Source organism: Pezoporus wallicus, unplaced genomic scaffold (genome assembly GCF_028554395.1).
Source record: "Pezoporus wallicus isolate ANWC-B61680 ecotype Strahan unplaced genomic scaffold, APGP_CSIRO_Pwel_v1 contig_6580, whole genome shotgun sequence".
In the NCBI taxonomy this organism is placed as follows: domain Eukaryota; kingdom Metazoa; phylum Chordata; class Aves; order Psittaciformes; family Psittacidae; genus Pezoporus; species Pezoporus wallicus.
The window spans coordinates 613750-685838 of record NW_026635844.1 but is presented as its reverse complement, the minus strand read 5'-3'; the positions used below and the strand labels follow the sequence as shown (position 1 = coordinate 685838).

At 38.5% G+C, this 72089-nt stretch overlaps 1 long non-coding RNA gene across 1 annotated transcript; it reads left to right on the top strand.

Moving 5' to 3' along the window:
- The first annotated feature begins 33862 nt into the window (after nucleotides 1-33862).
- Nucleotides 33863-64156, top strand: LOC130593317 (uncharacterized). The gene is made up of 4 exons (XR_008970779.1): nucleotides 33863-34843; nucleotides 34961-35074; nucleotides 60697-60841; nucleotides 63657-64156. It is a non-coding gene; the product is annotated as an uncharacterized LOC130593317 (long non-coding RNA).
- The last annotated feature ends 7933 nt before the right edge of the window (nucleotides 64157-72089 follow it).

The following is a 72089-nucleotide window of genomic DNA, read 5'->3' as shown; positions in this document are numbered from 1 at the left end:
GAAAAAATCCTTCTGCTTGGCTCAACCCATTCTCTTTCTTCAGTCAATACAGTGAAGTATCTTAAAAAAGCTGCCATTAGCCAGATACCAGCCTGTATTTCTTGCAAAGACTTAAACTGAAGGATAAAATAACATTCTCATCCTCTGTTTAGTCCTTTGGTATAGATATCACAGAATCATGGAATAGTAAGGGTTGGAAAGGACCTTAAGATCATCTAGTTCCAACCCCCCTGCCATGGGCAGGGACACCTCACACTAAACCATCTCACCCAAGGCCTCGTCCAACCTGGGCTTCAATACTGTCAGGGATGGAGCATTCACAACCCTGGGCAACCCATTCCAGTGCCTCACCACCCTTACAGGAAAGAATTTCTTCCTTATATCCTTATATCCAATCTAACCTTCCCCTGTTTAAGTTTTAACCCGTTACCCCTTGTCCTATCACTACAGTCCCTAATGAAGAGTCCCTCTCCAGCATCCCTATAGGTCCCCTTCAGATACTGGAAGGCTGCTATGAGGTCTCCATGCAGCCTTTTCTTCTCCAGGCTGAACAGCCCCAACTTCCTCAGCCTGTCTTCATACGGGAGGTGCTCCAGTCCCCTGATCATCCTCGTGGCCCTCCTCTGGACTTGTTCCAACAGTTCCATGTCCTTTTTATGTTGAAGACACCAGAACTGGACACAATACTCCAGGTGAGGTCTCACAAGAGCAGAGTAGAGGGGCAGGATCACCTCCTTCAACCTGCTGGTCACGCTCCTTTTGATGCAGCCCAGGATACGGTTGGCTTTCTGGGTTGCAAGCGCACACTGCCGTCCCATGTTCATTTTCTCATCGACCAACATCCCCAAGTCCTTCTCCACAGGGCTGCTCTGAATCTCTTCTCTGCCCAACCTGTAGCTGTGCCTGGGATTGCTCCCACCCAGGTGTAGGACCTTGCACTTGGCATAGTTAAACTTCATAAGGTTGGCATCAGCCCACCTCAGAGATATACCGAGGTCCCTCTGGATGGCATTCCTTCCCTCCAGTGTATCAACCGAACCACACAGCTCGGTGTCATCAGCAAACTTGCTGAGGGCGTGCTCAATCCCACTGTTCATGTCATCGACAAAGATGTTGAACAAGACCGGTCCCAACACCGATCCCTGAGGAACACCACTCGTTACTGGTCTCAGGAACTTCACCTGACTGCCATGATATTTGAAGTATGATGGCCAGTGGCTTAGCAACTTCATTCACCAGCTCCTTCAGGACCCGCGGATGGATCTCATCAGGACCCATGGACTTGTGCACGTTCAGATTTTTAAGATGGTCTCGAACCAGGTCCTCTCCTACAGTTTGCAGGAGGTCTTCATTCTCACAGTCCCTGTATTTTCCTTCCAAGACTATTATCTATTGATAATCTGTTACTGTGTTTTTGTTATTTCTCATACAAGTAATTTTCTTATAAAAAGGCCCCAATAAGAACACAACATTGTAGAAGGGGTATAGAAGATACTAAAGTCCTTTGAAATAAGACTGCCTTCAAGTGTGCATCTCACTTATTTAATAGGATTTCTTAGTTGTGATTGAGATTTAAAAAATTCCACCCATGCAACCAACAAAAAATTGATTTATTTCCATTCTGTTTCAGAAGTTGATTTTACAATTGAGGTTTTCTTTTGTGTTTTTGTTTTACAATGCCCCATATCCTTCTATTATCAAAAATCTAACTTAAACTTTTAAGGCTGGGTTTTCACAAAGCTTATCACTTGAACACTTTGCTGCATGACTCAGCAGTCAAGTCTAGACACAAACATACAGGCAAACTCTCCCAAACCACCCTAAACCATACTTTCAGTCTGATTTCTGCTCTCTTGACAGCTATTCGGTGTGACTCAAGTTCCTTCTCTTTTTGGGAACTCATGGTTGTTCTTTTTCCTAGGGAATTTTTGTAGCTGTGAAGCTGTGTTGAGATTTAGCTGAGAGCAGCAATATTTTCAAAACACAGGCACAGGGAGAGAGAGAGAAATATGTGGATTTTTTAGTTTCATTTTTTTGCCTCTCTACTTTCAGATATTTTACTAATTACATGTACTGTGAACTTACTGTGCTGTTAACAGATTCCTTGTGGGATTATGTTTTGTTTTCCATCATCTAAGTTATTCACTCTCTACAATACAAAGTTAAGTCTTTCTTCAAGAGAAGAGAATATGCTTAGCATTTATTATTTTTCCCCTTTTTTCTTTTCTTTTTTTTTTTTTCTTTCTCAAAGCAGCTCCCATGAGCCTAAAATGATGCACGTCCTTACTCAAATAGTACTAGAATCATGCTGATTTCAAACCAAAAAAGAGATGTGTTTGCAGGAGGCCAGTGACCTGGAAGCACTCAGTTTTCTGCTTTTCTGGAGATATTATGACCCCAGGTAACTTTTTTTCCAGGAGGTACAGTATTCTGCCATTATTGATGTTGTTCAACCTTGGCATGGTCCAGAAGCTTTTAGAAGATGCATCTGCCCTCAGTTGTCCCTAGCTCTTGCATTTTGTATCCCTTCTTTGAACACATACAGGTCATCGTGTGTGCCTCATTTTACAGTTCATTAGGTCTGCATGTTTCCCCTACCTTCAGCTGCATCTGTCCCAGAAATCTGCCTGTCAGTGTGTGTTGATGAAGTTTGCATAGCAAATGAATAATTTCCAAATCAAAGAAGAGCATCATATACCAAAACGGTATCAAGAGGCTCTGAATACTTGTTCTGAATATCAGTACAATTTGCCCTTACCTAACATTGGCACTGGTGTTTACCTAATTGCCGCTCAAGAAGTCAAACTAAGAATGTGTTGGGTAAAATTCACCATATAGTATACTGATGCACAGCAATACCAGTGTCATAAGCAAACTTTTAGGGTTTTTTGAATTTGTTTTTGTTTTGTTATACTTTTTTGTTTAATGATTTTAAAACAGTTAGAGTCTGTCCTTGTAAAAAGGGCACAATTTTATCATCTTTTCTCATTTGGGTTTATGTAAGCTGACATTTGCAGTGCCATATCTCTCACTCTTAGCGATTTAAAGGTGCTTGCCCAAAGAATCCTTTTGGCAACTGGTTTTCTAGACTCAGGGCTGATGTTTCTTTCTAGGTGAAGCTTTCTAACCTCTACAAAGAAAAGACAGGTTTGACCCCAAAGCCCTTATTTATAGCAAACAGTCACAAGGTGACCATCCTGCATGACCTGTGGATTACAATACACATTATTTTTAGACACCACAAAATGCATTCAAGGGTAAATGACATAGTCTATCATTAACAAGAATTCCTGCAGAAATATTATTAAATATTAAGCCACATAAATGGACCCAAGAAAAAGGAAATCAAGGAAAAGTTGGGAGAGGTTCAAAGAGTATCTGAGCTCTTCCTGGGTATCTTGAAGTAGTGATTTTTTTTTTTTCCACTCTAAATAGAAAAACCCAAATGCCAAAACAAATAATTTCTTATTCAAAAGTTAAATTAAATACTTATTTTTGCACTTATACACACAAACTTAAATATCCTGTCTTGCTCATACTTTAATTTCACAAATATTTTTTTAAATCTTTACTTTTGCATGGAAAGTGGTCATTCAGATCCATGTTAACATGATTTCAGCAAACAAATACACACCAAAAAATCAGTGGCTAAAGTGTAAATTAAGCACAAATGTAGAATTAAATGCATATTGAAGATAAATAATGACAAAAGAAGTTTTCTACTTTGCTGCATTTAGATTGAAAAGTTTCCCTATAAATAGTTCATAAAAACACATTTTTAACAGAAAGCAAAACTTAAGAGGTCTGCAAACAAGACAGAAAATCAGAAACAATTTCAGTATTTAAGCATGACATTCTCCTGAGTTTACCAAATCACTTAGTCAAGCTCAAATACCTCAATAACCAAATAACTAACAAGAGTTCTAGAAGATTATAACTATTTCAAGTGGGCTAGCAAACTTTTTTTTCCCTGAGATTTTTTAAATTCCTACTGATATATTTTGTTTGTTTGTTTATTTTTCCAAATTATTACACACTGAAAGAACGCCAAACACCATCTTGAAAATGTAAAGGAAGTGGTAAAATAGTCACATTTTTAGAAGGCATAGTTTTTTTCAGCAGATTTCACTCTTCCAAATTTTATCACTTTTTATGGTTAACCCTGCAGAAAAGAGGTATCTTTGAAAAGCTCACGACATCTAGAGATACTGAAATAAAAAAAAAAAAGTGTTGGTCTGTATTCTGTATATTTTGTCATTTAATTTTGTCATTTCATATTTCATTTTGTCGATTATTTCCAAGTAATTAATTCTTGGTGCTGCAAGCCATTGCATACATCAGCAATGGAGTACAATTAGGAGTGTCATATGTAGCCTCAAAAACAGTGAGATAGGGTTCATTAAGAAGATGAAAAAACATGCAAGCATTCAGAAAGCTTTAGTGAGTATAACAGAAATAGATTTTTATTCTTTGTTTTTAAAGAAAAAGTAACTTGAGGATTTTTTGGTTTTGCCTGTCTGCAAGAATTCATTCAAATCAACTGGATTTGAAGCAAACCACTTAATGGAGTAAATATCTGGGTGGGCATCAAAATTATCCAAATCAATGATGAAAAAAAGATATTTTTAAACATCTGGCATTTTTCACACTCAAGACAGGAACCCACATGAAAGGTGAGCATGAGCATTTCTCTGTATCTGAATTCTCACACCTTCTTCACTCAAATCAATGATTGTTCAATGATTGACGTCACTTTGAGGGACAGAAACCAGGACTAAATAAGCCTTTTGTGTAATCTGGTATGACAGCATTTACATTCTCTTCCTGGAAACTCTCTGTCACAGTAAACTAAGTTTTTCAACATTGCGTTTTATTTTAATAGTTTTCCTGGGGTAGCAGGAGTAGGACAAACATGCTGTTTGAAGAAAGAACTTTGCTTTACATGATGAGTACATAGAAACTGAATAAAATTCAGTTTTCCACTATTATTTCAGTTACCGTTATATGTTAGCATTTCCATATTATTTTTTTTTTCCCCAAATAAAGCTGAAATAAGACACATCTCTATTTAAAAAGTACTACTGAGCCAGAAAATTCACTTCCAGCGTTACTGGAAATATCCCCAGAAATAGTTCAACAATTCTGTTGACATTCAGGAGCAGAAGTAGCAGATATTTCATATGAGATTAACTTCTGCAGGGTATTTTGTTTGTTCTCGTCAGCAGATGTGAGGGGTAAGCAGTGAGAGTTTCTAGATAGGTCTCTCATTCAAAATCCAAAAAGCTATAATAAATATACCCCTATTCTATGTGAAAGATGCTCTGAATTTCTTGGGAAATAGTGGATCTGTACAAAAATATGCCCCTGGAAGACAAGATAGTTTTGGTGTGATATGCTGTTCAGTAGCAGGTAGTATGAATCTAAGCAGCAAAAGAGAAAGTTTTAATGTCTCCTCTCTCCAGTTTAGGGCTGCTAAAGGTGGAAGAAATTTCTGTTGTGCGTAGAGGGATGGTTGCCTCAATGAAATTCCCCTCCTGTAATAAATATTCCTAGATGAATTCAAAGATAAATTAGTCCTGCCATAAGATAAGTTGTGCCTATTTGTGCACAGTTGCTCACTTTGCAATGATTTCATTGAGTTAACATTACTCAGCATCTTGCCAGTCTCAACTTCCTGAGGGATCGGGCTCCAAGTGCTGAAAACCAATCTTTACAAGCACTTCTTACAACATATCTTTGGGTGACAATGCAGTAAGAAATAATATAAAAAAAAAACAACCCAGCCAGGAGTTATATTTTCCATATGATTCTAAGGAACTGCTAACAAGCTACACAATTTACTTTTGGGGGGAAAAAAGAAAAAAAAGAGAAAAAGGGCTTATGAAACCTTTTTGAAAGCTTCTTCAAACTATTTTAGAAAAATTCAGAGGAAGGTTAAATGTCTTAAAATGGGTATTTTTGACATTTGCCCTTTTATCTCACTGAAATTATACCAGCAGTTTTTTCATGTTTTTAACCTCATGTGCCAAATGCGCAATGGAAAAAAAGCCCAGAGACGAATTCAAGATACGGCAAAGCCTTAGTGACTCAAGTACCTACTGTTTTTGAAAGTGTACATAGGTTTGGAGCCCTTTGGAGGGGTCGGGGGAAACAAAGGTATTTCTCGTGTTGTTTTCAGTGACAAGCTGGCTGTGGTGCTCTGTGTTTTCTTTAAGTGCGATTTCAGTGAGGTCTGTGTTCTGTCTGCTGTGATGTATCTCAGTGCAAACAGCTCACTGTTAGCCATTATGTACCTATTAGCACTGATTACTTTCTGATAGCTCTTCACCGGTTGGTTTCACTCACTTTGACAGGTTTGGTGCTTTGTTTAACCTTTAAACTAGTGGGGCAATAACATTGCTGACAGAATTGAAGAAATAATTAAGGAAAACTTAGCAAAGGCATAAGAAAACAACTGTAACAAGGCAGGTCTTTCTGGTGGGTTTGAGATGTTGTGAGCTGACACACAGGAAAAGAATGGGGCATCCTTGTGGCACTAGCACTGGGCTGCATATTTATGACTATTTCCAGTCTAATCTGCAGGAATCCAGGTTAAAGAGATTATTACTGTTTTATTAATGTTATTTCTTTCTCTCTGTAGGTGTACACTGACTAGTCCAGGAAATAATTCATTTCTGCATTTGTCACAGAATGTATAGCAGCTGTGAGAATAGTTTACAGAGCATTTCTCTTTTGATTTATATGGGGAAAAGAAAACCTCAGTAGTTTCAAGTATCGTCTGTAAAGCTGTTACAAAAAATGACATCTTAAAATCAAACATTTTATCTGCTAATATTACAAAACTACTTGAGCATTACTATATACAAAAAATATCAGACAATTTTAAAAAAGTAATTTTCAACAAAATTTTTTACCCGCCAAATTTATGTTTGATGGTGTTTGGAGAAAATGCCTTTGAGTGAAATTCATTTCACTCCCATTAAGCCTTTACAGGAAGCTAAGATATGAAGTCCCAAGCAGGAATGAGTTGGATCAATTTGTTTATTAACACATAAAAAACATCTTCTCAACTGCTGCAGTTAGTAAGTTGATACATTATCACAAACAGGTTCCAACAGGCTCACTGCATCATTGCATCAACCTGTAAAATGCAGCTGCAAATCTGGGTATGGAAGATCTGGAAGTGTAGGAGCTCTTGAGAGAAAAATGAGCTGGAAGGAAACTGATATATAAGCTTGCTAGTAACTGCCTAGACATCTAGCTTCAATTAATTGCTGCTTCAAAGAGCAACACTTTCCTAGTATGGAAAAAGTTTCCTTTCCGTGATGTAATTGCATTCCTGGGGCAGAATAACCCCTGTCGTCCTCTGATTCTTGAGCTATGGCATGCCAAACCATCAAAGGGGTATCTTTGCTTAGCTGGTTCCTTGCCAGTCTTTAAGACTCTCTCTGCAGCCCTGAGTGGACTGGCAGGGCTCCCAAAATGGCTCAAAGCTCAAGTGGAATGGATGGGATTCACACTGGCCATCTCAGACTTCTTTTACCCTTTAAGGAATCATAGAATCACAGAATGCTCTGTTTGGGTTGGAAGGGACCTTAAAACTCATCCAGTTCCAGCACTTTGCCACAGACAGGGACATCTTCCACTAGATAACATTGCTTCAAGCCTTGTCCAACCTGGCCTTGAACACTGCCAGGGATAGGGCAGCTGCAGCTTCTCTGGGCAACCTGTGCCAGGGCCTCAGCACTCTCATAGGGAAGAAATTCTGCCTAGAGATCTCATCTCAGTCTCTCCTCTGTCAGGTTAAAGCCATTCCTGTTGTCCTGTCCCTACAGGCTCTTGTCCAAAGCCCCTCTCCAAATTCCTTGTTAGCCCCTTTTAGGCACTGGCAGCTGCTCTAAAATCTCCAGGAGCCCTCTCTTCTCCAGGCTGAACAAGCCCAGCTCTCTCAGCCTGTCTCCAAGCATAGCTGCTCCAGCCCTCTCAGCATATCCTTGGCCTCCTCTGGACCCAATCAAACAGGCCCACCATTTGGTGGTTTCCTGTCTTTATTAAAGTTAATGAGTTTCTTTTTATTGTTTGAAGGAGCATTCAACATTGCCACAGGAGGAAAAAAGAAAAAAATTGCAGAGGAAAATGTGGCTGTTAACCAACAGAAGCAAAGAGGGCATTCACAACAACTGCTGTATACCCTCAGCTACTTCAAAGACAACCATGCACTTTAAATCTAGTCAGTTTTGGCAAATGAGTTTTCACATTGTCACTCTTCTCTTTTACTGAGAGTGACTCAACCTGTTTTGGAAGAAATATAGTGCTCCCTTTTATGATCAGCATATGTTCAGGTTTATGATCAGCATAATTTTCACAAAAGTTTAGTGAAGAGGCAGACTTTTGAAAGGCATCCTGGTGTTCTGCAACTATTACAGCTTATGAGATCCAGGTCTTTGTAGCTGGCACAAGACAGGCAACCTCCAGCAGAAGCCTTTCTGGAATTTCTCTTGTGAACATTTATCCCCCTCCACCCCCTTTACTGCATTTAAATAACTCAGAAATGGAATTGGTCATAATTTTCTTGCCTTTCTATCAGCCAAAACCGGCATTCAAATCACAGGGCTTGTAAAATATGCCTTATTGATGCATGCAGATAAAGGAAATCTAAATAATATTCCGATACAGTAGCCAAAATAGTCTGCATAATCATTAATAATTGAAGAGTTTGTAAGTCATTAAAATATAATGCATTCATTATGTTCCTCAGGTTGACTATTGCTTTACATGATGTGATGTATTTACAATTTGTATCCCTCTTTGCTGTAGTTGTACTTTCTTTGGCTGCGATGATAGTATCCAAAATAGTCTACTTATCCTTTTTGTCAGGTGTAAGGTACTGATATCAAGAAAGTAGCACAGTTGTCTCTTAGTTAAGTGTGGTGACCAGCCTAATTTAGTATTCTTTCATCATTTATCATCACTTTTACTGCTGTTGTGGTTTAAACTCAGCCAGGCAACTTGTTCACTCACTCCCAGTGAGTGGTGCCGAGCTGAAAATCGAGGTTCTACCAAAGTTCATTCTCTGTTGGGATGATGGCTGGAGGGAAGACAGGCCCAGTCGCTGGTGACCTGGAGACATCTAGTTGATGGGCTATAAAAGTATTACACAGCAGGCAACAGCATACAATTGAGTTCACTGGCTGTTTTCCCCTAAAATCAAATCCCCTTGAGGTATACATCGGACTTCCTCATCTTCCTGCATTACCCACCAAGTATATCCAGGTCCCTGAGCAATCCCACGAGTGGGTTTGCCTTTACCTGAAGCAGGAATAACCCAGACTGTCTTCCCCAGCAAATTCTTCATATGCACCACGGGAACTTTGTCCCCCTCTACAATATGTAAAAGTTCTGACTGGGCTGGGCCAGCCCTGTTGGCAGATCCTCTGGTGTTGACAAACCAGGTGGCCTTTGGTAAGAGTGTATCCCAATGCTTGAAAGTTCCCCCACCCATTGCTCTCAGTGTAGTTTTTAACAGCCCATTGTACCGTTCAGTTATCCCAGAGGCTGGTGCGTGGTAGGGGATGTGATATACCCACTCAATGCCATGCTCTTTGGCCCAAATATCTATAAGGTTATTCTGGAAATGAGTCCCATTGTCTGACTCAATTCTCTCTGGGGTGCCGTGGCACCACAAAATCTGTTTCTCAAGGCCCAGGATAGTGTTCCGGGCAGTGGCATGGGGCACAGCATATGTTTCCAGCCACCCGGTGGTTGCTTCCACCATGGTAAGCACATGGCGCTTGCCTTGGCGGGTTGGTGGCAGTGTGATATAGTCAATCTGCCAGGCCTCCCCACATTTATACTTCAACCATCGTCCTCCATACCAAAGAGGCTTTAACTGCTTGGCTTGTTGCAGCACATGTTTCACACTCACGAATAACCTGGGCAATAGTGTCCATTGTTAAGTCCACCCCTCGATCACGGGCCCATCTATATGTTGCATCTCTGCCCTGATGGCCTGAAGTGTCATGGGCCCACCGGGCCAAAATAGTTCACTGTCCCCTTCAGCAGTTTCTGCAGCTTGTTGCTGGGTACTCCATACAGCTGCCTTCCATCTCTGATGCTTCCAAAGCACTGGAGGGGCCCAGTGGACTAGATACTTGCCCATACTGTCCCACACACCCTGCCACTCATGACTCTCCAGCCTTGGGGAAAATCTCCTGGTCCCCCTGCATTGTCGTCTAGCCTCAGACAAAACCCAAACCTGACTCTGCTTAACTTCTGAGATCAGACAAAATGGTTGTGGGTAGAACAAGGTCTGTGTGTGTGCCAACATGCTGATCCCCATCACAATCAGCAGGCAGGTCCCAAGGATACCCAAAGGCCATTCAAAACCTTCAGAACTCTCAGTTGATGCTGCTGTACTTGTCACTGGGGCTGGTGTAGCTGCTGTGCTTGCCGGCTCTCCCACCACCAGCTTCTCTTATTTCTGAGTCCAGCTCTTCCTCCTCTGCCTTGCTGGGAAATGCTGCGTGGTCTCCTGCATCCTCCTGGGGCTCGGCGGGCGGCTGCCGGGGAATGCTCTCGGCCGTCCGGGGCTGAGCTTGGCCGCGGGGCTCGGCTCCTCCGCCGCCTTCTCCCGCTGCTCGGCAGCCGCCTCCTTCCGCTCCTCGACCGCCCCGACCTCCTCCACCGGCAGCCGTCCCCTCGCGGTCTCCGGCCCCGCTCCCGACGCCGCTTGGTGCCCGGGGCCGCTCTCCCGAGCCGCTTCAGCGGCCGCCGGCTCCCGGGGCCGCTCCCCCTCGGCTCCCCGCGGCCTCAGGAAGACGGAGGCGAGGGCGAGGGCCAGGACGGTGAAGAGCAGCCGGACGGCCAGGTACAAGTCCACGGCCACGTCCGTCCCGCCCTGCTGCTGGAGCCCGCCCGTATTACAAGTCATTGCCATAAGGTACAGTGAGACAAGAACCTTAGCCCAAGCCCCACACTTGATAAACACTAACACAGCAAATACCGGCTCTAAGTAATGTACTGCATTCTGAAGGTGTGAGATCAAGAGGAACAACTCTGAGAGCCAATAAATCAGCATTGTGACGAGTGACTATTAATCCAGTCAGATCTGTCGTTATCTCAACCCCTTGTGCCCCACGTTGGGCGCCAAAAAGAACTGTTGTGGTTTAAACCCAGTCAGGTAACTCGTTCACTCACTCCCCTTGAGTGGTGCCGAGCTGACAATCAAGCCCGCCCCCCCCCCCCCCCCCCTCTCCCCTTCCCCGCTCCCGGAGGAACGGGGAGGAGAATCGAGAGAGTGCAACTCCCACAGGTTGAGACAAGAACAGTCCAGCAACCAGTGTACAACATAAATCACCGCCGCTACTACCAACTACAACAATCATAAGGGAAAATAACAAGGGAAGAGAACATGATACCACCGGCCAAGAAACGAGTCCCACCTGGAAGCCCGTGTCCTTCCGGGTAACTCCCAGTTACCCCCCACCCCGGGCATGACGTGCTGTGGTATGGAATACCTCCTTGGCTAGCCTGGATCAGGCGCCCCGTCTCTGCTTCCTCACAGCTTCCCCTCCTCCCTTGCAGAGCATGAGCCTCACAGAGTCCTTGGTCAGGGTAAACATCACTTAGCAACAACTGAAAACATTGGCTTCACCAACACTGTTCCCAGGCTGGAAGTTAAAACACAGCACTGCACCAGCTACCACAAAGGAAAAACATGACTGCTACTGCTGAACCCAGGACAACTGCTCATAGTATTGTATCTTATGCTAATTACCAACTGTAATTCTCCAAAACTACATAACTGCAGGAATATTTCCTAGTGAAAGAGTTCAGCACTTCTCAGCTCATTTTAAAATTCTCTGTTGATTGCATGGGTAGCAAATATCCAAAGTGAGTTTGTCTCTGGCCAGGTAAACATAGAGATTTTGTGGGTTCTGCAGTTTAATAGATTCAGCATGGGAAAAGTCAAGAGAAGGGAGATACCAGCCCCAATAAGAGGGAAAGCCTGACCTCTTCCACGATAGTATATGGAAACTGGAAGACCTTTTGGCATCGTGTTTCTCATCCCTGTGCATTAAAGTCTCTTGACAACTACATCATACAAAGGGAATGAGAATGATGTTTCCCCTACTACAGTATGCGAATTTGAAATCATCTTTATCTCATTGTTAAGTGTAAAACATGGTTGACACCTCAAGAGGGTGCGCTTATAATGAGGGTAGGGATAAAGATATCGAGAGCTGTATTTATTAAAGGATTATAGTGCAGTTCTTGAAATAAAAAACAGGGATATGCAGACACCATATATGAGACTGTTCTAAAGACAGCCTTATTATTAAAGATGCAGATGCTATTACTTGTGGTAAAAAGTAAAAGTATTTATTTTGATAAAGCAGATCAGCAGTACTGCAGGAATAAATGGAATTGGGTCATTATATGTTTACTGAACCCCCCTTCTCTATCTGCACGGGTAGAACACTTATACATGAATTCATAAACCCCAGACCAAGTGGATTGGTTAGAGATCAGCAGCCACATGAATTTCTCAGTAAATGTCTCTCACCCCATTGCCACTTTCTTCAGTACTCCATATGCTAGATTGCAGACTACAGATTTAGCCCTTTTGCCCAAAGGCATCTGAACCTGTGAAAAGCCTAGCTGAAGCAGTGTCTATTGTTCATTGACAACTTGTCAATTTACTTCCAGGCAAAATAACTCATAAACATGATAAGTAAGGCAGATAAAACAAGAATTCTTTCACACTTTGCAACTTTACTGCAAAAACGCCTTATTTTTCATAAATGTGTGAAATCTCCCCTCAGAATTGTGACTGTGCATTGAACTTTAAAACTGTGTGGAAATCGCGCATGCATCTCACGATTTCTGTCTATAATAAGATGAATGTTAAATATTAAAGATGCATTAAAAGTGATAAAATGAAAGATATTCAAAGGTTCAACAATGTTCTCATATTGCCAACTGTTTCTCCCATGTTAATAAAAGTTCATTTTAGGGAAAAAAATCCAAAAGACAAATATTTGAATACCAGTCTCTAAACTGACATACTTATATTACTTTAACAGTTATTATATAAATCTTTCCACGTCTGGAACCATGTAAACTCTTTTACTTTCATAGAAAGTGGCAAAGAGCATTAAATAGAAATCAGTAACTTAACAATTTAAATATGTTGATACAAATAGCTTCCTAGCGTTCAATAGTGATGATAATATTTTTCACAGAGATAGTTAAATGATTAATATTTTCTGCATTGCCATACAGACAACTTTGCAATCACACACTTGGCGTTTAGCTGACTGCACACTTGCACACATAAATTAGTTATTTGCGAGGAAAACTTCAAAACAAGTTGCCAAAAAGCAGCTATAGTAATGATGTTATTGCACGTGCCATTAGGCTGAGACCATATTTGTAATGCTAAAAACATTACTTTTTTTTTAATCTTTTTTTCTCAAAGACAACTGGCAGTTTCCTCTTCTCCCTTTGTTAATTTCCTTACTGTCAACACCTGCTAAACTTGTAATCCTGTGGGAACAGAGAAGGTTTTTCCCGCATGCACGTATACATCCTCGAGCACATGGTACTTCTGACCTCCAATGTGTGGTTGCTACAACATGTGCAATAAGTCCTGTGAAATGGTATGATTAAAAATTGAAAAGTAATGTAATAATTTTGTAGTAGGTTGCTGTTGTGCCACTGGTGCATTTAGCAGGGTGCATTTGGAATGTCACTTTGCTACGATGGCTCCCAAAAGCCTGTAGCAAACCCTGCTGGGGCTTGCTGAAGTAGAAAAGTTGTTCTCCAGTAGGTGATGGCACAGCCTGTTTAGGTAATCCAAAGTTTACAGTGACCTCAATTAATTAGCAAAGCTGTGACTGGAGCCATTGGGAAGGAGTATCATAGAATCACAGAATCATAAAATCATAGAATAGTTAGGGTTGGAAAGGACCTTAAGATCACCTAGTTCCAACCCCCCTGCCATGGGCAGGAAAACCTCACACTAAACCATGTCACCCAAGGCCTCGTCCAACCTGGGCTTCAATACTGCCAGGGATGGAGCATTCACAACTTCCCTGGGCAGCCCATTCCAGTGCCTCACCACCCTTACAGGAAAGAATGTCTTCCTTATATCCAATCTAACCTTCCCCTGTTTAAGTTTTAACCCGTTTCCCCTTGTCCTATCACTACAGTCCCTAAAAAATAGTTTATACTTAGCATCCCTATAGGCCCCCTTCAGATACTGGAAGGCTGCTATGAGGTCTCCACACAGCCTTCTCTTCTCCAGGCTGAACAGCCCCAACTTTCTCAGCCTATCTTCATATGGGAGGTGCTCCAGTCCCCTGATCATCCTCGTAGCCCTCCTCTGGACTTGTTCCAACAGTTCCATGTCTTTTTTATGTTGAGGACAGCAGAGCTGCACACAAGACTCCAGGTGAGGTCTCACGAGAGCAGAGTAGAGGGGCAGGATCACCTCCTTCAACCTGCTGGTCACGCTCCTTTTGATGCAGCCCAGGATGCAGTTGGCTTTCTGGGCTGTGAGTGCACACCGAAGTGGGCTCATATTCATTTTCTCATCGTCCAGCACCCCCAAGTCCTTCTCCTCAGGGCTGCTCTGAATCTCTTCTCTGCCCAACCTGTAGCTGTGCCTGGGATTGCTCCCACCCAGGTGTAGGACCTTGCACTTGGAATGGTTAAACTTCATGAGGTTGGCATCAGCCCACCTCACAGATATACCGAGGTCCCTCTGGATGGCATTCCTTCCCTCCAGCATATCAACCGAACCACACAGCTTGGTGTCATCGGCAAACTTGCTGAGGGCGTACTCAATCCCACTGTTCATGTCAGCGACAAATATGTTGAACAAGACTGGTCCCAACACCAATCCCTTAGGGACACCCCTCATTACTGGTCTCCAGCTGGACATTGAGCCATTGACCACAACTCTTTGAGTTAATGTCAATCCAGCCAGTTCTTTATCCACCGAGTGGTCCATCCATCAAATTGATGTCGCTCCAATTCAGAGACAAGGATGTCGTGTGGGAAAGTGTCAAACGCTTTACACAAGTCCAGGTAGGTGACATCAACTGCTCTACCTCTGTCCATCAGTTCCCTAGCCCCATCATAGAAGGCCACCAAATTGGTCAGGCAGGATTTCCCCTTAGTGAAGCCATGCTGGCTGTCACCAAGCACCTTGTTGTTTTTCATGTGCCTTAGCATGCCTTCTAGGAGAATCTGCTCCAAGATTTTGCCAGGCACAGAGGTGAGACTGACTGGTCTGTAATTCCCCGGGTCATCCATTTTCCCCTTCTTGAAAATGGGGGTTATATTTCTCTTTTTCCAGTCCTCGGGAACTTCACCTGACTGCCATGATTTCTCAAATATGATGGCCAGTGGCTTAGGAACTTCATTTGCCAGCTCCTTCAGGATCCACAGATGGATCTCATCAGGTCCCATGGACTTGTGCACATTCAGGTTCTTAGGATGGTCTTGAACCTGATCCTATCCTACAGTGGGCCCAAGGTCTTCATTCTTACAATCCCTGTGAGATACCAAACCTGTATCTTTCAGGTTTGGTCGCTTTTATACGGGCTCAGCAGTCTTTGGACAAGAAGGAGAAAGTGGGGAAGAGTTTTCTGCTGAATTACTGAGAAGACATAAATGAAAATATGGTGATTTTTTCTTGTTTTCCAGTTATACTTTTTTACCTGTGGCTGTGAAGTATCTCAAGCATTAAACTTTTATTTCAAGAAAGGAATTAGAGTTGCCAAACATTAAAAATGCAAACAAATATTTGTGAAACATTTTCTCTTATAAAAGGTAAAGTCATAAAAAAGATTCAAACTTTAAAAACAGTATTTGCATTATGCATATCTTATAAATATTAGATGATTCTTTGCCACTTAGAAGAAAAAAGAAAAACAGAATTATGAATACACCATCAGCTATTGATTCATTACTGAAATTCACTTTCTGTTTACACATCCTTTCAGGGTTTTATTACGCATTCATTTTAGCCAATTACAACTATAATTATAATTTACACAACATAGTTAATCCTTTGTTTTTAGTTTTATCTTTGTGTAGTATAAATCATTTGTCATTGTTTTTCAACGAACTTCATTTCACCACTGTAGGAATAATAAAAAAGATTTTTTTGGAGCTATGCTTCTAATAACTCTGATCTATAGTATGTATAAAATCATGGAGTGATTTAAAGTTTAATGTTCTCTAATGTACAAAGACCCACGCATATTACGTTTCTGCATATAGGCATTCACAAACACACCTGAATTATGTAGTCATAATACTCATCACTTCCATATAATAATACAGAGAAGGTCCTTTTTTTTCCCTTTTCACTTGTGTTAAGAAGCTCCTATTACGGCACAGCACATACCAGAGAGAAATCCATAGCACTGTGAAAAATTAAAAGCCCTCTAAGGATACGTATCCGTGTTTGCCCATTTCAGACACAGATTTTACCAGTGACGAAAGTATCAAACTCCTCAGAATATGCTGGACCATTTTATGTAACATCTTTTTCCTCCCACACCATTTCGCCAGACTATTTTCTCACCAGTTCTGGTAATAATTAGGTAAAAAAGATGTGAAGTGTAGTTGGTGCTGGAGCATACTTCAGCAAAATGTGTGTGAAAAGATGGTAATAAAAATAGGAAGGAAATCCAGGTTTGATTAATTTATGGCAGCGTTAAAGCAACATTGAATGTCATACCCCCCACCAGTCACTCTCCCCCCCCACATTGTATACAGTTGTAAGCTGCCTTACTGATTGTATACGGTTGTATACAGTCGGTTAAAGAGTGTTATTTCATAGGTTTCACCAGCAGCCCTTAAGATACTTTCTGCAAGGTGCTGAGCATGCGCTCTTCTAAGATTACCATGCCACCCACACTGACAACGTCACCAGCAAAAACATCTTTATTAAACTATCTCTTTACATGTGATCATGAGTGAATATCCTTTTGTTAAGAAAACTTGTTATGAAAAATTTTTCTTGCCATCACTCTCTTTTCACCTGTGATTAAAATCCTGAACATTGCCATGGGCAAGTTGTGAATAAAAAAGTACAATATATCTGTGAAAAGTGGGAAGCAGAGAGATATATTTTCATTTCACAAGCTAGGGAAAACTGCTAAAAGAATCATTGGTTCCCTTGAAAAAAAATCCCTACAAGTGAATTTGAAAAACATTCCAGTAATTTGCAAGCCATTAAAAGGGTTTTGATGTTGAGATATTTTTTGAATATTTTAATACAATCTTAAATGACAGCATGCTCTTTAAATAACCAGAAACTGCAAAATAAATGGGGAAGTTAACACTGGTCATTTATATAAGATAAAGAGTAATATGGCTTTTAATTAAAAGTGGTTGATTTGACATTTATACTCCACCAGTTCAGAAAACAAATGCATTAACTGTGAATTAAAAGATGTACTATTGATGACGTTATTTCTTTTTCCTTTTTAGTTCTGCTTCTCACTTCATTCTGTAATGTTACGCTATTTAAAACTGTTTCACTTTTGCCTGAAATACACTTCTTAATGTGTGATAGAATACGCATTTCGTTTCATTTATAATTTTGAATCAGTTCAGCTATTGGAAATTAGACAATCTACCAATATATTCCAATAACAGGGTGATTCTATTCTGTTCTATTAAAAGCAAAAGACAAGGGTGGAAGTAAGGTTCCTTTTTTCTCCTTCTAGTCTGAATTCACTGGGAATATGGAGCTGTAAGTCCCTTTAATGTATCCAGCATTGCAAAGGGGCATCGATGATTCTTTTCAGGAAAGAGGTTTTATAAGTCAGCCAAAAGTCAAAAGAGGCTTCTGCCTTGTAAGTAAGAGAGAGGGGTGGCAGCTCTGGAAGGCTTAGAGTTCAACATCACTGCTTGCGTGAGTATTGGAAATCTTTTGAAGTTGGGGTAGTTGCAGATGTCAGTGCCATCAGCAGGTTCCTTCTGCACTTTAGACACTGTTCCCACCACATCTGACATAGAAGTAAAGGCAAACAGAAACATTTGAATTAATTACCCTCAATTACACTTTTGTACATTGACTCAGGGGATTCCTTTTTTTCCTTTAGTAGATCAAATTATTAAACTGCCTTATTGTGAGTCCCAGTGACACTTGACTGCTTAAGCTATACGAGTTTGATGTTCTGTCACAGATGCCAATACAACTGGAACTCTCTTTCGGAGGAAACTTATCTTCATAATGTTCCACATAATTGAAAGAGGTACCCACCAGCTTTCGTGTTGTTCAGGATATGGAAATCATTGACTGGAACCTAAATCTCATTACAAATAATTTGAATATACTCATACTTTTAATAAGTTTAAAAAACTCATGGCTAGATGGTTCACACCTTGACTTCTGGAAACATGAAACCTAAACCCAAGATTAAATGAGAATATTTACAGGATTATGACATAAACATTTCCTAAAATTCTTACTTGGACTTCTTCTAGGCAGCACTGAACTTTACAGAGCTTTACTGGGCAGCATTACAGAAATATTCTGCACACCCCTGTGATAAAAGTACTGAAGTAAAGAGTGAGGAGGATAGGAAGAAACAGAGAGGAGAACAATTTTGTCCTGTGTCTGACTCTACAGACACACACCAGTTTTTAGGTCAGTTTCTACACCCATTTACAAATTGTCAAATAATTCTCAAAAAAGTAGCTTAATGAGAGAGAAGTTCAGGATCTTTGGGGGTTGGAACTAGACGATCTTTCAGGTCCCTTCCATCCTAAACCATTCTATGATTCTATTATCTTCTGCTAACTAAACCAATGTGTAGATCAGCTGCTGGCTTAGTTCACTGTGGGCATTCTCAGAAATTCAGCTCTATTAACAAGGTCAACAAATCCTGCTAACAAAGTACCTGTTTTTTCAAGTCACACAAGCCCTTCCACATGTACTCAGAACATAGGTAAGCATTATATTTAAGCTATTAATTACTTTCTTATAACGTGCTGTACAGATGCATGGCCACCACTCCACTAAAGAGAGAAAATTACAACCCAAGTCTGTTTGGGTTTAGTTTGTCTATGGCATACAGCTTAGCCACACTCCCAAAACAGTGCTATTGTAGACAAACCACGGGAATGAAACAGCTGTTTCTTTTCTCCATCTTTTCCAAGTACTTTTTTATGCAAATTATTCCCATTGAACTAGTGCATTATAAGACATTTTTCAGAGTTATGCATTAGTACTTAATATAGAATGTAATGCAAGACAGTTTACTCATCTTCTCAGTTAAAATAAATAGACTTGTAACAACACTTTAACTTAATTTATTTTGAGATTTTGCTCTGACCCTTAATTTGTTAACCTTCTTTTCGGTCAAGTCTATTTACAGAATCTCGGGTGCTACACTCTCTGTATTCAAACTAAGGGCAACCTTCACTGGTGCAAAGAAATGAATCCCCTGAGTTTATTTGTGGAGATGTGAACTACATTGTAATGATGACCAATGAGATACGGAAGCTGGCACTTGCAGTTGCAATAAATCCTTAATATGATGGGCAGGTTTATAGATGTGATGCTATAAACACTGTGCAGGTGGGAAAGGGACCTGTGATCCTTGTAAGCCAGGCTGTTCACCAACTGGTGTTATCTGCAGTGGGCTCAAATCAGGCTCTTTCTCATCTCACAGAGAGCTAGTAACAGCAAAGAGGAGTGCTTGCAGGCTCTTCCAGGTACTGAAAGCCTCTGTTTTCTTCAGCTGGTATAAATCTTGGGAACCCATTGAAGCTAGTGCAACTGTGAGACTTTTCTGCAGCTGAGGATACACTTCTTTTGTTTCTGATGTTTTGGATGTCATGCAGTGAAGGAAGTAGAGATCACAGAATCACAAAATGGTTTGGGTTGGAAGGGACCATAAGGCTCATCAAGTTCTAACAACGGGCAGGGACACCTTCCACAAAACCAGGATGCTCCAAGCCTCTTCCACAGCCTGGCCTTGAACACTGCCAGGGATGGGGCAGCCACAGCTTCTCTGAACAACCTGTGCCAGGGCCTCAGCACCCTCATGGGGAAGAACTTCTGCCTAAGATCTCATCTCAGTCTCTCCTCTGTCAGGTTAAAGCCATTCCTGTTGTCCTGTCCCTACAGGCCCTTGTCCAAAGCCCCTCTCCAAATTCCTTGTTAGCCCCTTTTAGGCACTGGCAGCTGCTCCAAGATCTCCCAGAGCTTTCTCTTCTCCAGGCTGAGCAAGCCCAGCTCTCTCAGCCTGTCTCCAGAGCAGAGCTGCTCCAGCCCTTGCAGCATCTCTGTGGGCTCCTCTGGACACACTCCAACAGGTCTATGTCCTTCTTATTTTGGGGGCCTTAGAGCAAAGGTAGCAGGAAAAGACTCCAACTACTACTCCAAGCATTTGGCGTTTGTTTTGTCTTTCTCTCACACGCATCACTTCCAGAATTAGTGTAAATAAATAACAAAATAATTCTGATATAATTTCATTAATTCTACACATAACAGGTTGATCTGTCCCCACCTCCACAAAATACCCCATCTCAAATATGAGGGAGAACTAGGAATCTGAATAAAATCCTCAGCAACTGAATTGGGCATTTAGCTTTAGCTTCTTTCCTGTGTGAGAAAAAGGTAAAAATATGTCTTCAGTGAACACGCGATTTATCATCACTCCAGATAAAACTTTCAGGAGCTAGTATAACACTGCCTCTGCCTAACACCTTAAGGTTGTATTGCAGTTTGGTATTTGAATCTGGGACCATGCTTAACTCAGATCATACTGCGATCGTCCTTATTGTCTACTAAGATGTGCTTTTATGTTAAATTTGAAAGTAAAAATTGCATTCTCATGGCTCCTTTTTTGTTGTATACAGCACATCAGGTTAAAAAGGCTTAGCTGTGTTGATTTACTATCCAAATGTTTAATCAATATAACAATAGCTAGATGTGTTCTGGCTGTGAAAGACCTTGGAGAAGTCCCACTTGCCTTATTCCCTGGGATATCAATGAACTGTTACATGGTGCTTGCATATCAATACAGAAAGGGTTTAGGCAAATACAACGCTAATGGATAATTGTGGGTCACCTTGTCAAAACATGTCAAATGCCCTTAAGCATACTGTTTTTTTCAGATTAAAAAAAAAAAGACAGTAAACTGACCTTGCTGAAATCATATAGCCTTTCAGGAAGCAAATACTACTCAGTCTGCAACCTGTTCATTGATTCATGGGTCAAAAATCCATTTCAACTAAATTGTAAAAGACACATCGTCTTGTGTTGATACAACCCACAGTAAGTGCCTGACAAAGTGTTAAACAATAGTACTCTTTAGTGTAGGCAGGACACATTTGCTAACACTTATTCATAAAATACATGTAGGGGCCTCTGAATGATTCATAAGCATGGGCTGTGGATCCCTGGGTGCGCTGGATGGTAATGCATCGCAAAGTCAGGGAAAGTTCATCTTATGACCACGGCTCCTGGACTCGCTCCAAGAATATGCCATTTGCAGAGATGGCATTAACTGCAAGAGGGCTGTTGTGGGATTTGGATTCCTGCCCCTGTATTTATCTACTCACAATGTCATTAACACCCATATTGATCCTGAACTGTTGTTGGTGCCGAGTCTGTGCGCAGGGTTGCTTGTTTGCTGGTGTCACAAATCACAAACTGGAGAAAATCGTTCTGGTAAAGATAACAGCTCTGCAGCTTCACATTGTTATAAATGAGCCATAGGAGCCCTCTATACCTGCTAGTAATGCAGTATAATGGTTTTGCTTAGCTATTATTTTGAAGCATTACCTTTGCTTTGGCTAACAAAATTAGTACTAGGAGGAGTGTAACATGATTTGCACTGAGAATGTCACAACGCATCTGTCATTATCTTTCCAGTCTTGGTTCACCGCCTAAGACAATGCTGTAGGTTAAAACTGGCAACAAGGACAAAACATAATTAATTAGCTGAGTATTGCTGTCATCATGGGCTTATTTTGAAAGGGTGAAAGAAGAAAGTAGCAAGATATTTGCTTTAATTTCTAATGTATTATACAAAGGTTACTTGAATTTTCAGTATAGTAGCACTAATTGCATGTACATATATAGCTACATAAATAAACACAGAGGTGGAAATCTGTACGTATACATAAATGTGCATGTGAAAATATACAAGCATGGATATGATACTCACAATATTGTATTTATAGTTATAATTACATCAAACATATCAAGAAATCTTGCAAGGCTTATTCGTTTTGTGGTTGCGCCAGCCCAAGTTGGAGAATCTAAAACAACATCCAGCAAAATAGTTGCTGCAGCTGCTATGGTAACTTCCCAGTCTTGATTGGTGTGGCACACAGAAGACCAAAGTAAAATGGCTTGAAGAGGACCACACGGCAGACCGGTAGCCAAAAACCAAAATCCCACTTAGCATTTGTTGTGGTTTAAACCCAGTCAGGCAACTTGTTCACTCACTCCCCCCCTTCTTTCCCTCCCCCTACTCCCGGAGGGACGGAGAGGAGAATCAAAAAGAATGCAACTCCCACAGGTTGAGATAAGAACAGTTTAGTAACTAAGGTATAACTCAGATCACTACTGCTGCCACCAATAATAACCATGATAAAGGAAATAACAAGGAAAGAGAATACAGCACCTCACCACCAGCCGACAGATAACTCGCCCTCCAAGCCCGACCAAGCTCTGACCGATACCTCCTCCAACCCCGCAGTCTACCAGCCCTTCCGGGTAACTCCCAGTTACCTCCTGGGCATGACGTGCTGTGGTATGGAATAGCTCTTTGGTCAGTTTGGGTCAGGTGTCCTCTCTCTGCTTCCTCCTGGCTTTCCCTACTCCCTCGCAGAGCATGCGTCTCACAAAGTCCTTGGCCAAACCAAAACATCATTGTTATCAGCTCTGTTCCCGAGCTAAAAGTCAAAACACTGCACCGCACTATCTACCAAGGGGAAAAATGACTGCTACTGCTGAACCCAGGACAGCATTGTCCCAGTCTAATGTGCAGTGGTGTTTATGAATGAAACTGGGTGCTCACCACCAGTCTTCTGCATCAGATTCAAACACTGGGAAACAGTTATCTATGAAAAATTTATGAGTAATAATTAGTCAATTGAGGCTTCAAAGAATCTGTGCCACAGGTAGGCACCAAAGTAGGCACCAAAAAGCCTAACTATTAACACATGGAACTAATATTACCCTTTTAAAACATTTTATTTGGAAGAAATGGAAGGATACCATGGGAAGTTTGTTTACACCCTTCACAAAAATTCTTAAAACCACGTAAAATCCTACCTACAAGCTAACCTTGGCAATAGTTCCCCCTTACTGGCAGGTCCTCAGAGCCAACCGCTGCTGGTCATCACCAGCATTGAAGATCCCAAGCAGGAAGCAAAAAGAAGGTGTAGTACTTCCTTTGAATGGGTCTGAAGCACAGCGGTTCCAAAAAACCTAATTTTTAAGTGCTAGAGAAAATACACAGATAAGCTAATTTTCTCTCTGAGTTTGATATTTTTCCTATGTCTTTTAGTCTTCTTGGAATATTCTTGCTAGTCCAAAGGATATTTTTGACCCAGGTAGTGATTCTACTTTATTTTTTCAAAAAAAGACCATGCCTTGATGCCATTCTGTGTTTTAGACTTATTGGTGAGGCTTACTGCCAGTGAACACTTCGGAATTCTCAAAATAAAACTACTGTATCTCAGAGCAGCATTTCATCTCGAATTGCCAACTACAAGCATTGATCTCTCTGGAGTCTTCATGAGCTCAGCAAATGCATTTAGCTTCCTCTGAGGATCTGCTTATGGAAAGATTTGAAGAGTTCATGCCTTTCAAAGAGATCAGGCACTGAGTGTGCTGAATGTTTGCAAAATAAAATAGGCTACAGACAGAAGACAAAACTCTTTAGCAAACGTAATGAGGACAAGCTTTAATGTTGTCCTCCCAGTGATATCTAGAAGTTGCTGTTTTAAGGGTACTGAAACCTGCACCCTTCTTCCACTTACATAAATGAAGTGTGCTTGATGCTTTGAGGTTAAATGCTTTCTTGAAGATGAAATGGAAGATTCTCCTGTGCTTCAGTTATCAGAGGGTCTATGCCAGCAGTAGCAACGTTTGCAGTGGCAGGTGCTCCCTTCTTGAAGAACTAAATGAAGTTTATTGTTTGGAAACAAACCAGTTTGTGGATATTTGATGGCTGACAACAAGAGGACTCGGGTCTTTTCTGTCTAGGTTGTAAATGCTTCTAAGGAAAAGTTTTCTCCTTTCAAACACCAGGGGTGCATTGAGTCACCCAGCCCTGGATCTCACTGCTTTGCCAGTGCCATGCTCATCTTCCATTTGCAGTTTTGCTGACTTGCTTGTGGACTCTTATGTCAGTCCATTCCCTCCCATCTGGCACATAGTGGAAAAGTGTAAAATCAATCCCTGATTTGTAAAATGCTCAGATAGAGACATTTTTTGTTTTGTTGCTTTCATTTTTTTCACAGTGACCAAGGTCCCTCAGGGTATAGAACCTTAGGAAAGTATAACACAGAGGTGCAAAAATACTATTTCAAATATTGTATGAACTGTAACCATATCCTGCATTGCACTGTTACACATGAGACTAGTATACACACATAAAAAATGTTTGTAATTGCTGCGAGGGAGATCTATTCACTTTTTTTTTTACTGAAAGAAGACAAGGTGATTGTCTGTCTTAATCAGTATTCATCAGTAAAGAAATGTTGCATCCTTTATGCCTTTACCAAATAGGAGAAAACCACATCAGCTGAGTAGTCTTCAAATAAATGGCTTTGATGGGTTATTCACAAATATTCAGGCTCTAGTTCTGACTCAGTAGTTGTCTCCTATTCTGTTTCTTGCCTACAGCACTGAATGCACAGCTAGAGGGCTCACAAACAATTTAAAGACATACTAACTTATCCATACACAGGACGTAAAAAAGCCCTTTTGTATTCAGGATGACTGGTTCCCCATCATTGAAAAAGGGCTTTGTTCAGTGTGTGAAAAGTGATAGACACTGGATAGCTGATTATGTGGTTTTGCTCCACTCAAGTAGACATGGTAGAAAAGCTGTGAAATTCAGTTATGTCATACTTCCAGAGCATCATGCTGCAAAATGTCTCGATCTCCTCTGTAAGCCACCACTGCTCTGATGAACAGAAGTTCCCATCTGTGCATTCTATCTTTCCCAGGCACTTTGAACAAGTCAGGGATGGCAAAATGATCAGGAAGTGAGATTTCACCTCTTGTTTAGAAGGTCTAAATGGCAGTTGAGTGCAACTGAACATAAAACTCGGAGATCATGTGCTATATCTCAATATAAGTCAAAGAGGGATCATGGGACATAATGCTATATAAAAAATGCTGGCTGCCTTTCTTTCATTAGTACCAGTCTTTTGGTCTGAAGGGAATGATGTATCAAACTTTTCAAGGGTTACACAAGTGCATAGTGCCTGTGCATGTTTTTACATTCCCATGGCTTTTTTTTTAGAGGAATATATAGCCTATAGTAGACCAGGAAAATAATCTTTAAAAATTAAAGTATGTCAACAGTTCTGAAAGATTTTTTTCTTGCTATTTATCATTTCAAATCTCCATTGTGACCTTTGATTAATGTCCTTCGTGGAGTAGTCTGTCACAAGAATGTCTCAAGTCCTTCTCAAACAGGACCACCTCTGTAAGATTTCAGTGTTTGTATTGAATGGCGCGTGGATTTCGATGTGATAAATAGCTTTAGTGGTTTATCATCTCACATTGGCCTCACTGTAAGAGGAATGTTGATCACACTTGGCAGTCACTTTTCTCCAAAGTCTGGTCTTCCTTCATTTCAGCTTGACACCAATTTGCTCTTCAGCAGCGAACTGCTATTTCACTGCCATGCCTGCTGCATCAAGCAGCTCTGTTCCCTGCTGATAGGATTTACCTGTCTTTCCTTTTGATATTTCAGAAATAATATCCATGAGAACTGACTTTTCATTCTAACGTCTACTCCTCCTTCGTATGCATCTGACATGAACACATAGCAAAGGCAAGAGCTCCTGCAATGTTTTCTTCACTATTTCAAACTCTCCTAGTCTTATGTTAATACCAAAGTAACTTTGTATCACATTGTAGACTTTACATAGTCTGTTCAAATGTCTTAATTTTCAACAACGTGCTGAGAAACTGTAGCATATTAACATGGTTTATTTCAGTTATTTTCCAGGCTTAATTAAGTTACAGCCACAATGGCTCTTTGTGTTCTGGTATTTTGGCACTTCTGCCTGGCTGTTCTAGACCATAATATTAAAATGTTGAGAAAGATTAAAACAAAAATGCATATAACCTTTTTGAATCACAAAAAATTCCCACCATAGGTTTTCATCAGAAACTGTGACACTCTCACATGTGAATTCTTAGGAAAAGAAAACACAGAGCCCTTTAATTGAATTAAGCAACTGACACATGGAATCAACAAATATCAGCAGGTAATTTTGTGACAGGGAAATAGCTAGTATTCGTACCATCAAGAAGGGATGTAGATAGAAATACTCACAGATCTAATTTTTTTCCCCTCAGAATCAGGACAAAGCAGTAATGGAGAACACGCATCAACAACGTTAGGGAGAAAAAGACAAATTATGGGAAATAATGTGTTTCCAATGTACAGCATATGACTATTGAATCATGAATTGACCATAATAGATCTCAGAAGAACGTCACATACGAAAGAAAAATAAATGTAACTTATGCAAACAAACAGATCAAGGGTAGAGTATACTTCGCCAGAGTGCACAGGGTTGTGCAAAGCTCACTTGTTTTCTAAGCATAATGCGCAGAAAAATTCTGATTTTGTTCTACAGAGTGAAAGGGATATCAGCAGAAGTGATGACAGCACTAAACAAACAAAACATAAGTCATGTAAGATTGATGCAAAAATGTTAAGAGTCCTCAGCCACAGTGAGGTTACTAAAAAGGTTAATATTTGGCAACAGTAGCAAGAGTGTGTGATCACACTTATTTCCTATTCTAAAAAGCTATAATGTTCACAAAAGTACCATCGATTTTAATGTGGGCTATTCACATGCATCAGTGAAGGCTCTTAATTTTTAAGTAGGAGCTGAAAACATGTTTGTTTGACAATGTTTTGTATTATTAATGTATTTAACTAGGTACTGTGGTAGTTTGGTGTTAATATTTTATCAATGATGATATAATTGTATATTGGCCCAAGCTGTACAAACTATTGTAAGGTACATTTTTACTTCATATTTAATCCAGTGTCTGCTACACTCAGCTGAAATAGTACCTTGCCATGGAAATAGCTTCACATACTTCAGTGAAACAAATCTTGAGGTTTATATGGTAGAAACAAATTCTAAGTATCTCTACATTGAGGAAGCTCTCCAGCTAAGGGCTTTGAATTTTTACTTAATTTTCTGTTTTCACCTTCACATGTACAATGAGTACTTTGACGGATAAATTTTATTTATGGTATGTGATTTTTTTCTGCAAAATATTCCATTCATTACATACTCCACAAAATGCATATTAAACCTTTTAAAGTAAGCAAAAAAAAGAAAGAAACGAAAAGAAGCAAACAGCCCAAAAGAAATCAAGTCTTGATTTTCTAGGGCACAATCCCACAGCCCAGTTGTTAGTGATCACTACTTTCTGAGACTGTTCTCAGCTGTGAGTGCTAATGTCTGGTAACTCACTGAGGTGAAACATTGCCTTATTCAGAAAAATAATTTGGGCCACTGCTGTAGAAAATGAATGTTACATTCTGAACGCAGAAAAAGAGCATGGGATACAATTTCCGATATAAGGAATGTCCATCTGCAATACATCAAACCTCTTTTCTCCTGTGTGTGCAAATACACTCTCCTTTGTTACATTATAAGAGGGTGCATAACTCCAAGAGAAACGGAGTTAGATGAAAAAGAGTCATTCCAAACTCTACTGATTAAAATAAATGTGCTCATAAAAGAGACAGGAGAGTAAATTACTGCATTCCCAGAACAGCAGTAACTTATACACTAACAAGTTATTTTCAAGTTTGCCAGAGGAAATAATCTGTTATCAACAAGGGGTAATTGCCTGAGCAAACTAGTCTTTACATCTCAGACAGGCTGTCACCTTGTGTAAGAAAGAAATGCGCCACATATCAATTCAGGCAAAAAAAAAAAAAAAAAATGGGGATACATTCCTTTAAAGGCTGCTTCTCTCAATCATTTGAAAGAGAGAACATACACAGCCTGGAACATATCCAATTTCTGCTTTTTTTCTTATCACTGAAGAGTATCCTAACACACCACAAATTTCATAACCTAAGCAGCCTCAGGCAATATTAGAAAGGATCTATTTTAGGTTGGAACATAAATTTTAATCTGAGATTTACCTGTGGCTGTCACAGGTGAAAGCAGGTTAGTTGCAAAACCCTTCAGGAATAAATGAAGGAACTATTAAATAAAATAGCCAAAATTTTCTGATTTTTCTACTAATGTGGGCTGTTCAGAAAGTGAGATGAATACTTACTGGTCATGCACGGACAGACAGCCTCTTTTTTATCCCCATTACTCAAATATTCATTTGAATAAAATAGTTTTGACCCAGGGGCTCATAGAAAAGGAGATTTCAGCACTTGCTTGGATGATTTTTTTTTGTGGTGCAAGTACTTAATGTGCATTTTGCCACATAAGAAAGACTACAACATGTATTTCACAAATATAAATGCAACAGAGAGAAAAAGAGAAGTTTCTTATTCATCAGAAGATCAATCCTTTATTTAAAGCCTTGTACTAAAAAGGTGTCAACTTTTAATTAAAAAAACCACTTAGAAGTAGTGGCAATCTCTTTACTAACATTGTGTGAAGTAACAGAGGGGTTAGATGTCACAGTTAAATAGTTATGTTTTGAGAAGTAGAAAAGAATCTGTTTCTTACTAGGCAGGATTTTCCAGTCTTTCTATTAAAATTATTTTACTTAAATATTAAACAGCATTTTGTTAACAGGAAAAACACATTTCCTTCCCTTTCTCCTTAGTAGAGGAAGCTGCTATTGTTTTAATTTCCTTCACTTTCCTCTTTGAATTTTATTTAATTTTTTTTTCCCTTATGCTACCTGTAACGTTACCAGTATAAGGCCACATAGCTAAAAATAAATAAAAATAAATGAACCCACCCAAACTTGAGTCATCCTGATTAATGTTCTGGGGTGATCATATTTTGAAATGTGCTAGGATTGCCTGATCAAGAGAGTAAACAATACAAAAATAGAGTCAGAACTTGAATTTTCCTAAATTAAAGATTTTGGGGCATATGGGAGGGTTTCTGTCTTTCATCCAACTCTTATGATGCTCATTCAACAAAGAAAAAATGGAAAGGTCTTAAAAGTTTTTTGGCAGCATTTTTGCAAAAGATATAAACTACTGTCAAACATAGCGTGGAAGAAAAAAACATCTCAGTTGACAGAAACAATATGCTTCAATTTTTCTGTTGGTCATGATTTTGTATTCCAACAATACTTTGAATTCCAAATTAATCACTATGGTTATTAAAGAAAAATAAAATCTCCCTTAACCACTTCAAAAGTCATGAAAGAGATCTGTCAGTGTAGTCAACAATCAGTCCTTCAGTCTCCCTGCCTGTCTGCCTGCATGTATTGACCTCTGATTGGCAAGGTCTGAAGTTTGGTTGGAAGTTTGAAGAGCTCGGACTGTTCCTTACCACAGCTCTGTTTCTTAAACGTTGATTTCAGCTGGACAGGATCTGACCATGCAGTTAAAATTCTGCAATTAGCTACAAAATAAAGAAAAAAATATTCATGGGATTTAAATAAAAGCAAAACTAGCTCAAACATAGGCTGACATTCTGCACTCAAAAAATCAAGCTTGCCATGTCTTCAATGCCAATTGATGTCAGTTTTGTGTATTCACCACCTATAATGGATTTCTGCATGCAAGAAAGAAATATATCACTGACATCTGTCCTGAGTACAGTAATAAAATGTTACAGACTTCACAGATAAAAACATCATAATAAAATATGCTCTGTATGCAAATAATAAGACTACTTTTTGAATTGAAACAAAGATGGAAACGGTTTTCTGAAATAGAAAGCTGGATGATTAAAAGTGAATCATTGTTTCTTTCTTTCAAAAGAAAGAAAATAAAGGATCACAAATATCACTCAACTTTTATTAGTGCATGGCAGTTGTCAGGAATGGGACTATTCACCCTGGGAACAAAGCTGGTGATATTTCTCAAGAGTGAAGAGTATCATTTTATTGTACAACAATATTAAGACAGAAACTAGAACTGAGCTACTGGGATGCTTCCAGCTTGATTTGAAGGAAGAAATCAGAATATATAGACTCCTTTTGATGAAGAAAATGTCACGATGACGTCTTACTATCTCCTCCTGCTTCTACTGAATTCACCTGTGACCACTGCAGCTTGCTTGATATTACTTTCCATCAACCACACCTCCTGTCTCTCAAAAAAGAACATTTTTCTATGCCCAACTCTTTGCCATAGATCATTAAAGAAGACAAAAGGCATATGCTTTGGTGACATCAGGTGAAAGCAGTCTTGTTTATTGCAAAAGAAATCATACGTTAGAGCTGCACGCTAGCTATTGCTTGAGCTTAGAAATCTATGCCCAACAATAGATCAGTTTCCAGTTTTGTCAGCAGATTTCCGAACATAAAGGAAGTTTTCCTAACTGCAGGGGGTGTTCGAATCTCGCAGAAATGTGAGAGCACAGACATATTTGTTGCACCACATTCTCAGAAATGAAAAAAGACTTGCAAAAGCTGAAGGGATACAACAGATTACAGACTTTACACTGTAAAGAGTTTTTGCCACATTTGTTTCCATAATACATTCTAGAAAAGCGAATGAGATATACCTAAATAATATTATGACAATTATGGCTTTTCATAAAAGAGCTGGTATTTCAGAGCATCAGAGTCCATGTTAAATATACCATGGAAGCTAGGATAGGAGCCTTTTTTTCAAGTGGGGAAGCCAGAACAAGGGATAAAGATCAACCCAAACAGATGCCAGTGGCATCCACAAACTGTTTTTGTGTTTGCTGTTTGTCTACCAACTATGGTTCAAATTACAACAGCAAGTATTTATAAATATGAAAGTATGAATGTAGATATTTTTACTGGGACTATGTCTTGTATTTCTCAGCATCAGTTTTTTATCTTGATTTACAGTTAAACTACATTCAGGCCCTAAGCTTTCCACTTCTGGGTTACTATTCCCCTCTATCTGCAGCTTTGTTGAGCTTCCTTTGCCAATAATGCAGATCTGTGAGGACGAGAGCTCAGGAGATGCTGTTGAGGGCAGGGTCTGGGCTGGCATCATGAGTTCATGGAGAGTTATGCATTTTTGGGACAGGCATGAGCTGGTGCCATCAGGAACTATTGTATTCCTCTTCCTCCTCATGGGGTACTTGTAATTGGAAACTCTCTTCCTCCATCTTATTGTCTACAAGGTTATTTGTTCAACCCCTACTTACCAGGGCCAAGACCTGATGCTGTGTTGGCCTTCTCATGCTGCTTCATAATGGGCTTAAAGAGGCACAATTAGGCAATTGTGTACTTCTGCCCCAATCATGTCTTTTAGCAGTAGGAAAGCTGGTAACAGGACACAAAAGATAAATGAGGATGGTGCTTCATGATGTCAGTTAATCAGTCAGCTATTTTCAAGTACTGACTGACTAGTTAATAAATTGCAGGATGAAAAGTCATCTCATACAGACACACACCAATTCAAGTGACATACTTAGGTTGTTGAATACCATAGCATTTGAAAGTGCTTGAGCAGTATATACCCAATTTAACAATTTCAGTCTTTATCAAGATTTCACTTAAAAAATTACAGGATGAAGGAACTCAAGAGAGACTGAAGTAAACATCTGGTTATGATTCTGGAAATGCGCTCCAAAGGAGCATTTTAAAATATGTGGCCAGTGCACAATACTCCCATGTTACATCCTTTTTAAGCAAAATTAGACAGATGTAAATTTATAAACTGCACAACTGTATAACTCTTCTAATTATTTATCCAGTTCTTTATATCTAATTATTTATTCTTACCTGCCTGAAAATATTTTACCCCTAGTCTTGCTTTATGACAAAACAATATAAAATGAGCTAAAGATGACGGTAACCCTATGACCCTTGCAAGACCCTATTTATAAATTATATATCATAAATATCTATTACAAAAATATTACCAGTGGGAAGGGAAAAATCATTAAAAATATAAAAGTGTGCATTATAAAAAAAAAACCTGTCATGAGTTGAAACATCTTCAGTTAAATATATATATAACATACATCTCATATAAAAGCTATTAATCCAATTTAACAACATTCAATGCATTTATGCTAAGAAACTGTTAAAAAGCACTAAGTGGAATTTACTGAGATGAATAAAAAGCACAATTACCAACTAGACTTAGGAGATTCCAGTTAGTAAATGAGGCTGTGAAATTGCTTTGTTTTAAGAGTATTAATGGATATGCTCGCATTTGACTAATATTTTATGGTGCAGGCTGTTACTAAATTAGATCCTTTGCACATCTTCCTGTAAAGTCATTTAGTTATACTTGGAATACATTTTTATTGCAACATTTTTAAGAGTATTCTGTGTTTTGGAAATTCCTAATCATGAAAAGCTTTTCAGTAAGCTGAAGCTACCCTTTTTACCTGTTCCTCACAAAGTAAAACACTGCTGGGGGTGGACCCTTGTTTCAGAGGTGATGGCAGATGCTCTCTTTTGGCAAGTGGTGCAAATGCCAACTAACTCAAAGAAAAGCCATGCTAGGGTAAAGCACATTCAATACCATAATTGTGTGTTTTGTTGTGTTAGTGATAAGAAGAAGCCATGTGAACTCTGAATCACATCCTATCTTCAGAAACTGTGGAGCATAATTTTTCCATGCTAATTCTGACCTCCCCTTAAGGCTGAGACTGCAAAGATGCCTTTGGACAGGTCTTCTGTGACCAGTTTTATGAAAGTAAGGGACTGGTTCCAGGTTCATGCTAGAGGAGCTGGTCTGAATAAGATTACCGCTCCTTCTTTAAGTTTGTAAGTAAGTCATTCATTTGGTCTCTCGCAAATTTCAAATTTTGTTGGAAAAAACAGTATTAGAGAAGCAACGTTTTAGCTGTCTATAGTACATAAAAGACAATATGCTGGAACTTTTATTTGGAAAATATTTAAAGATTGTAAGTATCTCAAAGAGGAAGAACGGAAAACTTAGATATCATTATCTTAATAGAGGAGCGCAGTAGGCTTGCATCAGCACTTTCATTTATTATAGTCTTTTAAAATGCTGGCTATATAAGTCTGAGCAAATCTCTTGGTAAAAAGAAAAAATAAAAATAAAGGCATCCACAAGTCCTAATATGCTCAAAATTGCTTGAGATTTCAAGTGAGAGAATGTGAAATTGTATATATGCAGGCTTTTCATATGTGAATTTAAATAATATATAAAGTTCATGTAACAGTGAATAGCAATAATAAGCATAACCTTAGTAACAATGGCCAAGGAACAGAAATAAACACCCTCTGAATAATCTGAGGATTGTAAATTTTTATGAAGTTATACTATATTCAGTGAAATTTGAAGGTTGTGCTATCTTAGCCTTTCCCATCATGTTGTTAAACAGAAACCACCTTTGAATGTGGGAAAGTGCTTTGGATGGATCAGACCCATTGCATAATAGTGTGAGGTCCCAATACCTAGCTTTAATACACCTCCACACTTTCCATGTTACAAACTGATTAAGATATAAATTCTCTCTTCAATTAACCCTGACCTGATGCAATAAATTTCTGTGTAATTTTTCCTGATAAGGATGATATGCAAACCACAGAGAGGAGAGCAGCAAACCTGACTGAGGGTAACATTAGCCACATGATAGTCTCTGAACAGAACTTGGAGAAAAAGCAAAATCTACCATAATGTACTGAGTCGTTATTGCTAACAGAAGCATAGCTCATCTGTAACAGCAGTAACATTGGTCTCAACTGGGGAAACACGGCAGGAGGTTCACGGAGTGCTCTTCCACCATGCTGGGGAAATGATCCCTGGTGAATGCCCAAATGCAGCTTGAAACATCAGAAGTGCTGGTACTCAGATCATCTAAAGCACCAGTTACAAATATATTACAAGGATGTATATGCTCAAAGCTGCTGTTATATGAAGCATGTCATCTTATAGCCCAGGGGAGAAGAATTAAATTGTGCAATCCTAGTTAGAAGCTGAATGGATGCTCTGATACTTGGAGCCGAAAGGCGTAAAATGCAACAGCAAGCAGTCAGAGCGGAAACAAGCTTTGGCCTTTTCTGGACATTTCTACACTCCAGAATAAACCCAGTTTACCACCAATGGCTAAGATAGCTACAACGTGGGAGCGCCCCAAAAATAGAGAGTAGCCAGCTGAATTGATTGAATTTAGTATTATGAGTGGTGATAAATAAACCCAACACTACAGGGGAAGTTGGAGCTCCAGCTTTCCACTATAATAAATTCTTGTAGCTCTAAAACCTCCACTGCTTGAACCGTCAGAGGCTCCTGGGCGGGAGAAGTGTTCTTTTATTCATCCTATGAAATCCCATTCAGGTTCTGCTGCCATATGAATAGCTGATAATTGCCATTTCCTTCCACTCGCTTGTGTTCCCCAGGAAATCGCAGCTGGCTGCCAACCCCACCGAAGGCAAGCAGGGTGGGGAGCTGTGAGGCAGCAGCTGCAGGCAGCACAGCTGTCCTGGCGGGGTTCGCGAGATAGCAGGTCACCTTCACAGGTGTGTACAGGGTGTGAGAATGCATGGGGATGGGGATGAAGAAGTACCACAATGGGGTACTTCAATGCCACTGACCAGCTTAGTGGCTGGTCATGTTTTCCCTTTCTTTTCTTGTAGCTGAAGCCTTCATCAGCTGCTGACTGAAGCAAAACTTCAAGAGTAATGAAGACCAAGAACACTTGTTGACAAGGAGGGTTTCTGCAGTTGAGAAGAGAATTTCTGGGACTGGAGGTAGGGTGTTTGGATTCTTTTTTTTTGTGCTATTTAGGTCTTTTACAGCTATAATAATACAAATTTTTCTTGACTTTTCTCTTGAAGAAGATACTTATTATAGAGCCACCATTATAGAATGGTTTGGGTTGGAAGTGACCTTAAAGCTCATCCAGTTCCAACCACTGCCAGAGGCAGGGGCACCTTCCACTAGACCAGGTTTCTCCAAGCCCCATCCAACCTGGCCTTGAACACTGCCAGGGATGGGGCAGCTGCAGCTTCTCTGGGCAACCTGTGCCAGGGCCTCAGCACCCTCACAGGGAGGAGTTTTATTATTATTTTATGTGGTGTCATTAAAAAAAAAGATAAAAATTAGAAGCAATGTTCAGGATTAAACTCATGCATTTTGAACACAAGAAACATGTTGTTTACCACCATCCACAAAACTTCATAGTCCATTGTGCCTGTCAGCTGAAAAGAAAAATTGGAAAAGAATTATTTGAGCATACTATTCAAAATATTCCCCCTTTATCAGTAAGCAGATACACAGGACACCCTAGAAGTCCAAATTAAGTTGCACAAGCAGCAAGAGGTCTGGCATTTCATGCATCACAGTTTTCACGTGCTTAACTGAACATGGTTTCATTTGCAAGACTAACGTAGGGGTATTTGTAATTAAAATATTTATTTCCACACACACACACTCAGGCACATATAGATGTAAATGTTTGGGTGAACTTAGACTACAAATGATGTCTGCTGTGCAAAGCAGGGAAAAGGATTATTCATTTCACTAGGGCGGTTTATAAAATAGCTTAACATAGATGGACAGCAATGATATAGCATTACTATTTAGTATAAGCATTGCCTGATAGAAAAGGTGTACAGAAAGCATCTGACACAAAGGCCTAATGGCACAGTTTCCACTCAGGCAAAATTTCCAATAATGCTTTCAAAACCAGAGGGAGGCATTGACCCATTACTACTTGCCGCTAGCATAGCCTCAAGGAACAATTGCAGGACTGGGCCATTATATAACACTTTCCATCCCACAAAATCCCCTGCTGCTTTCTGGATTGTACCTTCTTACAGGTAGATAGATAATATGTTTTCCATGGCAAACTTAGTGACCTAAAGAGTAAAGTGCAGCAGAAACCATGCACACCAGTTCAGGAGGGTAGCGGTGATCTTGGATCAGCATCTAACTATGTCAGTTGGGGAAAGTGGAGTTTAATAACTCATTTCTAAATAAAATAAAATGAAATTAAAGCAGACCTTTAAGGAACATAAGCATCATCTGCTTTTATCCTACCCCAGATACAAATGGGGCTATTCACCCACCTCTGCCCCAGAGCACCAGTGGGAAACCTGGGTTTCCCTCCAGGTTGTGTCACTCAGCTCCTAGGTAAGGGGTATGTGGCATTTATGAAATCTGACAAGATATCAACCCAAGGTGACTCTGCAGTGAAAACACTTGTGAAATGGAATTCCTATGCAGGCAGCCTCTATCCACTCAGGGCAAGATTGTAATATACTCCTTGCAATTAACATTTTACGCAGCAAATAGTCTCAATGAAATCAATAAGACAACCCGTGGCATTAAAGAGCTTTTTAATATTGGCAAGAATATCACCACTGGGTTTTGGCATGTGTTGTATTTGATACACAGAATCCCATAAAAGACAAACAACAAACAAATCCAGGGATCACATGCATCTACAGCTGAAAATATTAAATGAAATCCTTACAAGAAATGCTATCTTTCCTGTCTAAGCTTGTTTATGGCACAAGTATGATGCACTCTTATGCATAAAACTCTGTTTCTGAGATGAGACCAAGTATACTTCTGGGTTACAGAAAGACCTCAAAACCAGTCCATTATGAAAATGCTGAGAGGCACTTTACCATGGCAGCCTTGGCTGTTCAAAATGAAATACAAGAAATAGCTAAATTACATGGTAATACTCCTACTGACAGATACAAGTCTACAGTCTTTGGATTTATAAATGAATCATTTGAATTTTGACACTATCTCTGGAAAGGTTTACAGCACCACAATTATGATTATAGAAGGAAGAAAAAGTAAATAGCATTCAAAACTGTGAAAAGAAAGACTTGAATGCTGTTAGCTACTAACGGAAAAAGTTCAGCAGGGGCATGATGTAGCCAACAATTTGTATTTTAATGTATTGATAATGAATCCCAGCATAGCCATTCAAATCAAAGTCATTATGCTTTCTTTTGTCCCTATGGAAATTTATATCAATAATACTGGCATTATCCATATATACCTATATGTATATCTATGCATATATATTTCTGAATTACAAAATACTATTGTATAATTTTACTCTCATTTCAAATTTTTAACACAGTGATGCACATCTCCGTTCTTCCAATAAATTTATTCTGCTAGTGTTTTTCAGCATTTTAAATCCCTAAGCGAAGTCAATAATGATGATTACTTACCATAAGCACTGTACACGCCATTCTAATACAGGTTATTTGCAACTTGACATCCTCATTTATATGCATTATTCCACTTGGAAAATTAAATGAAACCCTTGATTCAGAATCTGAAACACTTAGAAGTAATGATCTTGTTTACTGATTGACTGAAGTTGTGTTTTTTAAGCACTATTTAATAGAGGAAAAAAAAGGCAATATCAAGTAAAAATGAAAGCATCTAAGTTATTTTTAGGAAGCATCCATACTGCATGAATAATAGACATTCATTGTGTTTTTCATTGTTTCATACCTCCAAGACAGTTACTTAGCACTGTTAACTTAATACTGCTTCAGATATCTTATAATTCAGAACAGGAATCTAAAAAACTCATTGAAAAATAAAATGTAACACTCAACATTATTTTGCCAGAATCCCTTTTCAGTATTGTTTGCTTACTAGCGTATAGATGGTACTTTCTTAATAAAAATTGGAATAAATTAGAAACAGAACTGGAAGTGCTTAGGTCCAGTGTGAACCGTAAGCCCAAAGAAATGTAAAAAGTTACTTCTAGACCTCCATTGGTGTCAGCACCTTGACACCAATGAGCCTTGTCAGTACCTTGACAAGGTACTGACAAGGCTCAGGAGTAAAGTGAGCATTTAACAGCAAGGCCCACATGATGGTTGTGCCCAGTTAAGGGCTCTGCTGAGGATCACTTTAAAGAGAATGACCATCTCACAGTGACTGCACGGGTGCAAAGATGTAACCAAATTTGGAGGATAAAAATTTGTTCCATGAATCACAGGTTTAGCTCTAAGTTCAAATGAGGCAAAAATTAGGCATTGCACTGTGCTTCAGATAATAGTGTGAAGGGAAGACAGGTTTCCAATGACACCGGGTATATTTTGTTGTAAGTAAATAATCCTGAAACAAGAAAAAAGTGGATTTCGGAGGGCAGATGACTTTTTTTTTTCATTTACCCCTTCTACTAGAATCCAATTTGAAGTCCTGGTGAATGTGGTGCTTTTAAGTAGTTAATCTCTATTCAGATGATATTATTTCAAATTCAAATTTATAAGCATAAATTTGGGCAAATTCATTCTCACATATCTACAACCTCTCAAAGATTTTCTCAGCCGTTACTATACTGCAGAGTCAGTTTACTTCCAGATCTAAACCTTTCACTTGAGATTTTAAATGTGTTATTTACCACAGAAGAATTGTGAATTTAGTACTCATTAGCATAGAATTAGGATAAATCTGAGGAAAACAATTGAGAGAATGAAAAATATATTGCATACTAAGTTTAGACAGTTTAATAAGCAGATGTTGAAAGCTTGTTTGATGGCATATTTTTATTCAGAATTATATTAGGGATTATGTAAGAGCTATACTATGGATTATAAAAAGAAGAGTAATTTCAGTTTAATTTAGCCCTATGAACATGTGAAAGTGTTTCAGACAGGTGAAGTATACGAAGAGATGTCTTAAGCTACCACTCCAGGGACAATATACAAAAAAGTCAGTTACCAAGTGAAGCTGGCATTTTACTAAGTCTGGATATAATTGTACTGGAAATCTTGAGGATACTTTGAAGCAGTCTTAAGAGAGGATATTGACTCTGGAATTCCTCCTTAGTGTAAGTTTCACTGCAATTTATTTTAGATCAAATATACTCGTGACACAAGATTATACTCTTGCTCTGGATGTATATATTCATTTCACCACCTGAAATTGTTGGGAGCTACATAAGCTCACTTCTGTGTCAGCTGATGTACTTTAACAGGTTTGTGTCTTGCGACTGGAAAATAGTCATGAAGTTCAAACCACTCTTTTTGTGATAGACATGCACTGAGCTGCTGGTCTGTTTGAACTGACTGCACATCAGCTCATGTGTTTTCACTGTTCTGTTGGACTTCAGAACCACCTTGCTGTTATTTCTCTTATCTCATTTGCTGCACCTAGGTCCTCAGCCAGGCCTGGCATTAAACCTTCACAATACCTCAGGAGCACATTTATGGGCACCGGGGCTCACAGTAAGGTGCAAACAGAACACGTAAATATTCTCCTCTGTCCCTGTTCTCTTCCATCAAATAATGATAAAAGCTCTGTAACTTTCATTACTTAAAAAAGAAAACAAACAACAAAAACCTGTCTGCTATCACCTTCCTCTTTTTTTCTTCAGTCCTTCTTTTTCTGACCTCTTTTTTTTTTTTTAGTAATTAATAGCAGAATCCCCTTTTTATGAAGTTGCAGCCACTTTTCGTAAAATCATAGAAGGGATTGGGCTGGAAAAGACCTTAAGGATCATTTAGTTCCAGCCCCCTTTGTGAGGTATACCTTACTAATCACCCTGTTGAAGGCTCTGTCACTTAGCTATCAGCATATTTTAGCAGACTGATTTTCTTGCTCTGACCAACTATTTTATCCCAAGAGACCCTATCTGAATCAGTTCTAATGATCCTGTCTTATTGACTGTTGATCCTCCACTGCTGATTCTTTGGCAAGTGCAATGATTTCTCCTGATGCCCCCTAAGCTTATCCCACACAACATAATCAAGTCGACTCAGAAAATGAGAGTTGAAACCTGGGAAAGAGCATATGCAAACATGTATCTGCAATAAACCTATCCTGCCATTTAATTATTCTATGATCCAAGTGAAAGCATCTCTATATGAGTGGAGAACAACAAACAAACAAAAAAAAGTGACTAGAGTAAGATTCTTTGTATGACCTCTATGGTGTGAAAATGTGAAAAATAAATTTTGGAAGCTGAAATAATGATACTGAATACAGGCAAAGCCAGCACAGAATACGGCACAGATTTACTGGTGATTATTCTAAAATACAGCTATGGGATACTGCAAAACCACATCTTGCTTAATATTTCATTAATGAATCTACTGCCTTGAAAAGGATGCAAATCATACATTCAGGCGTTTGGAGAGTTTTGAATCCTGTTCCTAAGGGATGTTAGAAAACCCCCTGCAAAGTGAGCACGTCAACCCTAAGGTTACTGAAAGAAAATGTACAGGGCTTAAATATTAGCAGGCTGTCCTTTTATTTTATTTTATATACTTTTTGTAGTATCATTGAAGAAAAAGCATTCAGTTGAGTAAAAGTGGTAGGATTTCTAATCCGTCTGTCTTCCTACAAGACTTACTAGCTCACAAATGAATACTCTGTCCACTGCATTAAAAAACATAAGAAAAGTGATAATTCCCAAGCTATTCTACTTTTGCAAAAACTGTTTTCAACAACATGATCTCTTTCCAACCTGAACAGGGGCAAGTGTCAGAATTTGTGACTTCTGCATGAACACCCCATCCACAAAGCTGAAGAGGCGTCCTTCCCTTGTACACCGATATTGTTTGGTGCAACTTGCAATTACAAGAGATTGTGCAGTATCAAAGAGATCCAGAGACAGCGTGGAAATAAAGATTCCCAAATACTGAATTTTTAGTACTTAAAATGATTAAATAAAATTTAATTTCAATAAATAAATACATAAATGAATAAGATTTTAGAGACCTTATCACTGAAAGTCCTTGTGTCTTTGTGTTCTGAAAATGCAAGTATTTGTAATTAAGAAGTCTTCAGCTAAAAATAATATAAAGAAACAGCTCATGAAACCTTTTGAATTGATTGCATCTGCAGAGGTTCCTCCCCATGTTAAACACTTGCAGCGATTGACACCCTAAAGTGATAAGGAGATAAAGAGCTGATTAAATTTTGACTTAAGCACAAGCCTTGCCAGGACAGCGGCACAGACAAGTGCTCTCTTAGACTTATTCTTGCCTGCCTATGAGTGGTATAAAGGCAGATGCCATGAGTGGCACCGTTTTGTCAGATTCTTAGCAGAGACTGTCTAGGCTTTACTGTTTATAAATTAAGTATTTGTTAAATTATAGTATGTAACTATGCGCTACACTTATCTTTGCTTGAGAGAGATTGACACAGTGAATTACGAAGTTAAACCCTAGGCTAGAAGATGCCTAAAAAGATTAAGTCATTTCATTCTTTTCCAAACAATTAGCAGCACTAGACTGCTAAGAGGAGATAATTGTAATTGGGAAACTGAGAGAGGGCAATAAACAAATTACTCATGTTTCCTCTGAAGCCTGTTGGTTTACTGTTATTTAATCCAGAATCTCAGAAGACTGTAAATTATCCAGTGACAGAGTTGTCACTGGCCCCTTGAAAAGGATTTACTTTATGAAAAATTTACAAAAAAGGAAATATGCCTAGTTGTTTCAGGTGAAATAGGATAAACGCAGCTGATTCTGTTCTCCTTCTTCTCCTTCTTCTTCCTCTTCCTCCTCTTCTTCTCCCTCTTCTTCTTCCTCTTCCTCCTCTTCCTCTTCCTCTTCTTCTTCCTCTTCTTCTTCTTCTTCATTTCTTCTTCTTCTTCTTTTTCTTGTTTCATCTTCTTTTTTTCTTCTTCTTTATCTTCTTCTTTCTTCTTCTTCTTTTCTTCTTCTTCTTCTTCTTCTTTTCTTCTTCTTCTTCTCTTCTTCTTCTTTCTTCATCTTCTTCTTCAGCATCTTCATCCTCATCAACATCATCACCATCATCATCACATTTGTACTGCCTAATTGTAGACAACAGTCAAGAGGTTTTGAGGTTTTGCCAGACAAACATTAAGTTTTACCAGTTTAGCTGGGAGGCACCTTGTGTACTCTCCATCTTTCAGTACTCACTGTGTTATCCATTATAAAAAAAAAAAGAAAAGTGATGAAAGCACTTACCCATTCAATAAAAAAGTGAGATAAGTAGCTAATTATAGCTAACTAGAACAATCAGAACTGAAGCTTTAAGCATCTCCTACCTGAGACTATACCATACCTTAGAAACAATCAGGGTACTTCCTTACTCTGTGGCCACATACATGGGCCACATCATATGGTATTAACAGGACTCAAAGGACCTAGAATACAACCTGAAGAATTCCCTGAAGCCTTTGGAAAGTTTTAGAAGGTGTGTTTTTTTTTCTTTTCTTTTCTTTTCTTTTCTTTTCTTTTCTTTTCTTTTCTTTTCTTTTCTTTTCTTTTCTTTTCTTTTCTTTTCTTTTCTTTTCTTTTCTTTTCTTTTCTTTTCTTTTCTTTTCTTTTTTTCTTTTCTTCTTCTTTTCTTTTCTTTTTCATTTTTCTTTTTTTTTCCTGCTAGTTTGGGTAGCAAGGAGAAGGAGTACTGTTTTTGCAGCAGGACAACTGCCCATGTGCTTGTATATTAGGATATGTGAATACTGCAATGAAGTCTGAATTACAGACAAGCACAAAAGTAGTTATTTAAATGAAAGAGACCTTATTCTTTGCCTTTCCACTATCCCAGTGCAATAGCTACAAAGCAGAGGAATTAATGTTTTTCTTTTCTTCTAAATCCCTTCACTCAAAGGATGAAAGATGTTAAAGAGAGTCTTTGTTTTGTTTTCAGCCCTTTTTATTTCACTTGTATATGTTGGCAGCTGACAGAGCCCCAAATCTTGTCAATCCCAGTGTGCTAGGCACAGAAGTATAAAGAACATTACAATTCCTGCTCAGAAGAGCTTAAGGACAAAAATCTAAAGGCCAAGACATGGACAAGATAGCGATACCTCTAGTCACAAAGCTTTTACACTTTGTCACAGAAAATGATGAGAAGCACTATAAAACCCACGATGTTTAAAAAAATTGTATGTATATTACAGTTTCTGAATCAAGTTTCCAGAATTTTTTCCTGTACTCATGACAACCCTCCCCCTTCCAAAACCCACATTCTTTCTATTAAGAGTAAAAATCTGATATTGAGCATGGGACTTGTGTGTGTGTAATATGAAAAAGCAGTAAATATAAAATTGAACTTAAATTATGGAAAAAAAAAATGTCACTTCACAACGAGTTATCTGCTGCAGTGTCCAGAAAGAGGTGAAATAGCAGGAAAAAGACACGTGATACATCAGAGGCTATAAAGGAAGAAAATGCAAATGTGTTTACATTATTGGTTTATTCCTGGAAGCTGCCAAAATTTCCCATTGACAGAATTTATAGTGATCCAAAAAGCTACCAAAAAGGCAGCTATATTAGGGAATGAGAATGCATAACCAGCATTTACTCTTCTGGTTTGTCTGAAATGCGCATAACTTGTTATCTCCTCAGAAGTATGTCTGTTTGATTCATCATCATCTGACCCTAAAATTTCTACTTTTCAGTAACAGAATACAGCCTACGAAAACACAGCAGACAATTATGTCAAGATACCATGAATCACTGCAAACAAAATATAAAAATAGGTTTTATATTTTATATTTATCTGGGAAAAAATACCCAATTTGCAGAAGGAAAAATGTGCCATTTGTGGATTTGAGTTATACCTGTCTCCTTTAGCTTCACTCCTCAGATGATAATCCACATACACAGACAAGCAAGAGTAAAAGAAAAAATGCATTTCCAAGGTTTGGTTTTGTCCAGTTTGCTCACTCTGTGCTTAATGACAGCTACAGTCACCAAAAGTAGGCAATCAGATTACAAAGATTTAGTGATAATGAAAAGTTACTGCTGCCTCTATCTCACTATCACCCATCAAAACTATAATGATATCTACCTATTAAGTCTATTTAGAATAATGATAAAAACCTGATGGCAGTGTAATCTTTGTTTAGTGCAATATGAGAAGTTTGCAGAGAAAGGAAAAAAAATTGAGGTTATAATTTCACATACATTAAAAGTATATATGTGGGGTGTGATATCCTGTTAACAGACATCATATGCCTCCTCTGGAGATGTTAATTCCTAATCTCATCAGGGGAATGCGTGTGTGTGTGTGTACCGTGTGTTCATCAGTAATATTTCATAAATTGTCTGCCTCTAGATGATAGGTTATACACATCTGAAAGCCCACATTGTTTCTGTCATTAAGTAAAAAATCAGTGGTGGTTGTTCCTGTATTTAACATGTTTGCCATGTAGCAGCAACTGATGAACAGTGAGAAGGAGCATTACTTTTAATGAAAGTAAAGAAATGCTGGGCTTAGTCTTGATCTCTACTCTAATGAATCTCAAACTGAAAATAATGAAAAGAGATTCTTCCAAGTAATGAATTTAGGACTGGGTCTGTTTACAGTCTTGGTGTAAAACTTTTGATTGAAAATACCTGGCATTTGAGAATATATTTTTTTATTCATAAATGGCAGAGTTTTAACACTGTGTTTGGCAGTATGAAATCCCTCAAAATTAATGCAAATTAGAAAGCACACTCTTACCTTCAAAAGCTGATTACTGTAGAATTTTTCCGCAATGAACACTTTAATAGGTTTCCACTGTGAGCTTTACCTTCACAATTATACATTTCTAAATTATGCAGACAAATATAAGCAATTCCTCATGAGGTCTGTATATTTCATTGGGTAGGGAAATTAAAACAAATGGGAATTTAAAATTAATCAGGTGATGTTGAAATAAAAAATCTTTCATGTCACAGAAGATTTATAACTCTTTTATGTGAATGTGTTACAATGAAATGACTTGATGTTGTTTTCCTTTTTTGAAAAGTTGGTTTTACTTTTGTCCCTGAAAACTAGCATTTTTATTTGATTCAGAATTTTGTAGTAATTTGCTATAGTTTTTGACATTAAATTTTCCACTATATGCACTTGTATCATTTTGCACTGCTGTTTTATTCGAACCTGAGTTTCTCAAAACCAGTGAAAATATTGGAGCTTTAGGATCTTTCATAGCAGAACTAACTGGGTGAAAGTATCTAACAACTGTGTGATGAAAAGGACTGCTGGTGATCTTACAAAACATGTAGTGTCAGGGTAGAGATGGTTGCTTTGTATGTTCAGGCTGTGAATCCTGAGGTGAGGGGATTGATGTGACAAAGAATAAAAGCTCCTGATGATTTTATGAAGTCCTGATGAACTACAAATACGTTTATGTACCCACACAAGTTCTTCTGCAAAGTTTATAAAACGGCAGGATCTCCTATGGAGGCTATAAAACCTCTTGGACTCCTGAGGTTTTGTTAGATCCACGTGAGATCTTGTGGAACTTCTAAACTTTCAGTGAGGTCCTGCAGAGTTTATAAACTCTGGCTGGACCTTAAACAAAGTCTGAGGTTCCTGCAGCAGTTACAAAGCCCACCAGGAGTTTTGAATTGTTCACAGTATTAGTATTTCACAGAGAGAAATACAACTAACCTTTACAAAATTGTAATGTACTTTCTAACATCATTCAGATATTTGTAGGAGCAATTGAGGACATGAAGAATCACCAGATTACAGAGTTTCTGTCTACATGCTGAAGATGAAAAAAAGTCTTAAGAGATTAATGATATTCTCTTTATTACCACATTCCAGACAAACGTAACTGTACTCATTTGGCAAACAAATACTGTAAAATTTTAAATCAGTGGGTCTACCGGAAATAAAACATTTTTCCCATGAGAAACAGAAGTGAAGAGCACTTGATTGAAAATTAATCCAGCCATTGTTGGTCTGTGATAGAAACAACCTGAAAAAAAACAGTGTTTTATATCAGTTGCACAGGTTAAAAAAAAAAAAAAAAAAAAAAGCTTTTTGTATCTTTTGCTCCATGGGATCCTTTAAAAATTGCCAAAAAAAGTTTTTGAGTCTTCAGCTATATGAAGTTCTTTAGAAAGTACTCAGTATTTGTTTTTCTGAGTGCAAGAAAATGCAAGCCATTCCTTGGCTTTCATCCCTGCTGCTACAAAACATGTATTTCAGTCATCAGACAAAACATGAGTCATCACAAAGTGTTAGTACATTGGGCACTGATCTAAGGGGAAAGAGTCCTCACACATCTCCCTTCTCACAGGAAGTGTGTAATTGATTGCATCAGCTTCAAAAGATCTCTGGTAACTATTCCATTTTCCTCTGATACAAGAAAAAAAATCAGTCAAATACTGATGTGTAAGGTCTTCCATTAAGGGTATCAGCATGTCATAAATAGAAGCCTACATTTATGTTATTGAACTTTTAAATCACTCTTAGGAAGCTGAAACATGTGTGTACAAGAGATTTCAGTCACAAACAGAAATACAGTTTAAATAAAGAGTTTTCAATCTCTTCAGATGTTAAGTCATGCTTAACATTATCTCTGCTTAAAAATACCTCTTCTTCAGGATACGTTTTTTTCTTTCAACCCTTTGTATATCTCAGCTTCTGTACCTTAGAACATCATTTTAAGGGAAGGAGGGTAGTAGAATGTTGTGTGTGGAGAGCAGAGAAGTTCTTTGTAAACATCTGCCATTCCTTCTTATGTGGATGAATGCATAATGCTTCCAAGTACACAAATCACATTTTAGATTTAGATCTCATTTACATAATTCATAAGAATTCAGAAAATGTCCCAGAGGGCAAGTAAACACTTTGAGCATAAAATAGAAAGAAATTTGGAGAGCTGTTTCCTTGTTGGTTTCTTTAGAATGTTTTTAAAACTAAGAGATGGTTATTGCATGTAACAAAGTTTTTCTCAATCTATCTGCATGTAAAGATTCCTTTGTATGAAAATATTGCTCATCCTGCTGCAGGAACATCCCTCACACAAGTGAATTTCAGGAATTCAGCTCCTGATGACATCTGCATAAAACCAGTCAATTTTCTAGAAACATAATAAAATCTTTTGCCTGAAGTTTTCAAGTCCCAATTAAGCAAGACCCCAACTCCTGCTCTGTCAAGCTGAGAACATTATTTGGTGCTTGTTGGAAAAGGCCACTTTTCATTATTTTTTATGACTGTATTAACAATTTCCTTGCAAACACAATTTCCATCACTTGAGACCACAACAGAGTTGTCTCATGGCTGCAATACCTTGACAGTCTTTTTATCAGCTGGAGGGTGATGGAAACCAAAAAAAAGAACATGAAAAGATTAAATTCTCAAGCAAGTAGTGACAAACTCCTTGTCCTTGAAGCCTGTATAAATAACTTTCCTGTGGTTTTTTAACCTGTTCCCCCCTCTCCCCAGCCATCCCAGCAGTGAGGCATGTCACTCTGATGGTTCACATCCATCTCCTTTTATTGATGTCCACTTTGGTATCTACACAGGTCATCAATTTTGCTGCCACTTTGACAGCCTCTGGGAAAGGAAGGGCAGCCTTGCAGGACTTGGCATGCGGGGGGAGGCTTGACTCACTGCTGGACTCACAGTTCCAGTCGGATGCTGGTACCAGGGTCTCATAAATCTTGTAGGTGACCCAGGTGAACTCTGAGGCTCAGAGCTCACTGAAAACTGATCAGGCCTCTGTTTAGTTTAACAGGCCCTTTTCAGTGAGAAGTGAAGGGTTCAACAAATGCAGAAAACAGACATATATTAGTTGAAAAACTAATGACTTTTGAAAGAATGTTTGGCAATTGTTTAGAGCTGTCTATAGATCCATTATACTGACAAATGACCAACTTGGTCTATGCCAAACTGGAGATGGGCAGTGAGAATGCAACCTTGGTTTTCATTTTTTTCCTCCCCCATTTCCCTGCATACTCCCCACTTCTTTTGTGGCTTCATAAGAGCCACATGTGCTGTGGTGGTCAGGAAGACTTAAAGAAGGTGACAAAGTATACCTGTGCAGCTTATTTTTAACCTTACAATCAAACTGGATTTAAGCAAGACTGCAGATGCCCCTGGTGACCTGCTATTGACCGCCTGAACTTCCAAGTGAGGGTCAGCTGGGGCCCAGCATAGGAGGTCAAAAGCTGGTCAGTGTTCTTCAGCTTCAGCATGTTGAATAGAGAGATTTTATTGCTGTGATTTATGCAATTTGCACAGACAGGTTAAGGAGACCTTAAAACATGTCACAGTGCTCACTTACACTGGGTACACCATCTACTTGGAAAATAAATTTCGATTGTCCGTAAGAAATCTCTTGTGCATACGTCTTGAAGTATTTTCCCCTCTGTACTCTAAAACTTCATTCCCACACTCGACCCCTGAACATGACAAGGTTAGTGTTTTCAAATTTATTTAAACAATATGAGTGCACCAAATGAAGCACTTTACAAAGCTGATTAATTACAAGGCCAGAATAACAATTGATAATGAATTATTTTTGGGAGAGGGAGGAACAGCTAAACTTTTCATAAAGTTAAAATCTTAAATCAGTCACAGTGGTAATTTGAACACAGTGAAGACTAACTTTTAACCAATTCACAGAAATCAGTTTGGCATTTCCTTTTCAGTTTTTATGTTCCTTCTTTTATGCACCAGAAATTCTAAGGTTGATGGGAACCTGTCAGACTAACAGTAAAGAAGAACTGAAAAAAAAAAAAAAAAAAGAACTTTCAACTCTTTGTAATCAAAAGTCTTTTTTTTTTTTATTTTCCTGGTGAAGCTTAAAGCAGATTTAATTAATTTTACCCAAACCCCCACCCAAACGAGTTTCAGCGTCTGTGCTACCTGCTGCTCAAGCTCTTGGTCTTTCTCAAGCAGAAATGGCTAGTGGTGATGAGGATTTTCTGTCAGACCTATCTCTGACCACCAGACTTGTTTTCACTTGTGATCAAAGCAAGAAATTGAGCCCCAGGCATCAAAAGTGAAAGGGTAGGGCATTTAAAACACCTTTTAGTGCTGCCTCTTCTTCATTGTAGTAATTCACTGGTGTGTGTTACCCTGATTAGATACATCTAATTTAGCAAGATTTTAGTCCATAATAGCATATAACTGCATTTGACATAGTGAAGGGAAAGAAATATAAAATTTACTAAGTCTGCTGAAAAAATGGCTTTAGCAGCTGGTCATTTTCATAAGTATTTTAAGGATGCAGTTTTAATAAGCATATCCTATGCCCTAAATTATACTTACATGAAGCTCAAGAATGGCTGAGCATGAACTGTTTAAATCCATCAGGTAAGTGAATGGTTATTAATAAATATATTTATAACCAGCTGTAGAACAGAGGAGCACTGGTGGTTAAATAATAATTTGCTTTTAAAAGAACTCATACATATTACTTAAAGTGATAGACAAGTCTGTCATAAGCATAATGCATATTTTTAAGGCTGCCAAAATGTATATTTATCTGAAAGCCTGGAACAGATCCAAAAGACACTTCTCAAGTCAATAACTTGACTTGCAACCTCCTATAGAAGTATCTTTCTCTAGTAATGAAATATAGGAAAAACTATCAACTCCTTATTTCTTTTAACTCATAGGTTAAGGTACACAGTGCCGACCACTGATTTACACATAAGAGGGTCTGCAAACAAGTAACAGGAGTTGAATATGATCTCTCACCAATCTGCAGAGCTGGCGCTGACAGCTGTGGTCTTGTTTTAGCCTGCTGTGTGTGCTTACATAAAAGCAAGGCAGACAGTCTTCCCAAAGCAAAGAAGAGTCTTTTTTTTACCATAAGTTTCCACAGAACACCCTAAGCTTGTCTCAGAGTGAAGAACAAAAGTTGGCCACATATGCCATTATATCACCCGGCATTTTCAAGGGCACTGTCATGAGTCCACTGATGATTCCATGCTTTGCTCTTCACTGTTTAACAGTGAGTGATAGCTGACTGGGCTCCTGACCAGTTACAAAACTATCACGGAATAGATACCGGAAATAAGGAGTGAGATGCCTACCATCCCATGTCTTGGATTATATTACACAGTATAATATAGAATAAAATACAGAGAATAGTAATTCTCACCCTCACTTTGTTTATGAAAAGGACTGTTCCTAGTAGACTGACTGTCCATTGAAATCCCCACCATTTTTCATGCTATTCTCAGCCTTCCGAGGTGATCAGTTTGAGAAGACCCCATTGTCTATATCCCATGGTCCAAACCTATAGCTGTTAGTTTATCATTGTGGCTTTCAGGTGGGAAGTCTATCCCACATTCCTCACAAATCTGTGACAGAAACCTAAGAAAATAGAATCTCATTTACAAGCAGGTCTAAATTTGTTTAGGTATTTCTGCAGACTAAGAAAGGTTGAAGCCTAGAAGTATAAGAGCAAAAGATTTTTTGAAGGTTTTGTTCAGGGAAAGTTTCAAAGTTAATTTGAATCCTATCCACGTTTCATCTAAACTTAAGCTAGATTTCTCACAGGAACGCACTCTTTCAATGTATTTCTGAAGTTTGACACCAGGTAGAATTACAAATACTGCAATAATGCTGGATAATTCTTTTTGAATTGATAGTTATGCAAAGCAGAGCAACCCCAAAAGGAAAAACAAAACCTTCCTTAAACACTTCAAAATATTTTATTTGTGATGGGTACAATGTGCAAATTTCTGTCAACTTTTTCATTTTCTAAGTATAAAAAAAATTCTAGATCCTCAGTTAGGATTGTGAGAAGAGTGAAATTTACAGCTGTAAAAGGCATTTTCCTTGTTTTGGAAAATATACCAAATTTAAACAGCAGTATTTTAAGAAGAATTCTGCATCTAAAACTAACAAGATATTAATGAAGAAAGAAGTACTTCTGATGCCTGTTGGTCAGTTTTGGATCAATATACCAAAAAATAATATGATATAGAAAGAGACAATCCTAAATATAATCAGTATGCTTTAATACAGAGTTCCTGTTTCTAAACAATTGGAAAGATGAATAGAGTCACAGGTTAGATATACATAATTTTCTGTATTTGTATTGCAGAAGTTTTCCACAGGCAGTTTGTGAATTTTGGTGTTTCTTATCACTGCCAGCTCAAATTTCTTTTGATTCTTACCCTTTGTAGCACAGAAAACCTTGAACAGCCCTGAAGTTCCGGACGGAAGGTTCTGCCTTTATTGTTGAATATTGAACTGAATTCTAGTGCATCTGAAGTGTGAGCTGGTGAAGTTTGAATGAAAAGTTGGAAGGATGTGTAATGATACTTGTACATTTGTATGTAAAATAAAATAAAAACTATTATCAACTGATAGTATTTGATCCAAACAGGAAATTTTAGCCCAAGAACAGATTAAGACTAAGCCTGCATATGAATGAAATAGGTCCAAATGGAAGGTTAATCAGCTTATCAATAATACAGCATTAATGCTGTGTCATAGAAACATAGCACGTCTTTCATCTTTGTGTGCAGAAAGAGCAAGTTCAAAAGGAATCTGGTGCTTAATGTTCACCCAAGTGCAACAATTAGACTTCAAGCACCCAGTGCCTAATCCTGAAAACCAAAACTGTACATGAAGCTCCCTGGTTGGATTTATTTGCGTACCCTACAAAGAACTGCCAAACTTAATTATGTGTTTTCTCACCTTTCCTTGTACCTTCTCTTACTTTCTTTGAAAAGCAAATTCTCACCTATCAAATTCCTAAGAAGTTTGGACTTCTGGGTGTTCAGCACTCTGTACACATTGAGAAAAAGATCTTAACATTTTCAGTCAATTTTGCATTCACATTACTCAGTCTGGCATTCAAATAGAGTCAGCTTTCCTGTCCTTTATCAAGAAAGTACAAAGTGACTTATTATTGTACAAAGCAAAGACTATTTATTATATTTGATTTCCTAAATTAATATCTTTAATGTTTTATTACCATGCTGGGATTAGAGAGTTGCTCAGACTGATGAGCATAGAGGAATCCTAAAACTCTGGCTATGTGAAACATGTTCTTGAATGGCTTCTCTAAGAGGACACTATAAATAAATAGATTTATAGCTAGGTTTTACATTTTAATGTGAAAGCAGGTGGGTTCTTAGTTATATCTTCTGGGCATACACTGTGGAACAGACAAACATTGACTTTTGGCTTTGTGGCTTGCAAAGAAAGTCATCTCATGGACTCATACAGGGTGGCTTTACCTTCCCATAAATAAAGAAGTCTATAACCTCAAACTCAGGTATTTATCTTATTTTTACAAGGTTAAGTGTGCCTTCTGTTCAAAGAAGCCTCTTGAGAAGTCAGGTTAGAAACAAAAATACTATCTGCTTTTAGGTGGAGCATGAAACCCCATCTAAGGTGAAAACTGAGGTCATAAAGAGAATAATATGGGTTTAGCATGCAGTGCAGCTGCTGTATGCTGTATTTAGCCTGAGAATAAAAATGGAGCTTTTGTTTCCGCTACTGCTACCCCTTGCATCTTTCTAAGTAATTTGTTCCCTCTGTTAATGGTTAACTTGAATGTGTATTTATGTGGCAGCCAGTTATTTACTTAAAAATGTCTGATTTCAGAAATAAAGCAAACAGTCTTGACACAACTTTAAAAGGTTATATCTCTCCTCAAAAAAATGTATTTATGAAGGCCCATGCTCTTACATTGGTAACCCCCTTTATTTTTGCTGGCAGAAATCAGTGACTCCCATCATGTACTGAGGTGTCATTCAATTCTGCTACAGGGGAGACATCAACAGACCAAGTTCTGACTTACATTAGGACAGAGGATCTAAGGATGGTTTGTAATGAGCTAAATCAAGAAGAAGTAAAATAAATAACCTCTCCTCAAGCTGTATCATTCTCAGTCTTCACAATGACCAGCTGGGGAGCAAGGCATTCAAGGTCTTTTTTGCAATGAACGCCAGGAAAAAGCTGGAAATGGCAGATTCCAGGGATGAATGGAGAGGACTGCACAGATTTAATCCACTAAACAGAGCCATGGAAAAAAATCTAATTCCATTATTCAGTGGCTGCTGAGTGTATTTTACCTTAGGGAAATGTACTTCTCCTTATTTTCAGTAATTCTATAGTCCATTTCAGCCTCTATGCTTGAAAATTAACAGCACGCTAACAGGACTATTGCCTGTACTTATGGAACTGTCTGTTTAGGATTAGGCCAATAAATATTGATGGAGATAATTGTTCCTGCATTTGAACAGCAGACGGATAGAACTGGGAGTAGTTTAACTGGCATTTGCATTTATGCTTGGTAAACAGAGCTGGGTTTGAAAGTGCTGAACATCCAGCATTGCCTTCTGCACAGTTCACATTCCAAAGCATCAGTGATCACAAAGATCAGTTTAATAAAATATTGTAGCAAAGGTTAAACCAAACCATTTGAGCAGTAATTTATCACATCTAAATAAATAAATGCAATGGCAGTACATAATAAAATACATCTAATTGTCCTTTGGTAATTTTATTTTCTTTTTTTTGAAGTCTCATCAGTCACAATTTCTCTTACTTCCAATTTCATGTGTCATGTTTTGTCTGCACATACTTTTCAAATTGTGTTTAAGTTTGACCAGCAAGATATTCAAAGGTAGCTACACACTGGAGGAGAACTGTTTTTTCATTTCTTGTTTGTTTTCTATTAATTTCACTTTTTAAACTTTATTATTTAATCAGAAAGTTTATGGATGACTCTGTGCGATATATATCACCCAGAATGAAATAATTTGCTCACACTCAGTTTTCTACTTCATTAGCTAAGACGATTTATCACGCAACTAGTCAATCAGATAAGGAGGACCTTATTCTATGGTCATATAGCTCCCTGCATGACTTTACTCAGTTACTCAAAATAAACTCAATATGCAGTCTTTGCATACTTTGTGTGGCCAAGATGCATCAAGGTAAAAGGACTGACAGTTCAGCTCAAGAAGACCATTTAAGTGAAGTGTACAGCATAACCTGAGGGAAGGCTGTCCTCATGGGACAATGTTCAAGGTACATTAAAGAAATGAAGGGAATGGACCCTTCTCTGCAAGTGGCTGTGTGCCTGAAGTTCTCCGTGACTTGCATGAGTGAGTGATGCATAAAATCTCCTTCAATTAAATAATATGAATTGCCTCTGGCTTGATGAACGACTGCTAAAAACTGTGTGCTTCTCTCTAAGGGAAGTACACTTACTTGAATCCAAACAAAATGTCTGGAAGTTATATCAAATTAAAAAACATGCTGTGGCTGTTAACGAAGTGCCTCCTGCACTGGTTCTGAATATGATGCCCACATATCAAAGACCTCTGACATTGTTGCCACTGGATCTGGACACAGGAAATGCAGGATTCTGGGCAGATGAGAGCTGAAACTGAAGCTCCAAAAATCTTCCTTGTGCAAGTGATTAGACGCAGCTGTTTGGCTTCACATTTTGGAGCACTTGGACTCTGCAATCTGTGACATTTTTACAGGACCACATGTGCAGAGGGTAAAAAAAGGTATCATGCCCTGGCTAGACAGCAGATGTAGGGATAAAGAAATGTCTCCATTAAGAGAGAAAAAAATAAATAAAGAAATATTAAAGGGAGCTATCAGAACAAACACAGGAATTCATAAAAATTTTCCCCAAATTCTTCAAAATGAATATACACTTTCTTTAAAAACATCTTTGAACTTCTAAATCTGCCCAAAGTTATGAAGTTTTAAGATAAAAAAGACTAGGGAAACTCAAATGTCTCCTCGATACTTGCCCATATTTTATAATAAAACAGCTTGCTCAGCAACATTTCAGGATGAAGGCTCCTTCAGCTCAGATCATCAAAACATAAATACTAGGCTGTATAGGAGAAAGTATATGAAAAATCAAAGCCTAACATTTTCACCAACTCTCCTGGTGCTCCTTATTTCTCAGTTCTATACTGTAAAAGGACCACAGAATGATGAGGATTAGTCCACAGGAGCCTTTTGTAGAAATTGATGAAAGCTTTTTATTCTACGGTTTTGGTCAAATAGCTGTTTAAAGCCTGATCCTACTGCACAAAATTTTACTTTTTGTAAGGTCTCTACTACCCACCACCAGAGACCTTTACTCAGCCAGAACTCTGGTTTCTTTCTGTTGACTTTTTATGACTTGAAGGTGTTTGATTAGAGGTGCTTCTCTGATCAGTGTACAATACACAGAAATTTTTATGGGACAACCAGACTGTCTTGGGTGTCCTGAATTTAACAATGCAGAAGCCCCTGACTCTTGGACCAACAAGGTATTAGGGAAAACAACAAACACACTCTCATTTTACCTGAAGTAGGAATTGTGAGTGGGAGAAGTTAGATTTTGTGTGCTGTGGTTTCAAAGTTGTGATTACTGAGCCCTCCTTTAACTCCCATTTTCACTTAGTGAAGACAAAGCCCTGAATGTTTCCTACATCAGAAAGTAAAGCTGACCTCTGTTATACTTCCCAGAAACACAAAGGAAAGTGGTTTTTATGTCCTAATTACAGCAAAGTTTCAAAACTGGTTAACACCCACTGCTGGTGATGGGAGGAAAAAAAAAAAGCATGGAGCGAGGGCTGGAGCAAAGTGAGTAAAGTTCTTGTGGAGAAACGGAGGGTTTCATCTCACTTCTCATTATTTTGGGGGCTCTCTGGGAGAAAGCCGTTCTGAGAAACTTTATCATACTTGTTACTCTTCTTGAAACTCAACATGGTGGCATAAAATTAGAACAACACATCTTCTTCTAAAAAAATAAATCATAATCATGACAGGCTCAAAAATAATCCGAAGTCATGACCCAAGAAGACTGAAAGAAAACTGACACATGCATTGTAGGGTGGGTGGTGGGTGGTGGATTTTAACCCTTCAAAAGCCTTTCTACTGATCTTTCATTTACAAGGTGCTATTTCTCAAAACAGGGTGGGGAGGTGGGGGGGGAGGGGCAATGAGGGGAGAGACTTCTACTTGTTCCTTCAGTTGCCAATAGCCAGCCCGCAGCATTGGGAACACTCCTGTTGCGGGAGGGAGAGGGAATCAACAGCAGCACAAGCAACCAACCTAATTCCATTGTATCCCTGCCCATGGCAGAGAGTTGGAACTACATGATCTCATGGTCCTTTCCAACCCAAAGCACTCAATAGTGCTATATTATTTGATATTTTTTTCCTCACATGATCCCCTTGGTTTAAAACCAAACTCAATTTGAAGGAATGAAGAGAGGAAAGAAAAGAGGAAGAGATCAGCAGGTAGGACATAGCAAAATAATCTTAGAAATAAGGGAAATTGGGTTGTAAAAGATCAGCTCCTATAAAAATGTGGTCCTGTGAAGCCCAGTCCTATAAAATCAGATGTTGGAAAAAATCTATTCTCCATTTAAAGGAAAAAAAAAAAGGCTGAGAAAGAGAGCATTCAAACTATCTAAAATAAGCAAGAAAAACTAAATTCAGAGTAAGGCACTGTCAGTAAATGAAATGGTACCCAAAAAATTGTAAGCCATTTCAGCAATTTCATGTTGCATTGAAATTTCTCAGGCACAGTAAAGAGATCTTTCTATGAGATATACAATGGGAGAGGAAAGAGACGATATACTGACTGCACCATGGAAAACATGGCATTGGAAAGAGGCAAAAAATAGCGAAACCTGAACAGCTGATACAGAGTAAGAAAGAGAAATAGAAGGAGGAAGATTTAAACACAAAGATAGCAACCAAGAAGCTTGAAATAGGAACTTTGCTGGTCACTGAGAAACTTTCAATGAATACACAAGACGTGGGTGGCTGCAGAGACCTCTGTCCATAAGACACTGTGAAAGTCTGAGGTAACTCTGAGTCAGTTTTCCAAAGGTCTTTGAGGAATGAGAGTTTCTGCACAGCACTGAACATGGCTTTCCTGGAAAGGCACTGTAGATCTTTGACTCATATCTCAAAAAATGTAAGAGTAGGACAGAAACATGGCAAAGGCTCATAAAATATGTGGAAGAGTGCAGAGATTTCATCTCTGCTGATGTTCATCTTCTCACACACTTTGTGGAATTAGCCATCACCTGAAGTCTGGATGGGAGAATTTCTTGGACAGATATAGAGGATGGCTGCATTCTGAAAAAGTAGAAAAAAGGGAACCCTTTAAATAGAGTAACAGAAGATTGTGGAAGCTGTAAAGGATGTCTGCTTATGGATGAAAGTGTGGTGAGAAGGCAGTAAGGAGGCAGATGAATCATGGATGTGAAGTGTTCAACATCCTGGTGTAGGACGCTCTAAAACAGTGACTCAGGCCCCAGCAGAGCCTCAAGATGAGGAAAAGTTGTCAGCTCCCCTGGGCTCTGAGACAAAGAGCAGAAGAAAGCGCAAGTCAGAAACAAGTGCCCCAGTTTTCTCCAGACCTCTCAGTTTCATCTTTCTTTTATTACAATGTCTCCCTTTCCTTTATTTGTTCCCTGTTTCTTCTTTTTGTATTGTTCTTTCCTCAACTTTACCATTTCTTCCTTTCTCATGTTTCTTTGTCTTAACAAAACTGCCTTCCCTACCCCCATCTATAAATTTCCACCATTTGTAGGGTTAGAGCCCTACATGCCCTACAAAGTACAAAGACACCTTTCCACTTTGGCATTTTCTCTACTTTCCATACCTCTATTGCACTCTCTTCCTTAATTTCCCTTTTATTTTCTTAGCTTTTACATCATATTCTCCATGCCAAAACTTCAGCAAAAGATCAAAAGGGAAAACCCGGCAACACAAACTACAGATCTGATTGCAGCCGAGTGAAACTAAGTAAAAATGCTTCTGTATTAGCCACAGTTACTAACGGCATTTAATAGTTGGTGATCTGTAGTTTTTACTAGGTGAACAAGAGGTTGGAAAGCATAAGTAGAAATAGCAGGCAGCACAGTAAAAATTTCTTTTCTCGTACAAGCTTGTCCAAAGCAGCACATCTTTTGTGGGTATTTTTGTTCTTCTTTAGTATAAAGTGAAATCTTAAAGCACACTGTCGTGGTTTAAACCCAGTCAGGTAATTTGTTCTCTCACTTCCCCCCCTTCTTTCCCTCCCCCTGCTCTCGGAGGGACGGAGAGGAGAATCGAAAAGAATGCAACTCTAACGGGTTGAGATAAGAACAGTTTAGTAACTAAGGTATAACACAAATCACTACTGCTACCACCAATGATAATAATGATAAGGGAAATAACAAGGGAAGAGAATACAACACCTCACCACCCGCTGACCGATAACTCGCCCCCCAAGCCTGACCCAGCTCCGACCGATACCTCCTCCAACCCTGCAGTCTCCCAGCCCTTCCGGCTAACTCCCAGTTACCTCCCCGGCCATGACGTGCTGTGGTATGGAATAGCTCTTTGGTCAGTTTGGGTCAGGTGTCCTGTCTCTGCTTCCTCCTGGCTTCCCCTCCTCCCTGGCAGAGCATGAGGCTCACAAAGTCCTTGGCCAAACCAAAACATCCTTGTTATCAGCTCTGTTCCCGAGCCGAAAGTCAAAACACTGCACTGCACCAGCTACCAAGGAGGAGAAACATGACTGCTACTGCTGAACCCAGGACACACACTTATTGCAAAATATGGCTTGAGACATAAGTTACTTAAATTTGTATTCTCCCTTTGCACACCCCACGATGAACATAATCTCATTTTCACTTTCTGTCACTAAAAGAAGGAAGTGAGAATGACATTTGCTGATTAGAGAATTAGTAGTATTCCACACATTCTTGTTTTAAAGAATGCAATCACCCAGATGTTGCTGCTGTCAGCACAACTGCAATACTGTGCATGTTCACACTTCAGTACGTATTAAAAGCATAGTTTATAAATGAGCTGCATAACACTATGTCTGTATGGAAATATTATTCTAACATACCTTAATTGTATTCAATAGTCACATTTTATAACCTTTTAATTGACTAGTATTTAGTGTTTGGTAGTTAAAAGATTGTAACCAACCATCCATTAAAGTTAATTACCTGTAAATTGTGCTGGTCAGTTTACGTATTTCTTTTACTACGCTCAGGATGTGGTATTTTTCCAATTTCTCAATGGGCTACATTTAGAAAGGGAACTACAGAAGATCTCTTATCTGTAGCATGTGTGTTACAGAAGAATAACTCATATGACAGCAATCTTGTTAGCGGCTGTTATGAACAACATTCAGCATGGGCCATATCTTAGGCTGTCAGTGTAGCTGCTCTGATTTACACCAGCTGAGGAGTAGGACACATGTATGATTCCAAGGAATGGTAACTTTTTTAGATACATCAAATCTTTCAAGAGAAAGATTGTCAGTATAAAGCATAGTTGAGTTAAAAAACAAGGTTTCCAAGAGCAGTGAAGTAAAGTAAGAATAACTACAGTGAAGGTAGTGATAGTCCCTCTGTGTTTATCTCCATGTAGGACTCAATTTGTTCCTGTATGGAAGGACTAGTTGTAAAGTCCTGAAGGAATTCTATTAGTGCAAAAAAAAAAAAAAAAAGAAAAGGAAAGGTTTGAAATTCAGAAAAAAAATGTTCAAAGAACATAATAGAAAATTAACATGCTGAAATTGACTCTTGAAATATTCTCTTATCTATATTTAATTATTTTTCTCTGGTAGTCCAGCATGGTTTACAAGCATTAGCCTTTGACAATGTGTCAAAGATTCAGGGTTTGTGGCTCTTAACATCAAACTTGATATGGGTCCTGCAGGAACATGCAGTTTCTCTGGACTAATATATGAGTTGAAGCTACAACTGAAAAAAATACAGATATTTATATTTAAGTTTGGCCTTTATCACATCATAAAAAGGGATGTGGAGCTGTTGGAATGCGTCCAGAGGAGGCCACAGGGATGCTGCGAGGGCTGGAGCAGCTCTGCTCTGGTGACAGGCTGAGAGAGCTGGGCTGGTTCAGCCTGGAGAAGAGAAGGATCCTTAAAGGAGACCTTAGAGCAGCTGCCAGTGCCTAAAGGGGCTACAAGAAACCTGGAGAGGGGCTTTGGACAAGGGCCTGTAGGGACAGGACAAGGGGAATGGCTTTAACCTGACTGAAGGGAGGCTGAGATGAGCTCTTAGGCAGAAGTTCTTCCCTGTGAGGGTGGTGAGGACCTGGCACAGGTTGCCCAGAGAAGCTGTGGCCGCCCCATCCCTGGCAGTGCTCAAGGCCAGGGCTTGGAGCAACCTGGTCTAGTGGAAGGTGTCCCTGCCCATGGCAGGAGTTGGAATGATCTTTAAGGTCCTTTCAACCCAAACCGGTCTGGGCTTCTGTGATTCTATGAAATACAACCTTCAACAGAGCAGTTACAGATCAGTGCAAATAATAGCTACACAGCTGGGATTTTTATTTGTGATTTCGAGGAATTCAGACTGAAAACATCTTTTCACTTTCATGCACATACACTTTCTTCTCTTGTAGCTGCATCTTGAAGTAGTCACGTGTGATCTCTTGTGGTGCACTGCTAAGAAAATAACCTTCCAATGTCTTAGACGGATTTCTGTAAGCTGCCTTCAGGAGCTCACCTAAATACAAGCTCTGTTTAGGCACCTAACCAAGCTGGATCTGAGATGATATGGGAATGGTAACTTCACCTATGGGATGATGACACAAAGATCCAGAAGCAGACACAAGACCATGTGTTAGATGGCCAGATGTACATCAGTGTTTTACCTTCTCTTTCTATCTGTATGTATGATATGATTTGAACCTTAACTTCTCAATAGTTAGCAGACCAAAACCAGTAACACCTGCTTTGTCATCAACACAGAGAAAGCTAGATCACACTGTGTTTTTTTGCTGAGCAGTGGTCAATGCAGGAGACCCAGTCAAGACCTTCCAGTGTGATCAGCAAAAGGATGCCTTCTTAGGGTAGGTTAAGAAAATTTATTTTTAAGGCAAAGTCTGTAACTTGTCCAGCTTTCAGACCTGGCCCATTTTTATGCATAGTTAAAGAAAAAGAGGTATTTGGGAACTATTGCTGCTGTTAACTGAGGAGGGGTAGAAAATGTATTTCTAGAGTTGAGTTTTGTGCTTAGCTGTGCAGAGAATCATGGTGACCACAGTCTGGATCAGTGGCACTTTGGGAATATAAATCTATTTTCCTCAGTTTACTATAATCCTCATGCAAAAAGAAGGTATTACAATTTTAGTCAGTCTTCTACCTCTGAAAATTTAAAAATATATATACAAAAATTTTCAAATAAATCATCCTTAAAAATTCTTTTTTTTCCAGTAGTATTTTGTCTGCAAACCTAACGTGTACCTGTTTATATTTACAGTGTTAAAATATTTTAAAATAATTGCTAATGTTTATGTTTAAGTTGCTTTGAATGGACTATTTTTTGCTTTTTTAAAAACAACATTGGCTTATTGTTTCAAATTATATTTTGCCTTGCATTGGGAGGAAGTAAGAGAAAAAGAGGAAATTTTTGGCATTCTGGAAAGAGAAATCCCTTGATAAATGTGGAAAAGAGCAAAGGAGACAGGAAGGATAATCTTCACTGGGCTGATCTAGTTAAAAGGAAACTCAACAAATATCTTTCTAACAAAGGAGTAAGAACATTGTTCATGGACCTTACTGCAGTAATGAATAAGTCTCTACTAATGTTTCAAAACTTTATGAAGCACTAGCAACAATCACAAGCCACAACTTGTGATCAGCTTGTTCTAATGTTTTTGACACCATGTATGTGAAAATGAACATATATAATCATGATATATAAAGACCTGAAACAATGAAGACATCAATTCCTTTTCTTTCAGCTTAACGTTGCTCTTCTGCCAAGTGAAAGGAGAATTTATCTTGTGTAGCAACTTATATATGGAAGAGAGAGCACTGCAGAGCTAAGTGGTTCCTTTACGTGAAGTTACATGATCAAAAAACAATCAGAACTTTTATTTCTCAAATTAAATATCAACAAATTGCACACAAGGTGAGACTCTCTTGGAGAGCGTTTCCAACGTCCTCACACAGTTTTCTTACTTACCAAGTCTACACAATTCTTTCAGTTCTGTTTTCAACAGGTCTCTGTACTTTTTAGCCAGAAGATCCAAGGCAAAAACTGCTCAAATACTATGTAACCTTACACATCACATCTGTCTACTCTCACACCCAGTTTCAACAAATGCAAGCCATGCTGCAAATGTATCTGACTCAAAAAGTTGCTTGACCTCTGCCATGCCTCTCATAAGTGTCTGAGGCTCACTACTGTGTGGACTCATGGATTTGCTTTCACAAAATTTTATCTGTAGTCCTTGTTGCATACCTATGCCCTAACATTTATCAGTGTCCCAATGTTATTAAAACAGTGGATGCATACAGAACTCCCTAAAAATTCTGTGGCCACATTCCAGTGACAGAAAACAAATAAACAAACAAACAAACAAAAAGAAAGGAAAGAAAAGAAAAAGAAAGAAAAGGAAAAGAAATGAAATGAAAAGAAAAAAAGAAAAGAAAAGAGAAAAGAAAAGAAAAGAAAAGAAAAGAAAAGAAAAGAAAAGAAAAAAAAAGAAAAGAAAAAGGAAAAGAGAAAAGAAAATAGAAAAGAAAAGAGAAAAGAAAAGGGGAAAAGGAAAGAAAAGAGAAAAGGAAAGAAAAGAAAAGAAAAAAAAAAGATGCCTGTGTGTCAAACCTCAGTATCATGTACATAAGTGACCACTTTTCATTGCACAACCGGCTCATTTCTTTTGCGTTTTCAGCTGTATTTATCCACCATAGTACTGCTTTTGCTAGGTCACTAATTGCCTGTCACTAATTGTAGCCTACCTGAACACTGCCTAGACAAATGAGACCAAATTATGCCTGCCCATCTTGAACAAACTACATTAATTTGGTATAAACTGGATTTAGTTAACTATAAGTCTAGATACAAGGTGGTTCATTTAATTCTAGAAGAGGTAGGAAGAGGTAATCATGATCAAAAGGCTGATGAGCAAATTAATTCTTCAGAAACCACGTTTCTTTTTCAAAGTTCTAATTTTGCTCTGTAAAAGAGTAGAAAGGCAGATGCACACACATGAAATAAGCTACTGTTCCTTGCTTGAGGTTGTAGAAGTCTCTAACAGGATGATACCAACACTTAAGCCACTTAAGCTTTCATATAATAAAAAATGGGATGAATCCTTTTTATTTCCAGTTAGCCTGACTGAACAAAAAAATTGAGCAATATTTACCTTTAAGAAGGTTGATGTTTTTCTCTCTGAGAATATTTTTGAAGGTATGTTTCACAATAGTTACTCTGGTATTCTTATTTATGCTGAATTGCTGATGTTAACATATCTAAATATAATATATTAATTTTTTTTTTTGCATTTTTGAATGCAAGTTGAAACAAGTTTAGTGGAAAATTTATTTTGGAAATAGTTTAGTGGAAAATTATTCACAGCAATCTATTCTTTTATGGCTGTGAAAAGAGCTAATAGATATAATGCTTATTACACAAGTGTTAAAACATTTATCAATATAAATTCTCTAATGGTGTCAAAATCCTTGGTCCTTTTTCAGTAGGACAGTCTTTGATGGGAATTTTATCTTATTGCTTATTGCACTTCCTTAGGACCAATGCATGATTAGTTCTTAATGCAAGCCACAAAATGTATTTGTTAATGGAGATTTAAGACTTTAAAGCTGGTGATGGACTCATTCAAGATGCAAGTAGGAAATTAACAAAAAGTTAAACTTAAGTTCACTGAGTCCCACATAACAAGATCCTGCAGATTCAAGAAAGCTGGAAGAAGACAACATGATGAACATCCCCTGAAAATGTGAATAGTGCCAGTTCATAAAAACAGCCAGGAATGTGTCAGTCTGCATCTGACTGAGCTTGGTAAGTGAAGGCAGGTTAAGATCCTAATGGCAGCATGACTCTTTCTTTTAGAAAGCAGTGCAGACATAGGTGTTCTGCTTTCTAGCAGCATTAGATTTGCAATGGTTGGTTCAGCTCAGTTAACTGTTTTGATAATGCTATACTGGTTAAAGTTTTCCCAATCAGGTTCTCATGGTTTCCCAATCCACTCTACCTCCCTACTGAATGCATTTGCATGCAGTGCAAGGAGGGAAGTGAGAGCTGGAATGTGTCCCCTTACCAGCCCTGGGGCTACGTTATTTCAGGTATATAAAGCTATCTGGTCCAGCTTGTTAACCTAGGAAACTTCTAGAAAGCCTTTCCTTTTTCTGAGACAAAGACCCAAGCCAAATCCATGCTTGTTTTTTTTTAATGTTTTAATAGTAAGATTGTTTCCAAAATAATTATACTGTGGATTTGGTTACATGACGTACATAGGAAGAGAAAAGGAAGAACACGTATGACTTTCAGTTTCCTGAAAGCCAACATATACAGATGCAATTATTTTCCCCCATTATGTTCACACTTTACACCAATAACATTGCAAGGCCATCTAACCTACCTTATAATAAGTAATGTACTCCAGCTCCCTTGATTCTTGAGGAACAAGTAGTGTAATGAGATGGCAATATTGCAAGCAGAGGAAGGCATGCTAGTCTTGTGTCACAAAATTCAGTACTCAGGATTCTGGTGTTTGCACTGCTCTTAATTACAAGCCTTGGAGAAAAGGGTCATCTATCATGCACAGAACTCCAAGGGCAGCTTTGTTGGCTTATTAATCCCATTGTAGTATCAGATCATAAAAACAATTTGAGTGATTTGGTAATGTGATTTGGTAATGCTCTGATTTATGCGTTACCATGAACAGAAGAGACAGATTAACCATACCATGAATTGTAACACACTAATTCCTCATTGTGGCTCTAACAACTGAGTCACATGCAGTTTCAATTATTTCACATGTTTGGCAGCCATTCTTCCCAAAGGAACAATAAGCATTAACACAATAATCTGAAAGAAGCTTATTAAAACATGTGTGACATAAGTTTCGTCTATTAAAAAATATTTGACGTTACATGCTGCTTTTGTTTTAACCATACTAATTTCTGCAGTTAAAAGATCTTAATCTGAATACCTTAAAAATGCTTTCAAATTTGTCATGCTCCACTAATATGTCAGATCATTGATAGGCTAATAAACTAGTGTTATTTTAGGAGAAATTCATGAAAAATTATGGGCAGCAGGGGTTAACATGCTCGGATGGGAATGAGCTCTTCTGAATTAAGCAGTGTTTTAAATTGGATACACTCAGTAGAAGAATGATGCTACAGCCACTGCTGCTTCTAATAATGTCTTTTGCTTCACTCAGAGCTCTTCAATCAGAGATTCCCAAACACTTTACCAAGACTGTGAATATCAGACTTATATTTTGCAGGTCATGTATGCAGAAACTAAAGCCAAGAAACAAATTGACCAGAGAAACAAAAAGAATCAGTGTCAAAATTGGAATGAAATATTCTTATATTTTCTGTCCATCCTACAAACCCCAGAATTCTTTTTAAAAAAATGTCAGAGACATGCTTTCATTTGTTTTTGCAATTTACATTTCAGTCCAGGTTGGTTTGCTATTCCGTCCATTATACTAATATGACACATTGTCCTATGCCGTCTCATGAACAATGAATGAAGATGGAATTTGGACAACTTGTTCAACTCCATTGCATTGCCTGAGTGAAAAAGCTAAATAAGATCAATAGATGTGCTGTGCAGATTTTACAGTAGAAGATGCTGTGTATTCCACACGCCCTCTTCCCTCCAAGGCAGAAAGTGAGTAGTTGCCCCTGCTCAGCTTCCTTGTGAAGAAACTTTCTCCTGTGGTGGGACTGTAGCTTCTTGGAAAGGGTAGCCATTTATCACAGTCCTAAATGAAAGCATTCCTTGGACACAAATGTCTTTTTCTTCCTTTGTCTAATTACTGAGGGGAAAAGTGAGAAGGAAATGTCAAAACAGTGAAACAGTGGTGTATAGAGAGCAGTCACTTTGGAGCTCAACCAGCTTTTGTGAAGGCCTGGGCGATCTGTCAAATGGTTGTGGCATAAGTCAAGCCCTGAGGTTGAAAGGTCTTGACCTAAAGAGTGCGGAAATCAGGCAGTATAAGCAAGAGGGCTGCCAGAAGTTTCAGCTGTAGTGGAGATGAACAATGATGGGTGCTGGACACAACAAAACCTCATCTGCATAATTCAGGTAAGGAATTTTATTGAATCTGACAAGTATGTGACAGGCTGAGAAAGAGAAAAGAACATGCTCTTGCTGGGAACCTTTAAAGCTCTTCCGTTAAGGTATGTGGAAATAAATGACAGCTAATCTCTTCACTAAAAAAAAGGTAAACAATGCCATTTTACACAGGCCTCACCCATGACCTTTTCATAGATGAGGCTATCCACTTTCAGGCCAGGCCACAGAACTTATCAAAAACAATGCAGTGAATTCAGATTGCACAAGAAGGGCTTTGCTTCTCCCGGTTGCTTCAAGTAATGCTGCTACTCGTTTGGCAGGTATACTTAGCAGAAAGGCTACCACTTAAATATAGGGAGTAATGCATCATGGCAAATGGAAAATCCACACAGAGACCTTTTAGTGGAAGCTTTTTGGGGGGTTTATTTTTCTCTTTTTTTTTTTTTGTTTTTATTTTTTTTTTTTTACGGTTTTGTCTTGCGTGAGTCATACTGCAACTATAAATCTCAAGCTAAAAGATCATAAAGTGACAAGACAAATTTTCTGCATCATTTTCATCAATCTGTTGTTGCTTTTAAACTAACCAAGGTTTTAAAAATCCTTCATTACTTCCTCATGCCAAATTTCTGAGAATTTCTTTTTAATTTATTTTAACCACTTGTTTCCATTATAAGTCTTCTTTAGGTAAATAATAGAGTTTAAGAAGAGTATGCAATTGATGCTTTTCAAAACACAAATAAGATGCTGACCACTGGCTTTAGAAGAACAACTTTAGTTCATAAACACTAAGACAAATATGACCTTAATACACGTACAAAACTCAGAAGTAATGGTTGAAAATCGAATCTAGCCTCTATGTGTTAACCTAATAAAATAAGAAATGACCTTGAAGGCAAGCAAGAATTTTCCTTTTGTGAATATTTATGAATATCTGTATTCTTGAGAGTTCTTTCTTAGCACTGAGTTTCTCACACAAGTAGCCCTTGATATCTATATAAAGAGAGTTTCTTGCCAGATGCAGACCTCTAAGCCTGACAAGAAAACAATTTGTTATACAGGCTGCTGAATGGTTAGAAGGAAAGCTTAAAATCTAGAGGAACACAGTGTGGCTTGACTTGCAAGAGCAGAAAATCAACTCTAAAACTCCTAAAATAAATACAAAACCAAAGGTTAGACTGACTTTATTGAGCATTAGTCACAAAATCCCCAAGCACTTCTGTGGATTACTGGCACAGTGATTTCTGCAGCACACAGCACACATGTATGTTTCTACCAATCTGTGGATCATTCTACCTAATGGGAAGCAGTTAAGAGTCCTGGCTGGATCAACTGTGGATCTTGGTTTATAAGCAGCCCAATGCATAATTCACAAGGCTTAATGAATATTCCAATTCATGACAGCCAACTGGCTCCATAGGTCACGCCTCCCAGTCTAATATAAATAAAGAATGAGATACTAGAAAGCATACCAGCTGAACCCTACTAAATGCCAAAACCATACATATTAATGAGGCACAATAAAAGATATACTTGAGGTTCAGGAAGCGCTTCTATTGTTTTCCAGCTTTATAGAGGAAGAGGAAAAGTTTGCAGTGCACCTTTCAATATACTGCACCGAGTGCAACATGAAGCTTCCCCCCGTGGCAAAGAGGCAATCAGATTGTGGCAACTGCATTTCACATCCAGCTTCATCAGGTCTCTGACATCCCCTGTCATTTCCACCACAATAGCGAAATCCACACTGGAAATATCCCCACCCTCCTCTCCCATGTTCCGCAGCAAGTCCCCATTTGGTAACTAAGGAAAGGAAGTACTTCAGCAGCACTGTTCTTTTATGTGCTCTGTTTAGACCTTGGAACAGGATGAATGGTAGCTTAGATGAATGCATTTGTGCCATTTTTCTTGGCCCCAGACGATGTTTCCTCACTACCATGACATCTGAACAGAAGGAGAAAACATCTCCCTTTTGTGGCAAGCTAATTTAATTTGTACTTTCTACCTAGGGGTAAATACGTTTGTCTGTCTTTCTAAGCTCTCTTTGCCCACTTTCTTTTCTCATGGGAAACCCTGCTGAGTCAAAAGCAGGATATTGCTTACTGCTCTAACTTTATTTTAAAGTAATTTAATTTTAAGCATACTCACACCCACCCTAAAGTGAAGCAACCGTAGGAGCTCCACTGGGACAGCCTTAATGACTTTTGCATGTCTCTTGTGTCAGAGACATCAAGGGCTTGTTGTTAGGGAGGTATTTGCCTTTTAAAATAAATGCTTTAAAAAAGGATCTCTCTTTTGCTGTACCCTCAGTGCAAGATGTGTTTCTTTATTTTCAAAAATCCTATGGCTTTGCACATTGACCTACCACCTTTAAAAAACAGCATTGCAAACCATTGACCTTTGCTCTTTGCTGATCTGGTGTTATATGTGATTTGACCTTGTTTTGTCTAAGAACTTTGTAAAAAGATTTAAAATAAATAACAAATGCATTTCCTTATGAAAAACAGTGGTAAAATATGACTCAGAGGACTCAGAATTTACATCCTTCTTATCTGATTTATGCATTACTTCTTTAAATAGGCAAATATATTAAGGGCATTATTTAATCCAGTACTGAAAAGTTTCTATATTTAAAAAAGCTGAAAATCTTTATTAAAAAATTATTTTTATTTTAAAAGAAAGCTGAAGTCTAAATTTAAGCATAATTTAAAGCCTATTTTGCTTATAGTGACATCTGTTCTTTTATTTAAACTTCATTATCTCATATTAAAGTGGCAATGACACACACAAGAACCTACATGTTAAAAAACTTATTGTATTTTTTCCCTTTAAAACAATTTAATTTCAGGGTTATTTCCAGGTAAATATTTTGTCATCTTGTCAGATAAGAAAAACAAAACATGCAACACTTAAAATGATAAAATATATTTCTAATACATGCTGCAATTAATATCACAGGAACCAATTTTACCTGTAGTTAGTTATCAGTTATTATTTGCATAATATTGTAACAACGTTTTTACAATGACTTGCACTTTGTATTATGATCAGAAACATATATTTCTGTCATATTCAAAAAGCAAAACATGCAACATTTAAACTGATAAAGTATATTTCTAATATCTGCAGTAATAAATATCACAGAAACTGATTTTACCTGCAGTTACCAGTTACTTGTTCTTTGGATAATATTTTATCAGGCTTTTTCTCAGTGCTTTGCTTTCTGTGTTCTGGTCAGAAATGTGCATTTATCATCAGCAAATCACACAGACTTACAGGGAAACAAGTCTTGGAATCAGTCACAACATTCAGAAAGATTAATCATGACAGCATTGCTGTTTTGCTCAGAAAACTTTCCTCCATTCTGTTTCTGTTGCTTCAGTGGTTTGTTTTTATAAACACGCTGCATTTGTTAGGAAAAGGAAACAGTTCTCTTATTCAAACTTATGGTTTTGGAGGCTAAACATGCAATACTGTGACAAACAACAGTTAATGTGCCCTCTAGAGCAACAGGAGAAGTGCAACTGCCTTGCCTGCCTTGTTCTGCTCAGTGTATAAAATATACAAGATAGATAGAAAATGGACAAAACACCTTTCTTCACTTGTGTAGGGGGCTGCTCAGCCATAACCCAATACTGCCATGCACGTTGTATGATTTTACATCAGCTTTTGGGGATAAGGGAGGTAATTCCTTGTGTGGGATGATGCGTCCATGCATCCCTCAGTAGAAATGTATCAGGAAGCAAAGTTCAAGGGTGTTTGGTGAATACTTTTGATGGATGGCTAGAGGACGGATCCTGCTCTCATGCTTCACTTCAGAGTAGCTTTTAGCCAGAATTTGGACCTCAGAACCTTTGCCTAGACAAGCATAGACCTCAGATATATGTAAAACTGATACATGGATTCCATGGTAGCCCATGTTGAGGCCAGCTAGCCTGTGTACCATGTCAGAAAAAACAGAACCTAGGTGCACAGAGACACAGGTTTTTTAAAAAAAACGGTTCTGAAGTATTTCTGAATTTTACCTACTGGCCTCTTAAGTCCATAGTCCTTCAAGCAAATTGCTTGAAGGTCTGGAGCTTTCACTTTGAACTAGAAGTTGGTTTTCAGGACCTGGCCTCTGATAAGGGTGGAAAACCTAATTAGCAAAATCCCTTAAACATTTGCTTCGTTGCAATAAATTTGCCATCTATAAGAGTTGTAAATTGGTCACAAAATGTGTGGCTTTAAGAAGATAGTTATCTTTAGGCTATAAAAAGGTATTTCTAGCCTTATAGCCCAGCTGTGTAAATCAAGGCCATCCACCCTTCCATTAGAAGCTAAGATCTTATGGCCTATATGGACAAAGGACTTGGTTGTTTATGAAGCAACAACATCTGCTTACACTCAGCCTCATTGTCAAAGAGTTGTTGGTTAAAAGCATAGGATCTCCTTTCTCTCCATTTCATGCCATATTATGTTTCATGTGGGAATATCTACTCTCTGAGGCTTGACCACTGCTTTTAACTGCTGGACTTTAAAGACTTAGCTGCTTGTAGTGAGAATCAGATCATTGACTCCCCAGCAGTCTGGAGAGCACATTTTGCTGGACACTTGAAAAATTTCTTTTGGTCTCCAGACACGTTTCTGCAAAGTATTAGCTTTCCTGTGTTGCTCCGAACCTAAAGTTCCTGTGTAAACAGCCCTCTGGTTCAGTTTAAGATAAAATATGGTGTTTGGAACTGAATTCCTCAAATGCCACAGGTGCATAACAAAGACTATTAATTACACTCAAGCCATAAAATGCCGATGAGTTCTCCAGACTGCATGATTAGTATTGCTATCAAATAAAATGTTTCTGAGCTTTTTGTGCTGGCACAACGTAGTTTTACTTAGACCTGAATCGCTAATACAGTTGGAAGAGAGAACATGATGTTGCAGTTAATCAGTTTTTGTGAAGAGAAAGCACCTGAAGGAAAGAAACTGCCATACAGATTAGTATGGTTTCATTTGGCTACGTCTCCTTATCTGTACCTCAGCAAGCACTTGAAGATAGAAAATGCTTAACATGGAAATTTATATAGTCTTACAGTAAATGTTCCTATCCCTAATCTTCAGAGCATAGCAGATTCAAGCATTGTCTTGGACAGCTAGAAAATGTGTGTGCAGAATAAAAGACATATTTACAACATATATAAGGAACCCATAATGCAGTTTACAGAGATGACTATTTTTCTTTGGTATTTTCACAGTATTATATCTATTAATTTTATTGTGTGTTTTAATAGCAAGTTTGTTGAAACCAGTGTGATACCTGTGTCATACAGGAAAATGTGAGCAGATTGTGCAGATGAAAAAGGTTAAAGTTGGCATATGACTTATTTAGGTATGCTGATATGAATGTGTACTGCCATGGCCTGAAACTTTAAGAAAAATAAAGAATACAGCTGCTAAGGAGACTCATGGAATGGAAGTGAGGGCAAAGTACTGGCAAATCAATATGGAACCTGACCAGCATCCTGGGAAAAAATACCCTAAAAGTACAGCTTTCAAAATGGGAGCAGTGGGTGACATAAGGATTTCTGACTCAAAGGTTGTTGAGTCCAGCCCCCAAATATTGCCACCACTTGCATCATGCAATGCCTTCTTAAAAATAAACATCTCCTGCTTAAAATTTGCTGTTTCAAGCCATTTCCTCCAACTTGTGTAACTAATCTGGAAGCTTGGTGCTTTCATAGTTCTAATTTCTGCTAGAAAAATGCTCATGCATGGTGGAAATTAATGTGTTTTCTTTTCAGTATTTTGACTTGAGCAGTTTGACTCTCCCTCTGGTATTTATACATGCATGTATTTATAGGGAACAATTCTAACCCTGCTTGGCCCCAACTTTGCATAAGCCAACGTGTCACGAAAATATCCTGCTTCCTCAGTCCCCTATCCCACGATATTTCCCTGACTAACTTAATTCCTGCAATTTGGTTTTCTCCTTCTCAGAGTTACACAAAACCAATATATCACAGACTTCTGTACATATTTTCACCAATGTCCTGGTTGGAAATATTAGT